Raw genomic sequence first — 72,089 nt, 5'->3', positions numbered from 1 at the left:
CTCACCATAAACAATTCTGAAAGAAATCTATATTATAAAAAACACCTATGTTAATTTAGTGTATTTTACTGTGCTCTATCTATCTATCTATCTATCATCTATCAATCTATCTATCTTTCTCTGTCACTCTCTCTCTCCCCACTCCTGTTCCTTGCCCCTCCACCAAAACAAAACAAAACCCTACAAGGGAAAGAAGAAAAACAGAGGAGAAGAGGCATTGTGGGATTTGGGCTTTTGCTTGAGACCTCTGGCACCTAGAGAGGAGAACTTTTCTCCTCTCCATCCATCCACCTCCTTATCTGGCCCTATCTTCCCTTGGTCACTGTCCTTGAAACATGGGGTAGCCTTCTCTCTCCACAGACTTTGTTCTCCATGTGCTTGGGCAAATTCATATTACATAAAAATAACTTTATGTAGAATTCTTTTGAAAGGTCTACTTTTGGAAAGCAAAGTGAGAACTATCTATATATACATACATATATGCATACACATATACACACATGTATCTTATTACTTTTTAATTTTTATTAATTTGTTGGGTTCCATATATTCTAATACTACAAAGGTTAACTTAGATTCAATAAACAGGACACCATTTCCTAAAGAAAAAGATCAATTTAAAATATCTATAGTATTTCCTTAACCAAGTGAATAGAGGGACATAATCACAATTGAGTATTAACTGAGTGTTTTCAAGGCAGTCAAGGACCCCTTGAGAAAGTCTCTCAGAATTTCACACCCAACAGGTCTAGGGGTAACCCAAAGTCCAGAGTTAATACCTTCTATTCTTATTCATATGGCCATACATGTAAAAAATGTAAAATCTCTAATCTCTTGGATTCATGAAATTCTCCCAAAAACAAACAGATAAATGTTAAAGTTATTTTCCACAAATAAAAAGACTAATGGTAGTCCACAACTAGACAGATATTAACAGCTTTCCTTGCCCCTAGATTTAGCAATGAGTAAACTGTTGGCTGAAATTTTCTCCTGAGTTAGTTGTAGAGCTCATACCAGAACTCATGTTTCCTAATCTCCATCCTAATGCCCTTTTCATAGTCGAATGTTACATTATTTATACATGAGTTCACATATAGATGTACTGTGTATTCAGAAACATGCCAGTATACGCATTAGAGGGTTTTTTAATTGGCACACAAGGTTGTGCATTTCATTTCCGGCTGATGGTGGGTCTTTCACATGTTCCTATTTGTGAATGAGGCTGTGCTAATTACATCAAGACCCCAGGTGGCCACGGAGCCTCCTGGAAGAAATTTGTGATCCCTCCAGAGTTTCGTCATATATTCACATAGCACTGACCAAGTGGATGAAAAATATTTTGTGCATATCTCAACATACATCCAAATGGACATCCTATACAGTTGGTCTGACTATGCATATCTGGGACAGATAGGCCATGTAAACAATGAGCTGAGCTCTGAAATCCAAAAGGAGAAGAAGAGTGAATTGAGCTATTTTCAGTAAATTTCAGAGCTCTTTTCCTGAGCTAACCTTCCATGACAGCAAAAGCCCAATTTTCCAAAACAAATATTTTACTGGTGTTGCTAGATGACAGACAGTGAGACTTGGAACTCCACTGGTTCTGGAGAACTAAAGATGAGCATTCCCCAGAAGGGAATTGTGAGGCATATGCCAGGTGTGAGCAGGACAGAATGAAAGGGCATCATCCAAGAATTATATATGAGGAGAAGAAAATAGATTAGTTATGTAGCAAGAGAGAAGGATGAGGACAGGAAGGGGGCTAGAATGTTCTACGGACACCCAGGGGATGAGAAAAAGGGAGGTAAGTCTGAGATTTGGGGTAGACTTTCTGTAGCAAACATTTGTGAAGACAGAGATGAGAGTCAAACAGAATGCCAAGGCAGAGAAAATAAAGATTTGCATCAGTGGAGGGATTTCCCAGTTCAAAGAATTCATAGATCTATTTGAATATTCAAGCAAACACATGCAAATTTTCACATTTGCACACACTCTATGTATGTGTATGCATATACATGCATACACATATTCCTGCCCTGCACAATGCACTCATATACAATAACATATGTATGTATACATATATATGCATTTGCCTTTGTACACACCCTTCCATGCATATGCACATATCCACATGCCTGAACACATTCACTCACACGCACATAATTATATAGGATGTCTTAAAAATCTTTGGGCAGGTTTAAGCTTCAATAGCTTAATTTAAGCTTGAACAACTTAAAGCTACACTAAGACTTCTGAAAGCACATATACATATGTAGACACATATATATGCACACATTTCAACTAAGGAATTAGATGGAAGAAGTGGTGTGAACAATGACATCAGGAAATGGTATGCTCCAAGGAGAAGGCATGGCAAAAGGAAAGGGCAGTTCATATCCCTCAATACTTCTCTCAATGTTAAGAGAAGGGGAGAAGGGGAGAAGGGGACACCGAGCAGTGCCTCATGCTGTGAAGTTACAGGAAGGGGTCAAGAGGATTTCTATAAGATGGAGAGGAACAGATGGGCCTCATGGAGAAACTCTCCACATCAGTGACTATAGATACATCAAAATAATACTTTTTCCTAAAGAATAATACAACATAATTGTTTTGTTTCTTTGGTTTCCTTTTCTCTTCCTTACCTTCTTCCTTCATTTCTTCATCCTTTCCCTCTTTCTTTCCTTCTGACTTTTTATTGTTTCATGGGAATGCACAAGTAGTAAGTTCCTTTTTATTGAATTGTAATGTTTACATAATTATTTTCCCACAGTTTCAGAGATAGAAAATCTCTATTTGGGATGGTTCTGTTTTGGTACATATGTGAATTTCTCTGTCATATCTGCGCACATATGCATTTACACAATTACTCAAATCAAGGAAAGGAAAAGCCAGAAAGGCACATTTGGCCATTTTCTCCATGAGTCTGTCTTTGTTGTCACCTAAAACAATATAACAAAAGTACCTTCTAGGTTCCTTATTTCCTTTGGCTTGTGCATTTTTCTTTCTTTCCTTTGAAGCAGCTCTTCTGATTTATCCACTTTTTTATGTGAGTCAATTTTTTTGGTTGTTTTTGTTGCTTGTTTATTATCGGGATATATTTTTAGTATTTCTTCTTTGAATTTTTTTTTTAAATTGACAAGATCTCATCTCTGTTAAAGGGAACCAGCTGTTTTCCTCCCAGATCATTTTCTGAAGCTGTTGTGTGCCATAATTACACTGCAATTACCCGGCAATATCCATAAACGCCGATGAGGAGTCGATGTGTCCTTCGCACCCAGTACGACTCACAAACATGATCGATGCCTTAGGTCCCAGTCTGATGATTGCCCTCAGTTGGTGAATTCAAGGGTGCTATCACCAAAAAGATAACTGCAATTAAAAGATAGGGCCTCTTTCCTGATGAGGAACTTGGGTCACAAGGTGAAACCATCAAAGTGGTTAGTTTCGTGAAAAACTCTTTTGAAAACAAGATTTTAAAAGATACCTTAAAAGAATCTCAGATGGGTTGAAATAAAAGATAGTGATGTGCAAATTGGGTAACTGTAAAGGGCATTGTTCTTTCTCCTTTCCTTCGATCCAAAAACACTTGAATCTTATCCCTCTTTCCAGACCAGCTTCACCTAAATCTACCCCCTCTGTTTTCCTTACACCCCCATTCCCTGACCTCTTTCAAATATTTCCTGTCCTTTGAAGTTATTTACATGAATATATTTGCTTTTTCTAATCCCAAAACTTTTCCTAAATCCAGACATTAATTATACCTTTATTATCTTAAAGATAAAAATCGGTTAGATGTTCAGACACAGAAGGTGAAGGCAAGATTCATTTCAGATGGTTTGCTAAAGAAGGATTTTCTTTTTTTCTTTTTTTTTTTTTAATTTGGAGAAGGATAGGGCTTTTCAGCTTCCAAAGCCCTGAATATTGGAGTACTTTTCAGGGAGGAGGAAGAAGTGGGATGGTCTCGATGTTGTAAGAAGCAGCTGAGCCTCTTCAGAGGCGTGCCGAGTGGAAAGGTGCACACGTGCAAACAAACTGTCTCCTTTGCACATCCCATCAAGCCTGATAGGCAGCTGGGGACTGAAGTGTTTTCATAATATTTATTTTGGCAGAAGAGGCAGGAAATACTGTGATTTTGTAGCCAGCTGGGCAACCAGTGGAGGCAAGCCTTCAATGAGCCCCCTTCTGACCTTCACTGATCAGAACTTTGGACAGTTTGGGAGAATTCAGATCAAAAGAAGGCTTTATTATCATTTCCTGCTAAGGCTAGCACCATCTCCACTTGGAAATGCCAAACTGTTGGGTCTTAGCTGCCAATGCTCTGGATTGATGTCAGATTTCAAAGTTGAGACTTAAAATCACTCTCTTTCTTGCCAACACTCACACAAACCCTGGAAAACATTTCCCCAGACGCGTTCCAATGGTGACAGCTAAGAGAACTGCTGGGGAAGTGTTCTCTGGGAGAGCTGAGGCTCATTTAACATCTTGGGCTTAGCATGATCCCACCCTTGTTCTCTCTCTCTCTCTCTCTCTCTCTCTCTCTCTCTCTCTCTCTCTCTCTCTCTCTCTCTCTCATTAATAGCATCTTTACCTTTTGGAGAAGAAAATTTTTCTCTCAAAACAAACAAATTCCTTGCCGAGCCCTGGAGTGTTAAAATGAGGGAAGAGCTATACTCTACTGCCATGTTAAAAACTCTAATAAGGTTCCACCCATGCCTTTTTCTGTAGCGCAAGTCTTGCCAGATGTCGGTGTGTGCTGATGGCAGCCACTTCAGCACAGGACCTGCTTGCATAATTAGCAGAATCCTTTTCTTTCTAGCAATTCCAATAGCCCACTGTCAAAGTACAGTGTTGATTAGTCTTTAGCGGTCAACAAAGGCCACAGTCCCAACAACGGTCAACTAAATTGCACCAAAAATCATCCTGCCAGTTCTCACAGAGAACTGTTGAGGAAGGCTCACAACTGACCTGCCCAGGCCTTGACCTGTGATATAGGGAAACAAACACACTCCACAGCCCACAAAATGTCTTTGACCCTTGTCATATGAATCACAGATTTGTGGGTTTTGGCCTTTAAAAGTGCCAGCTGAGTAGCTTTATTTTGTAAATGGAGAAACTGAGATTCATAGAAACTAAGTATTTTCCATGCCTATGATGATTCAGAAACATGAATATTTCTTGCTATAGTTAGTATTTCTGTTAGGGTGTATGCTATCAAATGATGAAATAACCTTCCCTTCAGGTCACCCAAAGAATTGGAATGATGGTCCACATATTGTAGAGGCAGGTGGTTTTTTTTCCCCCCTGAACCATGAAATACCACCTTCAGAATTCTGTGGGGGTGTAAAAAGGGACATTTTTATATTTGCATTCTTAGCTTTTTTTTCTCCTTTTCTGTAAAACTATGATACTGTGGTTCTAGCTCTCAGTCTCCCAGCAGAATAAATCAGTGTTTATTGCCTTCCAAATATCATGAGTAATTTTTTTTGTATTATTTCCTTTCCCAAATCATAAACTCACTTGAAATTGTTGCTTAGCACTGTGCCCCCCTTTCACCTTTTCCACTCACATATGTGTTTCCAGGAAGTTATATCTGAGGCCTTTTGTGTATCAGCATATACTCAAGATTGGTTTGTGAACCCCTTCTCTAGTGAAAACATCATAATATGGAGAAGGAAGGTGCCTGGACTTTAACTCTCTCCGTTATAGTTCAGCTAAGTGGTACAGTGGACAGAGAGCTACTAACTCTGGAGTCAGAAGGATCTAAATTCAAATCTTATTAACTGGGCAAGTTACCTAATCAATCTTACCTCAGTTTCTTCATCTGTGAAATGAACTGGAGAAGGAAATGGCAAAGTATTCCAGTATCTTTGCCAAGAAAACCTCAAATGGGGTTATGGAATCATGGAGAGTCGGACATGAGTGATTAATGACTGAACACATTTGGGAAGCGTGAATAAATGGTAATTGTTAATCTAGAAGCACTAAGTATTTATTTCCTTTTGAGGTAAGTGTAATTCATCTGAAGGCCTCTGTTGGGTGGGAGAGAGGGCATTTCTATAATGCCTGGGTGTTGCCAGTCTAACATATTCTTTAAAATACTTTCTCCATTGTTTCTCAGTCTAAACCATTGGGACCCTGAACCTGGGATGGCTGGTATAGTACCTTTAGGAAAAAAACAGGAAGAACTATTGAGGGAAGGGAATTATGTTGACCGTCTGGAAGCAATCGTTAGCTTTGGATGCATTTTCTACATTGATTTGTGAGCTCTTGTGAGTATTTTATGTTCTATGGATTTTCTTTGGATAAAATAAGGGTGACATTGAGCTTTGTACTGGCATTTACTGCCTGGAGTACTTGCATAGATGAGAGTTGGCTCACTAGTTGAACATCAAAGTTGGACAAGCAGCCCTCAGAGGAAAAGTGCTAGCTTCCCTTAACATCCCATACACCAAACTTCCACCTGTGAATCCAAGAAGCTGTAGTGTGTACAGCAACCACCTCCCTGTGAAATTGTCTTGGTGGATAGGTCAAATCAGGTTGAGTGTAATCAACAGATTTCAAACCCATTGGTGAGTTAGGCAGACGGCTACCCCAAGCATGTGAAGACTTCCCTGATGCAATGAAGAGATGAGAACATTTTTTCCCCAATAGCCATGAAGGCAGATGAAGCAGGTGCTGGGAAGTGCTTAGAGTTTGGTCAGGAATTGAAGATGTCAGTGTCATCTACTTCAAAAGTCATCCTGACTTTTGTCTTGCCACTGGACTTTGATGACTCTAGAAGAGAGAGTGAGGCTGATGAGTTTGTGCAACTCTGCCTCACCTAAATCCAATTCCTGCAAAAATCAGGACATGACCTTGTGTTGTGATTTGTTCTCCTTGAAAATGAAGGAGAAACAGCTTGTACAGGAACTAGGATGCCATTACTCATATTTCTGAGACCCAGGTATGACATTTATCAAAGTAAATTTGGAGTGGGTGAAACATAAGGAAAGAGAGAGAGAGAAAGACAGAAAGACAGAGAGAGACAGAGACAGAGAGACAGAAAGACAGAAAGAGAGGCAGAGAGACAGAGACAGAGAGTTACAGAGAGAGGGGGAGAGAGAGAGAGAGAGAGAGAGAGAGAGAGAGAGAGAGAGAGAGAGAGAGAGAGAGAGAGAGAGAGAGAGAGAGAGAGAGAGAGATCTTCTGGGGTTGTCCTCAGAATTGAACCTTGAATATGTAAACAGGGCCCATGGCCTCAGGTCATGGATTACATACTGATAAGGACATTAAGAAAAAGACAATTCACATGATATATCCAAGGTCATACAGCCAATATCAGAGTTGAAAACTGCAAATAGGCCTTTGGTCTCAATTCTAAAGTCCCTCCACACAAATACATATATGTATGCATACATATATGTCTATATATGTGTGTATATATATGCATACAAGCACACATGCATACATATTTGTGTGTATATATGTGTGTCCGTTTTTGTGGTCATATTAGCAATCATCAACAAATACAAATATTTTAATAGGTAAAAGAGGAACTCAAAAGAGACTCTGGTAAGAAATTTGTAACTTCTTTTGTGTCTCTGAGTCCTTCAGAGTTATCCCTGTGTTACTGATGCATTGGTGGAACCCAACTGCTATATTTTCAGGCCAAGAAGGAGAAAGTGTAACCAAACTTGGGACTGACAGGTGACCTAGCAGAAGCCACAGAAGTGTCCTCAAAGTCTCTTCCAGAGGAATCTTAGTGTGAAATTACCTTAAGTTCTCAGCTTCTGTGAGGATTCAAGAACAAATGAGATGCTTATATTTTGCAGTCCAGGAGATGCAACACATCTGTTAGTTATGTTTATCAAGGCATCTTCCATTATTCTTAGTCTCCTTGGTCAGATTTTTTCTTCCTTCTTTCCTTCCTTCCTTCTTTCCTCTCTCTCTCCCTTTCTTCATGTCTCCTTTCCTTCCTTCTGCCCTCAGTCCCTCCATCCATCCTTCCCTCCCTCCTTCCCTTCCTTCCTTCCTTCCTTCCTTCCTTCCTTCCTTCCTTCCTTCCTTCCTTCCCTCCTTCCTTCCTTCCTCTCTCTCTCCCTTTCTTCATGTCTCTGTCCCTTTCTTCCTTCCTGTCTCTCTCTCTTACTTCCTCCCTCCCTTCCTTCTTCCTTTCCTTCCTTCTCTCTCTTTTTTATTTCAAAATAAATTTAAGTTTTCTTTTTTTTAGACATATTTACTTGTTTACCAGCTTATTTCTCCATTTGGAATTTTTGTTTAGATATAGTATTCTCTCCACTAGGTTAAGGCTGTGACTAACTCATATCAGAGCATTTGCCACATGCACATGAGGTCACTTGAGATCATCTTCCTGGCATTGCTCTTCTTCAAAAGTACTGTCAAGCTGCTTCTAAGGTTGGCCCATCACTCAGCTTCTGCCACATCATCTGATCATGACCTTTCCTTGACTTTGGCTCCCACTTCAACAGACTCATGAAGAAACACCAGTTCTTCGTACTAATGCATGGTGTACTCTTACATAAGAAATTTTGAGGAACAAGCTGATCTCTGTCCACAGATCCTGACTTTGTTTTTTGCAACCTGAAGAAACAGTCTGTTTTCATTGGATCCCCATTGCTATTGAACACCAGGAAGTTCTTGATTAAAAGTTGTTTCAAAACTTTCAGTGAACATTTGTGGATCTGAAGCAGTTTCTAAGGACATCTGGGTGGCTCTCATGTGAGTCACCTTGGATCTGGTCTAACACTCTATTCATTCAACAGCACAGCTAGAAAAGACATGATGGCCTTGGAAGTATTTCATGGAATTGTCACAATAGGCTATTCATGTCAATAGTGAAGCAGTGGTGTAACTTTCATATGCAGTCCTCAAGGTCTGGTATTTATGTGTTATTGGGGAAGGCTACAGTCTGTCTCAGACTTAAAATCATCAAAGAGATTTGGGAAAGTTCATGATAAGAAATGAATACTTGAAGGACAGAAAGGATTAGCATCAGTCAAACCTGATTTATTTTCCTAGACTTGAACAAACATGGTGGTTTATGCTGGGAGGAGCATTTTGTAATTGTTGGCTGAGAAATCAGGAAAGGTAACCAAATTTGTGTAATTCATTTTTAACATCTAAATAATGTTTAAACTTAAGAAAATGTACTATTTTAGCAAAACTGAGGGAAACCATTTTCTCTAAATTTGAATGACATGGAATTAGGGAGTAGAAGTCTTGGTATGAAGACTGCCTTCACCACAACAGATCACTATCCAACTTTAATGATTAAGCAGATAATTCTTTGAGAGATGCTTCAGGGACAGAGTGTAAGTAACTTCACTTTGATCTGTCCAAAATATATATGGTTAGTAAATGTTCAAAATGGGATTTGATTTCAGGTCTTTTCTAATTCCCTACTCCAGATCTTAACTATCCTTCTCTTAGGTTTTCTCTGTTAACTTATTTATAATTGATGAGAAAATGAAACTTCTTATTTCATATTGTAAAATTAAATTATTTGTTATCTGTATCAAATTTCAAAGACACCAAATTCAGCAATATAAGGGAAGTTTTTTTCAAATAAGAGATACAGAACATTATGAAGTGCAAAATGGATAATTCTGATTACATTAAATTGAAAAGGTTTTGTACAAACAAACCCATTGCAACTAAGATTAGGAGAGAACCAGTAAACTAGGAAAAAATTTTTGCAAGTAGTGTCTGTGATAAAGGCCTCATTTCTAAAATATATAGAGAACTGAGTCAAATGTACAAGAATACAAATCATTTCTCAATAGATAAATGGTCAAAGGATATGAACAGGCACTTTTCAGAGGAAGAAATTAAAACTATATGTAGCCATATGAAAAAATACTCTAGATTACTATTGATTAGAGAGATGCAAATCAAAACAACTCTGAGGTACCACATCACACCTATCAGATTGACTAACATGACAAAACAGGAAGATTATAAATGTTGGAGAAGATGTGGGAGACTTAGAACACTAATTCACTGTTGGTGGAGCTGTGAGCTGATCCACTCATTGTGGAGAGCAATTTGAAACTATTTCCAAAGGGCTACAAAAATGTGCATACACTTTAACTCAGCAATATCGTTTCTAGGACTGTATCCCAAAGAGATCATAAAAATGCGAAAGGGTCCCACATGTACAAAAGTATTTATGGCAGCTCTCTTTGTGGTGGCCAAGAATTGGAAATCAAAGGGATGCCCATCAATTGGGGAATGGCTGAACAAGTTGTGGTATATGAATATAATGGAATACTATTGTACTATAAGATTTCAGGTAGGCCTGGAAGGAGTTATATGAACTGATGCTGAGTGAAAGGAGCAGAACCAGGAAAATTTTGTACACAGTAACAACCACTGTGTGCGAAGAATTTTTCTGGTAGACTTCACTTTTCACAGAAACACAAGGATCTAAAAAATTCCCAGTGGACTCTTGAGCAAAAATACCTTCCACAAGAACTATGGAATTGGATTGCAGAATGAAGCAGACCATTTTCTCTTGTGTTATTTTTTGTTTTGCTTTCTATGGTTTCTCCCATTCATTTTAATTCTATGAAACATGATTAAGGTGAAAATGTATTAAATAGGAATGTAGAATGTCTAGAACCTATATAAGATTGCACACCATCTTGGGGAGGGAGGGGGAAAAGAGGGAGTAAGGTGGGGGAAAATCAAAGATATATGGAAGTGATTGTAGAAAATTGAAAACAAATAAATTAATTAATTGAAAAAATAAAGGAAGGCTTTTTCCATCCTTGTAGATGATACATTAGTAGAAGCTTCTCTAATGCCTTTTGGAATGAGCATGTACCTATCTAATAGACTGGGAATTCAGTAGAGATGAGCTAAACACTATATTTAAACAAAAAGTAAAGGTAGTTAAGGAAAAAACTGGAATTATAACCCTAGTGGATAGAGAACCAGGTCTGGAATCGTGAAGACTCATCTTCCTGAGTTCAAATATGGTCTTAGATACTGACTAGCTATGTAACCCTGGACAAATCACTTAATCCTGTTTTCCTCAGTTTTTTCAACTGTAAAATGAGCTGGGGAAGGAAATGGCAAACTGCTCTAATATCTTTGCCAAGAAAACTCCAAATGGGGGTCACAAAGAGTCAGGCATGACAGAAAATGATCTAACTACAACATGCAGATCAATGAATACTAGAAGATTCTGTGATGCTAATCATCACAAATTGAACAGGACTTGGAAAGTAAAGCCTCATAGAGACTCAGAAGAAGTAAGAGATTTTTCTGGGTTTACACAACCATTAAAGACCCACTGGAGAACTTCTACTGAAGTCTTTCTGATCCTAAGACTGTGCTGCCAATACTCCTCTATGGTAAATCAATTTTAAAAATCCTTATAGGGGAGGGGAAGCATTCATTTAATTACCATTTAGATAGAACTAAAGGATACATAGACACTGTCTTATCTATCACTCCACTGCATTTTTGGAGGGGTAAACAGAGGTCCTCAGTGGGAAGGTGTCTTACCCAAGGTCACAACTAGGGACTGGTAGAACTTGGCCTTGCCCACATCTTTTGCCTCTAATCTCAGACCCCTTTTACCTTCTCTGGGTTCCTGGTCAACAAATTCCTCTGATTGCTTCCCTGCTGGTGTTTGTCTTCTTTTTTTAGATGATATTCCTGAAGAGAACTTTTAATTTGCTTCTTAATATTCTATAAAAGGATCATGGGTAATCAAAGTCACTGATGATTTAGTAGGAATGAAGTCAACAGATTGCTCTTTCTCCTCCCCTTAATATTTACCTGGCCTCTGAAACATTCAGACATGTTGAAATGGCAAGGAGGTGAGGATGAAAAAATATAGTAGAAAAATGTGTTTTCCTCATATAGATTAATGCTTCCCCATACACAGATTTTTGATCCTTTGGTCAAATATCTTCCTTTAAAGAAAGAAAAAGCAGGGACAGATCCAAGATGGCAGAGTAAAAGCAGGGACTTGCAAGAGCTCTCTCCCCAAACTCAGTCAAATGCCTGTAAAAAAAAAAAATGACTCTAAATAAATCCTGGAGCTGCAGAACCCATAGAATGACAGAATGAAGCAAATCTCCAGCCCAAGATACCCTGGAAGGAAAATGGGAAGTATTTATCATGCTGGGCTGGGAGCAGAGCACAGTCTGGCATGGGCCATGCCTGCACAGAAGGGACCTGAACAGGCCTGGAGAGGACTGAATCCGTGGAACCTGTGGAGGTTTCCACACTTCATGACCCCAAAACACCAAGGAAAAATTGGAAGGTCAGTGGAAAAAATTCTGTGGGACCTGTGTTGAGAGAGTAGAGTGGTCTGGTTCCAGCCCCAAGGTTGTGAGGGGGCAGAGAGGGTGGAAGAGCCCATGGCAGCCACAGAAGCAGCAGAAGCTGCTGTTTCTGGTGCTCTACACCCAGAGATTGGGGGGAATTAGTGGCTGACAGTAGACTCCCCAAATTCCACTGAAAGCAGAGAACCACCTTGACAAAGAGCTCAAAAGTCAAATAATTGACTGACCAAATGAGCAAAAACAGGAAAAAAAATACCCCATAGACTATAGAATCTTACTTTGCTGACAAGGAAGATTGAAACATACAACCAGAAGGCGACAATAAAGTTAAAATTCCTATATCCAAAGTCTCTAAGGAAAATGTGAATTGGTCTCAGGCTATGGAAGAGCTCAGGAAGGATTTTGAAAAACAAATAAGAGAAGCAGAGGAAAAAATGAGAAAAGATATGAGAGCGAGGCAAGAAAATCATGAAAAACAAGTCAACTGCTTGTTAAATGGGACCCCAAAAAAGCTGAAGAAAATAAGACCTTAAAAATAGACTAAACAAAACGACAAAAAGAGATCCACAAATCCAATGAGTACAATGCCCTAAAAGGGAGAATTGGCCAGATGGAAAAGGAGGTCCAAAAACTCACTGAAGAAGATAATTCTTTAAAGGTTAGAATGGAGCAGATAGAAGTTAATGACTTTATGAAAAAATAAAGAAATTATAAAACAAAGCCAAAGGAATGAAAAAGTAGCAGTGTGAATTATCTCATTGGGAAAACAACTGACCTAAAAAATAGATCCAAGACAGACAATTTAAAAATTATTGGACTACCTGAAAGCCATGATCAAAAAAATAGCCTAGACATCATCTTTTAAGAAATTATGAAGGAAAACTGTCCTGTTATTCTAGAAGCAGAGGATAAAATAAATATTGAAAGAATTCACTGACCACCTCCTGAAAGAGATTTCAAAAGGAAATCTCCTAGGAATATTGTAGTCAAATTCCAGACTCCTAGGTCAAAGAGAAAATATTTCAAGCAGCCAGAATGAAAAAAAATGAGTATTGTGGAAACACAATCAGCATAACACAAGATCTAGCAGCTTCTACATTAAGAGATCAGAGGGCTTAGAATATGATATTCCAGAAGTCAAAGGAGCTAGGATTAAAACCAAGAATCACCTACCCAGCAAAACTGACTATAATACTTCAAGGGGGCATTGTCATTCAATGAAATAGGGGACTTTCAAGCATTCTTGACGAAAAAACCAGAGCTAAATAAAAAAAATTGACTTTCCAAGATAAGAATCAAGAGAAGCATAGAAAGGTAAACAGGAAAGAGAAATCATAAGGGACTTACTAAAGTTGAACTGTTTACATTCCTACATGGAAAGATAATATTTGTAACTCTTGAGTCTTTTCCCAGTATTAAGATAGTTGGAGGGATTATATACATATAGACAGAGGGCACAGGGTGATCTGAATATGAAGGGATGAGATCTAAAAGAGTAAAATTAAGGGGTGAGAGAGGAATATATTGGGAGAAAAAGAATGAGATAAATTATCTCTCACATAAAAGAGGCAAGAGAAAAGCTTTCTCAATAAGGGGAAGAGGGGGAAGATGAGAGAGGGAAGAGTGAAGTTTACTCTCATTGCATTTGACTTAAGGAGGGGGTAACATGCATACTCAATTTGGTATGAAAATCTATCTTATACTACAGGAAAGTAGTGGAGAAGGGGATAAGCGGTGGGATGATAGAAGGGAGGGCAAATGGGAAGAAGGTAATTAGAAGTAAACACTGTTGAGGAGGGATGGGATCAAAAGGGAATAGAATAAACAGGGGGCAGGATAGGATGGAGGGAAATACATTTTGTCTTTCACAACATGACTGTTATAGAAGGGTTTTGCATTATTACACATGTATAACCCATATTGAATCATTTGTCTTTTCACTGGGGGTGAGTAAGGAGGGAGGGAGAGAAGGTGGAGCTCAAAGTTTTAACAATGAATATTGAAAACTGGTTTTACATGCAACTGGGAAATAAGACATACAGGCAATGCAGTATAGAAATCTATCTTGCCCTGCAAGAAATTAGAGGGGAAGTGAATAAGAGAAGGGAGGGGTGTGATAGAAGGGAGGGAAGATTGGGGTAAGGGGCAATCAAAATGCATGGGGGAAAGGGAAACATGGGGAGAAAATTTGAAACTCAGAATCAGGTGGAAGTGAATACTGAAAATACTGAAAATTAAAAATAAACAAACTAATAAAAAAGGGAAAAAAACAATGAGCCTATGGAAAATCATTATAAGGAGAAAGTTTCAGGGAAGGGAAATGAATTTCAGTGTGGAGGAGCAACAAATTTCCTTTGGATCCTGTTGACCTGACCTCTCCTTTTATTTCCAAGATTAGTTCCCGAATTTTACTCAATTACATGATTCTACTTCTCATAATTAATGAAAACCTCTCAATAAGAGCCTGGCTCAGTTTTCTCTAGTAACCCAGATGAATAGGAAGACCAGACTGCATGGACTCCATGGAGAGGTGAAATCCAGGAGGAAGCAATAGTGAATTAACTAACAAGACATTTATCAGTTTTACACTAAGTTTAAGCTACTGAGCGGGGACTAATGCTCAAGCAACAAACAAAACATACTTTCTCATTAATAAATCTGTATAGTGAAGGATTTCCACACTTAGGATATACTAAGTAGCCATGACATCAACACAAAGGCCCTAATATTAGGCCAATATTTTTGGCCCTAATAAGATCAAAATTAACCAGGATCAAACCAGTGGTCAATGAATACCAGCTCAGAATAATATTTTCAAATGCATAAAACAAAATGGAAGAATTGCAAAAGAAAACAATCATATGGAAATGATGTTACGAAAAGATTAAAAACCAAAGTTCCTCAACCCTAGGTTTAGATCCCCTGATTAAGAGCCAACAGTAAGTTTAATCTGTTGTATTTCCCTTTTCCCTTCTGTTTTGAGGTATCTATCTTCCAAGTGCTGCTGTCCCTATTCCCTAAATGGTCAATATGATCATTTTAACAGCATTGGGCAATTTGCTGAAATAGATCCTTATCCTCAACATTAACTAAGGGGTATCCTGCATTGAACTTCCATTCTAAGGTTTAATACCTTGAATTGGCCAATTATGCTTTAAACTTTTGTGGATTAAAATCCTCTGTAAGACTCAAGAATTATTTCAATTTCTGATTTTGGTTACAAAGCATTATGCAAGTTCTGAATTACTCCTTTCTGAACTGTTTGCTCTGTGTACTCCTAGAGGGACAGGGAGAAAAATGAATATCGTGCTCTCCCATTGTTCCACCAATTTCAAACTTTTATTAGATGTTGATTAGATTTGATTTTTGAGAATTTTTTATTTGGCATTGTGATTTCAGAAACCCCATCATGTGGTTGTACCTGCCCTTGGAGTGAACCTGGAAGAGGTTCCACAACCCTCTGTCCTCAACATAAGTTACTCAGACATAGTTTTCTGGAGACTCACTTTCCACTTGAGCCTTTGTAGATTTCAATCTCCTGTTTACCAATAGTCCCTGATCATTTTGTACTATCAGCTATTGTTTTGCATTTAAAATTCTGAATTTGTGTCATCCACTCCAAAACTCCATCTTGATGATTTTGGTCTTTCTTGGTTCATTTAAGCATTAGTTTGTATTATTCACACACATACCATTTCCTTGAGTTGCATAATTAGTAGTTATATTTGGGGTTCCCTAAATGCTTCTGAAAGAATTATTTTTAGCTTAAACTTCTCTTGCAGCAGCTAGGGACTGCCACAATGCACAAAGCATGGGGCATGGAGTCAGGAATAACTGAGTTCAAATCCAGCATTAGATGCTTACTATCAGTGTGACCTAGGCAACACAATTAATCCATCTCTGAAATTATGATAATCATATCACCTACTTACTAGGGTTCTTGTGAGCGATCAGAGTTCTTAAAATTTGTAAAGAATTTAGCACAATACCTTGTGCTTAATAAATACTTGTTCTCTATCCTCTCCTCCTCCCCACCTAGAGGGTAGGGACTATTTTGATTGTGTGTCTCTAGCACTTCACACAATGCCAAGCACATTGTAGGAGACCAAAACATGGTGTTTGAATGAATAAATATATATTGTAGAAGCCTTCAATTACCTTCTAGTGCTTCACAAAATACCTGGTATATAGCAGGTAGTTAATAAATGTTTATTGATTAATGATCTCCAGATATACATTCAATGATACACATGTTTTATTACTTTCTATGCAACTAAAACTATATTGGGTAGGGGAAAGGGGCAAAGGTGTATTTCATGGCCCTTGCCCTCAACAAGCTTATATCTCCATTAATAATAATAAAATTAGGTTAATTCACAGAAGGTGTGTGGCATTGATGAGTATTGATGTACTTTCTACAAGGATAAAGATATATTGATAGACTCAAGTTCTCATCAGTTTTCCTACTTCCTTTAACCCACCTATATTTTCTCATTCTATATGATTCTTCCCCATGTTCTCTTACTAATGTTCCATGGAGGATCTACCCAGTGTTTAAAAAAGGAGAAATTTTCAGTACCGTGGATAAGTTCACTTACCACGGCAGTATACTTATGAGGTTGACACATGCATTGCCAGAGTAAGCTCACTGTTTGGGAAGCTCCAAAGGTAAATATGGGAGGGAAGAGGTATTAGACTGCTTACCAAACTGAAGGTCTACAGAGCCATGGTGCTGACGTCGTTGTTGTATGCCTGTGAAATATGGACAGTCTACCAATTCCGTACCAGGAAAATGAATTACATCCATCTGAATTGTCTTAGGAAGATTCTGAAGATCACCTTGAAAGATAATGCATCAGACACTGACACATTTTCTTGAGTTAAACTGCCAAATTTTACTGCAGAGAGCACAACTCCAATGAACTGGCCAAACATTTGAATGCCAAACATAAGATTGCCTAAAAGATTATTTAATGGAGAATTCATACAAGGCAAGAGCCCACATGGAGTCAAAAGAATCATTACAAGGACGCTCTCAAGGTCTTTCTGAGGAACTTTGGAATCAATTATGAGACATGGGAGACAGTGACCCAGGAGCATGCAGCCTGGTGCATTCTTATGAAAGAAGTTGTACTCTGTGAACAAAGCAGACTTAACAGTAGCTCGAAAAGAACATGATATGTGCAAATTTAGAGACATCTCCCCTCCAAGTGTTCATATGGACTATTTGTGCTCAATCTGTTGTAGAGCATTCCAAGATCATATTGGTCCAATCAACTGCAGTTGGAAACATTGCACCTTGACACCAGCATAGTGATATCATTTTTGTCCTCTTCAAGAATGGTGGACAATAACCAACCCCATAATCTGAACATATTTACTTTTAAAAGCCACAGTTTTCTTCTGGGGCATTTACTATTCTGTGGATCCACTAATCAGTATATACATTTATTCTCCCTCAGTTTCACTACACAAACTCTTTATTAAGGATGACACCACCTCTTTTTGTTAGGAATCTGCTGCTTTCATGACATGCTTCTTTTTTAAGAAAAAGGAAAATTTTAAGTTTTATTAGATAAACTAAAGACATAATGCTAGAGTTCAGAAATCCTCTTTGGAAGCCCTTAAAAAGTCTTCCATTTACCACTTCATTCACTTATTAAACTGTCATTTTATTTTTAATTTAAATAAAATATTTAAAATTTTGACAACCAAATTCTGTCCTTCCCTGCCTCCCTCCCTATTCCCCTCCCTGAGATGGTAAGCAATCAGACATAGATTATACATGTGCAATTATGTAAAACATTTACATAGTAGTCTTTGGTACAAAAAGGCTCGAATAAAGGAAAATATGAAAGAAAGAAGGTGAAAAGTAGCATGCTTCAATCTGCATTCAATCAATATGAGTTCTTTCTCCAGAGGCAGATAGTAAGTTTATCATTAATCTTTTGGAATTGCCATAGATTGTTGTATTGCTGAGAATAGCTAAGTCATTCACAGTTCTTCATGGAACAATATTGTGTGATGTTCCATGATATACTTCTTAAGCCTAAGTTGTAATTAGCCAAATGAAGTCAATTACTTCTACCCACCATATTGTTTTCCATTGACTTTTGGGTAACCATTGAACTAACTCAGCAAACTGCCCATTTTCCTGTACTCTAAAATCTAGGAAATAGACTGTTTCTGGTGACATTTATATCTTCTGCTTGTAAATATAACTTTTTTAAGTGTTTCTCTCCTTGGATAGTAATATGATTAGCCCAGCACGCACATTCAATAAGAAATTATTTTCAATTAGGTGTTTCATTAAATAATAATTAGGACATTTATGTATTCTTAACTTTTTGGACCAGGAAGTGCTAATAGTTTGGCACAGTGGACATGACACTGGATTGGACTGATATTCTATCCTGGCTGTCCTTCTAATTATGTGATTATTGACAGATCCCTTCACCTCTCTGAGCCTTCATTTCTTCACTTGTACAATCACTAATTATAATAACTGCTTTCAGGTCTAACACTTTGTGATTTGATATCTTCATGAAGCCAATGTTTCTACAATCATAAAATTGATTAGGAAATATAGGGGGAAAATCACTACAGTGTGATTTTTTGTTGACTACAAAGTAAAATCGTTGAATTTGATTGGGAAAAAAATAACTTTCAAGATTCTGCTTCAATACGGTGACTCCCAAGGATATATCTGAGTTATACCAGACTCCTTGAAAGACCAAACACCAGGGAGAATTTTATTCAACCTTCTGATCATTACAGAAGTCAGGAAATGCAGGTCAACCACATCTATGTTCATAAAACATGAACCCCTCCAATCATGGCAAGTATCTAGTGCAGAGTCCAGTTCTAAGTCTCATTCATAGAATCACAGATCTAGAGAGGGAGGGAACTCAGAGGATATTACTGTTACTGCATATAATGGTCTCCTGATTCTAGTCACTTCGCTTTATATCAGTTCATAGAAGTCTTCCCAGGTTCGTCTGAAACCATTGGCTCATCATTTCTTGTAGCACAATAGTATTCCATCATAGTCATATACCACAGTTTGTTCAGCCATTTCCCGTTTTATGGACATTCCCTCATTTTCCTATTCCTTATCATCACAGAAAGAGCTATTATAAATATTTTTGTACAAATATATCCTTTTCTCTTTTCTTTTATCTCTTTGGGATACAGGCCTACTTGTGGTATTGCTGGGTCAAAGGGCATGCACAGGTTTATAGCACTTTGGGGATAGCTCCAAATTGTTCTCCAGAATGATTGAACCCATTTACAATTCGACCAGCAGTGCATTAGTGTACCTATTTCCCATATCCTCTCTAGCATTTGTCATTTTCCATTTTTGTCATGGTAGCCAATCTGATGGGTATGAGGGAGTACTAAAGTGGGATTTGAGTTCATGTCCTCAAGACTACACATCTAATGTTCTTCCTATTTCTCAGTGCATGAGTGTATATGTTTATCTATTTACACATATACATCAATTGAAACACATATGTGTATCTCCATATATGTAATGTGCATACATATACACATGTATTACCTGCAGGCACAAACATACATACATGCATACACTATAATTTGAAAATGGAGTGATTATGTCTGAGATTTGAAGAATAAATTTGAAACCACTTAGAAATAAGAAGAAGAACCTGGAATACAAGAATTTGAAAAAATATTAAATGACAAGCTAGAAATGTTGTCTAGAGAAGAAAAGAGCTAGGACGGTTAGGGTTGGAATCAAAATCCTTAAATATTTGAAGGATTGTCATATGGCAGAGCAAAATCAATTACTCTAAGTGGTTTTAAGGAGAAAAAAAACTTATGAAAAATGGATGGATGTCACTGCACAATAAATACTGTCATATAGGTTTATTTCTGAAGATTTAATCAAATAGTTCGTGAAAACTACTATATGAGGGATAACTTCTCCTCTTCCTCTCCTATTATCATCTTCTTCCCCTTCTCCTTTTTCCTTTTTCTCCTCTTTCTCCTTCTCCCCTTTTTCTTCTTCAGTTTTAAGTATCACATTTTAGAATGAATATTGATGACTTAGGGAATAGTCAGAGAAGGCCAAGCAGAAGAGGGAAGGGTCTTCAGTGCATCTCAAAGGAGGATGGTTTGAAGGAAGTAGGTATGGTTAACCCAGAGAAAGCAAATGGCATCAAAGACATAAATGTTACAAATGATTTCAAAGGTTCTCTTTTATGAAAGGGGGAATGATTATATTTGACTTCAGCCCCACTGAGATCAGCACCAGGAGGAATGGGTGGAAATTATATAGATGAGATTTAAGGCTTGAGAAAAAAGGAAAATGGCCTAACGACAATAATGCCACCTTAATGGGGGAGGTACAGCCTTAGGTGGCAGTGGGCTTCCATTCATGGAAGTCTTAAAGTCGAGGATTAAAAAACACTCATCAGGCAAGTTAGAGAGGGTGCTTTTGTTTAGACATTTCTTTGGGTTAGAGACAAAAACCCTCTAAGTCTTTCTCATGCTGAAATTTAGTGAATTAATGAATTAAATTTTGTGTCCTTGAAGGAGAACAAAAAAAAATTGCAGTCATACAGAGATTCTTCTTTTCTTAGGACTGCATCCTTGAAAACAAAAACATAACTTCAAAGTTGGCAACACCGATTCAAGTGGCCTGGAACAAGTCCTCAAGGATGCCAATCCCATATGAAGAAGTTCTGTCTAGGAGTTGATGAACCATAAAAATCAGTGAGCTCACCAGAGCCCAAGGAGCTAGCAGTAGCCCATTAGGTGCATGTTGGGAGGAATCCATGAAGACATTAACATGGAGCCCCTTTTATTGCTCCAGTCGCGGTGGGAAAACTTTTAGCTTCTCGGAAAGGAGGAGATTCTAGAAGCACAAGAAAGCCCTCAAAAAGCCAAGATATAAGAAGGAATCTTACTTTTTAAAATACCCACATCTAATCAGCTACTCTCAGAAAGTCCATGGGCATATTTCTGGGTTGTGGAAAGGGATCTGATCTTACCTGAAAGTTCAAATGATTCCAGAAAGCCTATATCAGTGGATTGGAGCCATGAAGCCATAGAAAGCCATGTAGGATCTCTAACTTCTCTTGACATAGCTCACAGTCACATCTGGGCCATCAGACCCATGTTTTCCCTGATACATAAATAACTAGGTATTTTGGGCCATTAGGGTTCATTTGATTCTAGCTTTAGTCCTGCTTGTGTTCAAGTTTTAGACGATGGGATTATCCTGCTTGTCAAGTCAAATTACAGGAATTATGCTCTTGATCCTATCTCTTCCTGTCTCCTTTGGAACTTTGCCTCATATTTATCTAGCTAAATCTACTCTCTCTTCCTCCCTTTTCTACCATTTTTCACGATGTATACAAGTACCTCGAACATGTTTTCTTCAGCCTGATGCTCACATGTGCTTTGATCCTACTTTTTTCTCTTTGCTAAATTCCTAGAGTGAAGAATCTGCATCTGATTCCTCTCAATTCCAGTCTTTAGTTTGATAATCCTTTCATTTTCTCTGTCACCTTTTCCCCTCATCCCCCACATCTGTTCAATTTTCAACTCTCAATAAAACTCACCCTTCAAGGGTTCTTGTACATGTCTTAGTCATCGAATTCCTGCAGCTCATATCCTCATCACCTCTTAACTGCTTGTTTTGAGTATTCTCTCTGGATTTTCTCTTTCCAAACAATCTCTCAAAATCACAAGCTGAGCCATCTCTATGCCCTGATCAAACATATTCAATGACTTCTTATTGCCTCTAGGATGGATATAATACAAACTCCATTGTATAATAAGTAATGTCCCTCACCACCTAGTGATTTTCTAGTGATTCACATACAAACTACAATCTAGACCAATGGAACAATTAACTGTTTCTCTATCTTATCCTCCCTTATGGAGATCTATATTGTGAGAACTGACTAGGGAACATTCATGATATAAACATGTATTTCTCATCCTTAAACAATGATATTGGGGCACTTATAATATGAGGTATGTGTTTCTTATCCTTGGTCATTGTATGAGTAGAATGTAATTTAACAGTTATTTCAGAGAAAAGAAGAATAAGAAAAAAGAAAAGAAAGAAAGAAAGAAAAGAGAAAAGAGAGACATAGAGAGAGAGAGCAGTAAGTTCAGAAGCAATTAAAATAACTCGATTTTTTTTAGATGATTAGGGGAAAAAAAAGAGCAAGAAAAGAAGTCATCTACTTTTCCAATTTCCTGGACATTGCTATATGTGTGATGAAGTTGTTTGGGATTTTGACCTTCGGAATTGAAGAACTTGATGCTGCCTTTTGACAGTTTCTAAGTTCTGAAAATTCTTACTTTTTATCTCTGCCTCAGTGTGAAACTCAGTTTGCTAGCAAGTGCCAGAGGACTGACTACATCTCCCTTTAGCTATACTGACTTGTACAGATATATGGCTGGTCAAGCCATCCTCAGCAATACTTGAGCACTAGCCACAAATACAAGGACAGAAATTACAAGAGGAAAGAAAACCAGACTGGCTTGTGCTCTGTAACAGTAGCTTTCCCTATCAGACTGAAGAAAGTAATGCAACTTTTAAAACTTTGTTCTGTGGCTCGCTCATACCATAAGGTTTAATAGTGAATTAATCATCTGTGCACCAGGGGAGGATGGCTTGATCAATATCAGAAATATCATCTCCACTAAAGCAACACTTTTGATAAGTACACTTTGAATAAAACTCTTTTATGAACTGAGTCATATTTCTTGATACATTAAACCAATAAGCATTATATTGAGCTTGGAATGAGGGTGATCTCAGCAACATATCTGACCGGAGTAACCAAAGCATGCCATCTATACATCCTTATCTATGCAGTAAGCACATCTAATGCATTATTAACAAAGACTGAAAATAATAATGGACCAGGAATTAATCTTTCATGAGAAATATGAATCCTTGATTCTATGCTTACAAAAGGAACAATTGAATTTATCTAAACTAGTGGAGAATTCAAAGGCAAAATATGAAAAAAGAAAAGCTATACTATTCCATTCCCAGTCATTTACTGGTGAAGTTAAATGTTTTGAATGCTGCAGGACAAGACAGACGGCTCCAAAATTTTAATAAGTGATAGAACATCTCTGAGAGATTTTTATTTTAACTAATATATAGCAAAAACTAGTCATACTGACACCAGTTTATCATACTGTATTTGTTTTTCCAAATAATATCTTGCCAACAAGCTGTCTATTCCCTAAAGTTCTCTAAACAGGAAAACAAAGTTTCAGGAACTATGTTCAATGTATCTGATTATGACTTGCTCTGTGATTTCTTTGTGAATCTCTGTTGAAATTGATTAGTGTATATTGTAAAGTTTTTAAAACAGAATTCCTGTTCTTTAGCCATAGAACAGTAATTCGATGTATAGTCAACAACCCCCAGACCATGGGAGAATTTAATCTATAGTGAGGAAGACATTTTTTTTAATTCACTGTCTCAAAATGATGGTCAGCATCCTGCCTTGGGTGAGTATATTAAAATAAATAAAGGAGACAAGTAAAACAAGGTCATTTAAAAGTGAGAATGTGATTCTTTCTAAACAGATTGAAGGAAGTTTTCAATAAGAAATAATTATGGATCCTTTCACAAGGAATCAAGGATCAAAAGCAAATAATTATAATGAATAGACATTGTCTATATTTAAGTTATTTGATAGAAAGTTCACTCTTTAAATTTTAGCAACTTATCTTCAAAGTAGAGAAAGTAAAGGGAGGCTTATCAAGGAATCAAGTAGGAACATGACTGTATCTTCCCTGGAACATTCAGATGATCAGAGTGACAGATAAGACTGTGATTCCATTTGTACCTAGAAAGAGAAAGTCAGCCTCCAATACTGTTACAGTATTGGAATATACAGTCTTTTACAAGATCATAGGCTTATATATAACTTCTAAAGAAAGGTTGACTTTGTGTAGCATTGATTGTAAAATGCAATTGAATCCAAGGGCACTTTCTTAAAGCCATGAACAGCATCCTGTCTCTGGTGCATGTGAACAAAGTGTAGATGAAAATATAATAGTCAAATATTCTATAATTCCCTACTAAAGGTCTACTGAACACAACTGAGCCCTACTGAATGACAAATTTTGCTCCACACATTTTGAATGTCTTTCATCAAAGAGAAAAGGCCTGTTGTATGTAGAAGAAGCTAAAACTTCTGGGGGTGAGCTCAAGATGGCAGAGTAGAGGAAGCACTGTAGCTGAACTCTGCCAACATTCCTCTCCAAACAATTTTCAAAACAAGCTTCAAATCAAATTCTGGAGCAGCACAGCTCACAAAAAATAAGGGTGAGACATTTTTCAAGCCCAAGACAATTTTAGAGGTCAGAAGGAGAGGTCTATGGCTACTAGCCAGGAGCACATTTGGCAGCAACACCAGTGATAGTTCTTGAAGGTAGTATTATCAGTAGCAGCAGCTTCTAGAGTGCTCCACCTAAAGACTACAAGGGGATCAGGCAGCTGGTCAGAAAGAGACTACAATGGAATCACATGCCAGCACTAGGTGCAGGACGCACTTTAGGGTCAAAATTCCAGGCAGGAAAGGACTGCATTTAGTCGTAAGGGAGAAGGGGTGATGAGAAACATTATTATCTGCTTCTGATTACAAAAGAATATTGACCACACTTCTCTCCAGATCACTACACCTTGCAAGCACCAAAAACTTCCAAACTTCCAAAACTATATCTGAAAACAGCAGTGTGAAGCTGGGAAAAGTGTTGTCTGAGCAGCACTCTGGGAATAGAGCTTAATTCTAACACAAAGTTCAAAGTCAATAAGTAGTTTGGAGAAAAAAAGAATGAAAAAAAGAAAGAAAGAAGAACCTAAGATAAAAAAAAATACTATGATGATGCGGAAGACAAGAAACAAAATCAGAAGACAAGGATATAAAAGTAGCGACAAGCAAAGCCTGGAAGAAAAATGCAAGTCAGATAGAAGCACAAAAATAATTCCTGTGAGGGTTAAAAATGATTTTAAAAATCAAAGAAGAGTGGAATGGGAAAAAGAGGAAAATGAATGAGATGAAAGTAAATTATGAAAATACAACAGCTTGGTCAAAGAGAAACAAAGAAATATTGAACAAAGCAATCGCTTAAGAAAAACAGATTTGGGCAAATGGTAACAGAGCTACAAAATATCAATGTTGAAAATAACTCCTAAAAAAAGCAAAATTGGGCAAATGCAAAAAATAGGTACAAAAGTTCACTGAAGAAAATAGCTCTTTAAAAACAGAATTGAGCAGGTATTAGATTGAGGCATCACTAAACAATAAAACAGTAAAAACGATGAAAAATAGAAGAAAATATATAATGTCTAATAGGAAAAATCAACTGACTTGGAAAACAGATAAAGAAGAGATTATTTAAGATTATTGGACCACCTGAAAGTCACAACTAAAGAATGAGCATAAACATTATTTTTCATGTAATTATTAAGAAAAACTGCCCATATATCTCAAATCCAGAGGGTAAAATAGAAATTGAAAGAATCCACTGATCACCTCCTGAAGGTGACCCCAAAACAAAAACTTCCAGGAATATTATAGATGTATTCCAAAACTCCCAGATCAAAGAGAAAATTCTTCAAGCAACCAGAAAAAAACCATTTAGATACTATGGGACAGTCAAGATCACACAAAAGTTAGAAGCTACTACATTAAAGAAGTGAAAGGCCTGGAATATGATATTTCAAAAAAGAGCTAGCATTACAATTACCTAGAAAGTAATACTGAGTATAATTCTATAGGGAAAAATGGATATTTAATGACATAGAGGACTATCAAGCATTTCTGATGAAAATCCAGAGACAAAATGAAATTTTGATGTCATATATAATACTCAAGAAAAGTATTTTAAAAAAGGAAAATATGAAAGAAAAATCATAAGTGATTCAATAAGGATAAATTATTTATATTCCTATATGGGAAGAATGATATATGTTTCTTAAGAACTTTATTTATTACTTTGGCACTTAGGGAAATGCTACATAGAGGGTGTGTGTGTGTGTGTGTGTGTGTGTGTGTGTGTGTGTGTGTGTGTGTGTGAATTGAACATTTTGGGATGATTTAAAAAAATGGATAGGCAAGAAAGAGGGATGAACTGGAAGAAGTAGGAAGAGAGAGGAAGAATGAGGAAAATTATCTCATAAGTACACACACATAGATATATAGATAGATATGTAGGGATAGATAGATAGATAGATAGATAGATAGACAGAAAGAGATAGATAGAAATAATTCACCAGGGAAGTGGGAGGTGAAGGAGTATAAGAGAAAGGGACTGATAAAAAGGAAGGTAGATTAATGGAGTCAGTAGTCAGAAGCAAAAAAAAAAAAAACTTTTCAGAAGGGGCAGATTAAAAAAGAGAGAGAGAAGGATAAACAGACTAAAATAGGATAGAGGGAAATGTCCAGTTAGTAACATAACTGTGAATGTGAATGGGCTGAATTTACCCATGAAATTGAAGGAGATAACAGAATAGATTAAACACCAAAATTCAATAATGTGCTATATATAAGAAACATATTTGAAACAGAGAGATACACAAAGAATTGAAATAAGGGACTAGAACACAGTCTTTCATGTTTTAGCTGAAGCTTAAAAAAAAAAAAAGGTAGGGGTAGCAATCATGAACTCTGATAAAAGCAAAAATGGACCTAACTGAAAGAGATAAGCAGGGAAATAACATCTTGCATAAAAGGTAACATAATGAAGTAATATAAATAATAAACATGTATGCATTTAAAAGCATAACATCCAAATTCTTAAAGATGTTAGAAGAACTACAGGAGAAAATACATAGTAAAATGTACTAGTGGAGGAATTTGATTTTTCTCTCTCAGAGCTAGATTTAATCTAACCATAAAATAAATAAGAAAGAAGTTAAGGAGATGAATAGAATCTTAGAAAATTTAGATATAACAGACCTCTGAAGAAAACTGAAGGAGAATAGAAAGGACTATACTTTTCTTTTATCAACTGCACATGGCACCTTTACCAAAATTTCTCCTGTATTACGGAAGGCACAAAAACCTTACAACTACATGTCAAAAAAGCACAAATAATAATTGCAACTTTTTCAGAACAGAATGTAATAAAAATCACAACAAAATTTTGTGGAAACATAGAATAAAGATTAAATTGAAGCCACATAATCTAATCATAAATATTGATTTGATCAAAGAACAAATCATAGAAATAATCAATAATTCCATTAAAGGGAATGACAATAGCGAGGCAGCATGCCAAAATTTATGGAATGAAGTCAAAGTAATACTCAGAGGGAGAAAAAAATCTATAATATGTAGATCAATACAAAATAGAACGAGTAGATCAATGAATTGGGTATAAAACTTAAAAAAAAAAGAGAAAAATAACAAATAAAAATGCCCAATTAAACACCAAAATGGAAACTGTAATACTAAAAGGAGAAATTAATAAAATTGAATGTTTAAAAAACAACAACACATTATTAGTAAATAAATCTAGGAGCCTGTTTTATGAAGAAAATTATAAAATAGATAAAATATTCGTTGATTAAATTAAAAATAAAGAAGAAAAAATCAAATTACCATTATTAAAAATGTAAATGTTAAATGTATCACCAAATGAATAAGGTATTAGGAATTATTTTGCTCAGTTATATGGCAGCAAAACTGATAATCTAAGTCAAATGTATGAATATATATGTATATGTAAGCATGTACACACAAAACGTATATGTATGTATGTGTGTATATACACATACACACCTGAATGTGTATACATATGTGCATATGCGTGCATATATACATGCATGCTTACATATATACATGGATACATATGTGCATGTGTGCATATATGTGTGTGGGTATGTGCATATATATGCACATACGCATACATATATATATATACACACACATATATATATATATATAAATATATCCCAGATATAGATTACTTAAATAGCCCTATTTTTGAAAAAGAAATTAAACATACCATAAATGAACTCCCTAACGAAAAGCTCTTAGGAGAGAATGAATTACAAGTGAATTCTACCAATTATTTAAGGAACAACTAATACCAGTTCTTTATAAACTATTTGAAAAAATAGGTAAAGAAAGAGTCCTACCAAATTCTTTTTATTATACAAATATGGTTTTGATACCTAAACCAAAGAGAGCAAAAACATAGAAAGGAAGTTTCCCTAATTCTTTCTCTAATTATTGACAGAAAAACTTTAAAAAAAATACTAGCAAGGAGATTCTGATTGTATATCATAAAGAAGGATTTATACTAGCAATGCAGAACTTGTTCAATATTAAGGAAACCCTAAGCATAATTGACTATATCGATAATAAAAACCAATAAATATTATATGATAATATCAAAAGATGTAGGGAAAAGTTTTTGACAAAATACAATACCCATTTCTCTTTAAAAAAACAAACACTAGAAACCATAGGAATAAATAGAGCCTTTCTTAAAGTGTCAAGTAGTATCTATTTAAAACCAAGAATGAGCATTATCTGTCATGGGAATAAACTAGAAACCTTCCCAATAAAATCAGAATGAATCAAGGATCTCCATTATCACCACTATTGTTCAATATTATATCAGAAGTGCTGGTCATAGCAATAAGACAAGAAAAAAGAAATAAACAAATAAAAAGACAATGTAGAAACAAAACAATCACTCCAAAGATGATATGATGGTACATTTAAAAAAACCTAGAAAATTAACTAAAATAATCGAAATGATTAATAACTTTAGTAAAGTTTGTCGGACATAAAGTAAACCTATTTAAATTATCATCAACATTTTCCACACATTACCAACAAAACCCAACAGAAAGGTAGAGGAAAAAATTTAAAAAACTGCAGAAAATATGAAATACTTGGGATGCACTAGCCAAGATAAACCTAGGCAGTACATGGGCACAATTACAAAACATTTCTTGCAAAAATAAAGATAAATCTTAACAACTGTAGAAATATTAATTTCTTATGGGTAAGCTTAATTAATATGATAAAATGGCAGTTCTACCTATATTAATTTGTTTATTCTGCACCGCCCCAATCAAATAATCAAAGAATCATTCTTGTTGTTGCTGTCAAGTCGTTTCAGTCATTTCCAACTCTTCATAACCCCATTTGGGTTTTTTTTGGCAAAGATACTGAAATTATTTGTCATTTCCTTCTCTAGCTCCTTTTACAGATGAGGACACTGAAGGTAAACCAGGTAAAGCGACTTGTCCAAGGTGACACAGCTAGTAAGTGTCTGAGGTCAGATTTGAGCTCAGGTCTTCCTGATTCCAGTGTCTGTAGTCTATTCATTATGCTACCAAACTAGAAAAAATATAATAAGAAAATTTATCTGGAAGAATAAAAGGTGAAGAATATCAAGAGAATCAATGAGAAAAAGAATGGGAAGGAAAGTGGTCTCCTTGTATCAGACCTCATATTTTATTACAAAGCAGTAATCATCAAAACTTTCTGGTGCTGGCTAATAAATGTAATTGTAGACCAGTGGAATAGGTTAGGTATACAAGATACAAAAGTAGGAGACTATCATAGTCTAGTGCTTCCTAAACCTGGCAGCTAGGTGGTGTAGTAAATAAAGTGCCAGGCCTAGAGTCAGGAAGATTCAAATCCAGCCTCTGATAACAGCAATATGACTACAAGATCTGAGCTTTGGGGACAAGAACTCAACATTTGACAAAAATTGCTGGGAATATTTGAAAACAGCTTGGCAGAAAATAGGCATAGACCAACATCTTATAACATGTATAAAAATAAGATCAAAATTGCTATATGATTTAGACATAAAGGTGATATCATAAGTAAATTAGGGGAGCATGGAAAATTTTATCTGTCAGATCTATGAATAAGAGAAGAGTTTATACCACAGAAGAGAGAGAAGATCATGGGAAGTAAAGTAGATAATTACGATTACATGAAATATAAAAAAAACAAAGTTTTGCCCAAAGTCAAAGCTGACACAATTAGAATGAAAGCAGGAAGCAGTGGCGGCAGGGTAGGGGTGGAGGATGGCAGCACATTTGTCTGATAAAAGCTTCATTTCTCTAATATGCAAGGGACTGAATCCGATTTATTTTTTTTTTAAATGCTTTCCCCCCAAATGGTCAAATGACATGAACATGCAGTCTTCAAAAGAAATGAATTACAACTATCAACAATCACATGAAAATAAATATTCACTATTGATTAGAGACATGAAAATTAGAATTACTCTGAGATACTATCCCATACCTGTCAAATTGGTTAACATGACAGAAAAGGAAAATGATAAATGCTGAAGAGGATGTAGAAAAATTAGGACACTCATGTTAAGGCAAAAGCTACCTAGCAGTCTTCTAGTAGCTGAAGAGTTGTTGGGTGCAAAAAAAAATAAGACGTTTTGTTTTGTTCTAGACGGCAGAACTAGGAGGGATGAGAGGGAATGAGGAGAAATGTTGTTGTTGTTTAGTCATTTCAGTTGTATCTGGCTTTTCGTGAACCCATTTGGGGTTTTCTTGGCAAAGATATTGTAGTAATTTGCCATTTCCTTCTCTATCTTATTTTACAGGTGAGGAAACTAAGGCAAAAAGGTTTAAGTGATTTGCCTAGGATACTTACACAGCTAGTAAGTATCCAAGTCTGGATTTAAACTCAGGTCTTACTGACTTTAGGCCCAGCACTCTATCCATTATACCACCTAGCTGTCTGTGATACATCCAATTTTTAATGTTAAGCAGGCAGTTTGTGATGTGAGCCCTGATTATAAGAGAGATTAGGGCTGAATACAGGGCTTTGGAAGTTATCTAGCAAGAAATATTAATTATACATATGAAAAGTGATGAAGTCACCAATAGTAAGAAGATGGCCCAAGGCTGATGCTTGGGGAATCCTGATAGGAGTCATTATATAGATAATTATGATTCAGGAAAGGAGATAGAAGAATATGAGAAAGATGGAAAGAGGATCAGGAGAGAAGAGTATTCTTTAAAAAAATGTGGAAGAGAATATACTTAGAAGAAGGGTATGGGGCAAAAATATCAAATGTAGCAGAGAAGTTATGAAGGATGAGGACTGACAGGAGACAATTAGATGTAGCCTTTAAAGGATCATTGGTAACCTTGGAAAAAACTGTTTTAATTAAGTGTTGGGATGAGATGCCAGATTGCAAAAGGTCGGGAAATGAGTGCAAGGGAATACACCAGAGGCATTGGGGGCATTGAAAAGACAATTTTTTTAGTAGTTTGGTTATGGAAGTAAGTAGAATTGGAAGGTAGCCTGAGAGAATGATTAAGTGAAATTTTCTGATTTTTCTTAAAGCATGGGAAAGTTATATAAACGATAAGGAAAGAAACATCAAAAGCAAAAGGGGAAAATGAAGCTTATAGACAGAAGGGATGATGATTGTTGGGGCAACTTGCCAGGAGAGACTTCAGGAGATTAGAATTGATGCTAAGTGTAGTGGTGTAGCAGAGTTGTCCTCAGGGAGGTGAAAATGTCATTGTGTTCAATTAAAACGCTGTAGGACTGCTCTCCGAGGGGCCCTCTGATGTAGTGACTAGAAGGAACTGGTTTCACGTTCTTCTTCTGACACTTCCTAGCTGTATGACCCTGGTCAAGTCAACCCATTGGGAATGTTACCCCCACAAAATGTCCTCTATTCAGTGACAAAAATATATGCAGATGTGGTCCAAGGAAATACAGAAATTGCTTTGAACCATTACAAATAAATATCCCCCTTTAATAGTTGTAGAAATGAAGCAGTGGGACCTTAAGTGACTTTAATATGGATACAGTAAGAAAAAAAATAGTATCTAGCAAAAAAAGTCCAACATTTATTTTAGTGAATCAAAAATCAAATTTTAAAGAAAAAATTGATTTTTTATGTATGTATATGTGTGTGTAATATATATGTATATATTATTGTATGTGGGTGTGTGTGTGTGGGGGGTATTTCAGAAATTGAGTTCCTCTCCAAACCTACTGCTCCTAACTCAAGATCAACATGACTTTCTGTGCTAACAGAACAATTTTTGATGAGTTACAAGAAAATGCTACAATAATGTTGCCTCTTTGAGGGGCTCCAAGTTACTTTGGCCACTTAAACTTTGAGTCCTGGTTGGATCTTGTTTCTTTCAAAATTACAGGTTAATGGCATTGTAGATCACTTCTGTGTCAATAATTCTCAAATGGAGGGTCAGGTGACATTTCCTGAACTAAAGATTGCCTAGGACACCAAGAAATTAAATGGCTTGCCCTTGGTCATACAGTTTATATGCATCAAAGAAAGGACGTGAACCCAAGTCTTCCTGATTCCAATTACTTTTTAAATGAACATGGTCCTGGCAACAGAGTGTATCTGTTTTCCAAAGACCAGATAAGCTAAGCACATAGTGCCTCATAACCAGTAAACTGTTGGCCACTTGGGGCTGAATTCTTTCAGTGGCCATGGCAGCCTCTGAAACCAAGACAATTACAAAGTGCTACTTAATAAAAAATGAGGAATTTATGGATTGACTTTCCCTTAAACTAGATCTTACAAGAACCAACAAAAAATAAAAGATGCACGCCAAAGACCTTTCAGTTTTATGATATGTGAAATGCTTCCCATGAGGCCATGTACTGGAACTGTAAAACTTTTCAAAGATCATCACTCCTCATCCACATGCACTAATGGAGGAGGTAAAGAGGTGGGATTAACTACTTGAAGCTATTCAGCAGACATTAAGAATAGTTAAAGAGTTAACTATCATGTGAACAGACCATAACATCCCTATTATTACAAAACGACTAAAAGTTACAACTCCGGTTTTATCACTTACTTTATGAAAGGTTATTTGTTTTTTGCATTAGAATCACTTAAAGTGGAAGTTCTTTGAGTTATAAAAGTCTGATGGAGGAAAAATAAACCCAAAACTATTGTCAAATATAAAATGCTTGGAGAAATTGATGGTTCCACCTCCCTTTGTTTAAAACAGTTTGATATAATACACAATTTCCTGTCAGACTAGTAAATTACTTTCTGGATCTGCCTCAGACATTTGTATTCTGTGTTGTCTCTTTGGCAAAGGGAGGTGATGTAGAAAGTGCCCTGAAGCCGACCTTGCAAGACTTGCCCAGATCAAAGAGATCACCCAGTGAGGTGTATATGTACCAAAACCAGGCCAAGGAGACAGAAGAGGATGCCTACATGGTTTCAACCCATCCTGAGACCAATAATTAAGACAAGCCTTCCTATTGAACACAAATCTTGATGTTTATAACATCTGAACAGATCCTGAGCTAACAAAGGAGAAGACCTGCACATCAATGGAAGGACCTACCATACTCTGTTGTGGGCTTTATTCAACAAGTTCATGCATTTACTTTGTTCCTTTTATTTTTTTTTTAATATTGTAGGAATGGTTTTGTTTTTTCCCACTTGAATTGGTTTTCCATTATTTGAAGTTCAAATCATCACCCTGTCCTATATTGGTTGAGTTTTAGCATATATTCCCCAGTCCCTCTACCTATTTTGCTACGACATGGTTTTAAGTCTCTTCACCATCACAATTTCCCTCTGGGTGTCATCCAATTCTTTTGCTCACTGCCTAAAAAGTGATCCACAGAAATGACAGCCATCCTACCAATGTGAAGTATCATTATAAGGGCAGAGTAAATTGGCATCACTCACTCCTACTCCTAGGAACCAAGCTTCTATTCATGAAACTTAAGCTAATGTTTGCTTGTTGGATTATTGTGGAATATCATTGACATATTCAAATTGTAGCCCACTACAATCTTTAAGCCTTTTTCCAGTTCATTACTGTATCGCCATATCTCCCATATCCTTTATTTGTGCCATTGAATTTTAGAACACGAGTGGAGGACTTTCTATTTTTTTTTTATTATGAAATTCTATCCTATTGGATTTGAACAACCAATTGAAATCTGGAGTATTGTGGTTGGGTATCAGAGATACATGTGGGGAAAGAACTGATGAAATGAAGAGCATCCAGTGGATGATGACTAGGAGCTTGAAGAAACTCATATTCATGTTTTTAAAAGGGTTCTTAATCTGCTAAACAGAAGACTGGGGGGAAAATGGCTTTGACAGCTACCTCCTGATTCTTCCTTTTTTCATAGGATATTTGTTCTCCTACTCTGTAGTACTTCATTTTTCCTTTCAAAGATCACTGACAATGGTTAATCTGCATGGGAACTTGAACTAATCAAGCACACTATACACACACTATGCAGGACTCATGGCTAAACTGAATGTAATATGAAGATTAAACAATGAAACAAGAAGCTTTTCTGAAGCATCTACTAGGGGCCAGATACAGTCCCAGGCAGTGAGGAAGCACAATAAACAACAAAATGCAGTTTTTCCCACTCTCATTTTCTTGTCAAATCAAGAAGCTTTTAAGTGTTTACTGTGTGCTGGGAACCATGCTAACCACTGGGAATCCAAATGTAAGCTGAAGGAAAGAAAACTTGTTCTCTAGCAGCATTCAAGCTCAAGGATCTTACATTCAAATGGAAAAGACAACATCCCAAAAGGAGTTGAGAAGTGGAGAGGAGGGATGGAAAAGATGGAGGTATCCAGCACAGAGACAGAGGTGAAGAGAAATGAAGGCATGGCAGTATAAGTGGGCTCCTTAAAAGGCAAATTCTGGAAAACCCAGCCAATCAGAAAGAGATAGCAGGGGCAGAGTGCACCTCCGTTTGGTGAAGACAATTTGGATTGAGCTTCCAGGGTGAAGAGGTTTGGGGAGCATTGAATAGACAATCCCAAGAGTCAGGAGAACAGCCTGCAGAGTAAGAAATGAGAAAATATAAATATGTTTCTTCCTTTTCCTAAGTCTTTGCAAAATAATGGGGAACAATCAATACCATCCAGCTACTTGAATGAAGGATAGGACTACTTCCTTCTGCAAATTCTATCCGGATGGATGTTTACTAAATGTGTCATAGAATTCAAGGAATCACATGATTCTGTAAATAGTACAAAGACCCAGAGAAGCACGTTCTACATTGCATGGGAGCTTTCTGGGTATGGATGGTGTCCATAACTGTTTTTTTTTTTTTTCTGATACAGCTCATATGGGAGACATTGCTCGGACCTTGTGCCTTGGCAAGGAAGCACATGGCTGCTAAAAGTGTGAGACTTGATTTACACTAAGTGTAAGGCAGATATGCAAACAAGTCTGATAGAGTCTTTATTCCTAATCTTGCTTCCTGTTTCTTCCTTTCCCCTTCTGGATGATCATTTAAGTTCAGACTTCTCCTGGCCTTGGTCTCCCCAAGTTCATTCTGTTCAGACACAAGGAATTAGCCCTTTCACCCTCCTTTCTCTCACCTTGCTTCAGGTTGTCACCAACTTCCTTGGGCTTTTGTCTTTTTCTTCTCTCTCTTCCTGTTAGGATTTGGGAAATGCCTGTGATCTCATGCCCAGGCAGGTCCCACTTGGCTTAGGACAAGCATCGATTGTTAATTAAGTGTTATCTTGTGATTATTGTTAAAGATGCTATTTTCATTATATAGGAATCATTTTTGATAGATTTGTGTATTTGCACTGAGCTGGGGACTTTTCCCTGCTGGTCTAAGTGCTTAGTAGCTCAACTTCTACTAGATATGTTATTGATCTTATAATTTCCCTATCATCTGTGTGACTGATAGCATCCATTAAATCTCTGTCTCCAGCAAAATTGTATATTTATTTTTTGTGGTTCAGCTTTTAAGTTACTTTATACTTAATTCCTTGACATTCTCAAGAGTCCTGTCCCCCAGTGGATTCTGGGTTCAAGCAGACAAGCTAAAAACAGCAGAAGGTGTGATGAGTGCCTCTCTCAATATTTCCCCATCTTCCAGCAAGCCTAATAAAGATGGTCCCTCTCAGGAAATTGATTCTATTTTAACAAACAGGAAATGACTCATTCCTAAAGTGGGAGTCATTTGAGAATGATCTGTCTTTCTACAGTCATCCCACTGATTTCTCAGGGCAAAGATCAAAATTAACATGGAACTAGCAGGAACAATAAATCAGGATAAAAATATATGGCATATCATTGAAGCAACTCTAAGCTGATCTTTTGAAACAAGTTAGTATTATTTCAGAACTGCAGTGGGTCAGAGGAAGGGGCATCAATACCAGCTATTTGTACAGAAATGTAACCAAAGCAAGTCAGTTGCCATAAAAAGGACACCAAGAAAACCTAAAAACTGCCTTATTATATAAACATTATCCAAGTAGAGAAATAAGATATCTTAAGATAACAGTGATTAAAAATGGAAACTCAGTTTTTAAAATCTTGAAAATGATGGTGGAAGATTGAATGTTATCGACTAATACACATTGAGGAATAAGGATGGGGATTATAGTTTAAAGAGACCTCCAAATAAGCAAAATAATCTTGAGGGCATACAAGAATGAAGCTGAAATGAGGACAACAAACAAAATATGGGAAAAGATCTACAAAACATTGGACACTTCACTTTTCACAACCAAGGACAGCCAAGTTACTACACATAGATGCAAAACTTTGAAATCATGGTTGTGCTTATAGAATATTGTAAATGGCACTGAAGAAGAAAAAATGGGAAGATGAGCTAGAGTAGATTGTTGACCTGATCTACAGAAGGGGTGTAGGCAACTAGGTAGTACAGTGGATAGGGGGCAGGCTGGGAGTTAGGAAGATTGGTTTTTCTAAGTTCAGATACTCACGAACTGTTTCACCCTGAGCAAATCCTGTTTACCTATTCCCTCATCTATAAAATGAACTGAAGAAGGAAATGGCAAACCACTCTAGTATCTTTGCCAAAAGAAACAAACCCAAATGGAGTCACAAAGAGTTGGACATGGCTGAAACAACTCAACAATAATAACAACAATAAAATAGAGGTCAATGCTGGAAGAGACAACTTGAGGGTATTGAGAAATCACTTCTCAAGGAATTTGGGAGAGGGTAAGCTATCAAAGTGTACATAAAAATCCTGACCTTATGGCTAGAGGAAAAATAGTGAATTAATAAAAATTAATATTGGTTCACGTGACTACTTTTGCTTTCATAGGAAAAAATACCCCTTTATTAACATAAGCACGTGTGCAGGTATTAGAAGGGAGTAGGAATAAGTTTGCATGTGCTATTCTATAGTATGTATCACATTTTCACTATCACATCAGTGACTGAAATATATAAAAAAAGCAAGGGTTCATTGGGTTTAAAGATCGTTTACCATGAGGAAGCATTTAATTTGGGAGCATAAAACATTCACTTAAAGTTTCTTAACCAAAGAGATGATTCCCATTCTTATATGAAGACTTCAAGATTCCTTGAAAGATGGAACAATAGGGATAATCTCTATTGCTTGATTACCCTTTGTTCAATATCAAGGGAGAAACTTGATATCAAGAGAATGATCTTGGTCCAGAATTGAAAGAGACAGGAGAAGGACTACAAGCAAGAAAAGATAAAGAAGTAGAAGGGATTCACCAAAGAAAGAGAGATTTAAAAGAGATGGATCAGTCATGTGATGAGAAGAAAGACTGATGTTTGCCAGCCCATGTGTTTCCATGAAATATGAGAAACTGATGAAGATTCTCAAGTTCTTTAGTGGACTGTCTGTGAGGAACTAACAGGAAGACATGAACAAGAATTCTGCAGATTGGGCAGAGACTGGATAGATTACAAACTGGACCATTGGAGGATATAGTCAGATTGATTAGGTAATGAATTCATAGGAGTGTGGAAAGGGGGAGGAAATTAAGAAGCCAAAGCAGAAAAGGTTAGCACGCTACATTTCAGTAAAATTCAATGGTGACAGAAACAGACAAGCTAATGTAATTGAGAAAAAAGGAAGGAAGGGAGAAAAGGAGAGAGGAAGGAATATTAATTAAGTTCCTACTGTGTGCATGGCACTGTGCTAAGTACTTTTACAAATATCTCATTTAATCTTCAAACAATCCTGTGAAGTACATGTTATTGTTAAATTCATTTTATAGCTGAAGTAATGGAAGCAGGCAGAGACTAAGTGACTTACCCAAGGTAACATATCTGGTAAGTGCCTGAGACCAGATTTGAACTCAGGTCAACCAGAATCCTGACCTGTAGGACAGGTCCACTGTAGCACAACCTAGTTGTGATTTTATTTAAAAAGAGAAGACTAATGTGAGGGAAAAAATGATGTCAGGTTGAGAAGCAGGATAGAGTAATGATGGAGAAGCACAAATATCGAGATATCTTGTGAGCTTCACATTATAGTCAAAAGCACAATAGTTGTGCATTGATTTTCCTTGATGAAAATTATCATTTTGTTCTGCAAATATAAAGAAACCAATAAACTGAACTACTATCTATGTTTCATTCTCTCCATACAGACAGAGTTGTTTACTGAGTTAGAAATGTCAAGAACCTCAGTAAGAGGTTGCGGGAATAAATGACTCCATGTGTGATAAAAGAGAAGAAAGTCATATGGAATATGGTATGGACTTCCTCTTTTGGTCAAGCCAATTTCACAAGGTTACAAAGAAAGGATAGCAGGCGTCCTGAAATCAAATTATTTAAGAAAAGTGTGTCACACACACACGCACATGCACAAATACACACACACCTGCTTTTCATATATATGAATGTATATATGTATGTGTACACACACACATGCACAGAAGTTTGAGGAGAAGAGAGGGCACTAACAATTGAGGATATCACAAAAGGTTTTGTGTACAATGTGGTATTTGAGCTAAATTATGAAAGAAACCATGGATTCCAAGAGGCAGAGCAGAGGAAGGACCAAATTCCAGACACACGAGGTATCTAAGTGAAAGGCCAGGAAATGGGAGATAGAACATAGCCTATGAGGAAAACTCAATAGAACAGAATGACCGCACAGTCACATGCATGGAAGGGAGGAATGAAAAGAAAGAATATGATTTATTTCCAGTACCTGCCTATTTCTTTGGGCATCTTTTATATAAAGAAATCAGTCGTTAACCAGAGTGATGTTAACAGATGACCTCTATCATTTAACTTATATTAACATTCTTGATATGAGCATATTAACTCCCACACTGGAACATTCAAGTAACTGAACAGACATTAAAGGGGAGGGATTTTTGCCTCCCTCAGCTGAAAACCGCCTCTTGAATCATGCCCAGCATGGCACAGCATGTCCTATGTTTGTGGCCAGCTGAGATTTTTCCAGTTCTCCAACTTTCTTCTTTGGGAGCCTTATCAAAACCTTTGGACGACAATTCAGGGGCCATTGACCTTGGAGCTGCAGACTCCCAAGTTCCATTACACCCAAAAGTACATCACTACTTCCTCTGACACATCGGGCTTCATCATTTGAGTAAAGATATGAAAAAGCTGTTTATCAGGCAGTAATAAGACAGATAATTTAACGGTTCAAGCTCTAATTGGTCTAATTCACTAACTGACCTCTCCCCACTTGATTCACTAGTACAATCGAGCTCTGATAAAGCCTTTAATTGTAAATTGCACACAGCTGTGAGCTGCTTCTCACGCTGGCACAAAGCACTATCATTGATGGCTTCATCTCGGCGACCTGCTAATTTGGAGCATATGTAACTGTTTTTAATGCTGAAGGCTTGACACACCACAAACAGCAGATGTTGCAGCTGCCCCTGAGACGCGTTATTTAATTCAATTACGTCTTTTGGAGATATGTAAAAAAGCCAGGCGAGATGAGAGAGGGCAGGAGAATGTTCGAAATGGAGCCCCTGGTTGAGGCCCAGGTGGCTCGATAGGCAAATGATTGGGTGAATGTCTAAATGATCTTTTTAATTGAGTCGACTGGCGGCTAATCAGGGTCATGAAGTGTTATCACACTGATGAGCTGAGTGGAGCCCTGGGCTGCTCTGCAATTAATGTGGCTTTTGTGAAAGGAGAAAAAGGAAAGATAATGTACACCATCTGGTAATTGTTTATGAGAAAAGCAGCAGTTTGCTACAAATTCAAGGGAAATGCTATTCATCATATGAGATCTTCTGCTTCTGCTGTCGCTTGCCACTGTCGTGGCTGCCGCTGTGGTAGAGGACAAGGCTGCAGCTTCAGCCTGGGCCTTTGTCTGCCTTCTCATTCTCTTGCCCAACCAAAACAGTCATTTGGGGGCGCGTGTGTGATTAAGAATTACTTGGATGCTCCCAAATATATGGCCTGAATGATGCCCGTCTTGGTATGACAATAAAAGGCCCAGCATATTCTTCTTGGCAACAGCTACAACTTTCATGCCAAGGCATCTGATGACAGTACAACAAAGCCAGGCCTACCCTCACAGCCCAAAGTCAGGGGGGAAACATACCAACAACAAGCCTGCTTGACAGTTTGTCTTAAAAAGCTTGTCTCTGGCATCATGGAGATGTGGAGGAGTGGGAGGAGGAGGAAAGCTGGGGGAGAACTTCAGAAGAGTGGTCAAAAAGGTCAGTGGAGAGTGACTCATTGTTACCTCCAGCAGATCAGCACTTGCCAAGTTAGTACCGAGTCAGATATTTGTTCAAACAGTGACTTAGGAAGTGGTTTGACCTTTGCTCTTGAGAAATGTGGGTAGAGGATCTAATGGAAACACGGTGATAAGAGGAAAGTGAAGGGAATCATGTGTCACTAGAATCATGTGCCATTTGTGTTCAAGAGGGTGTATGGTCATTGGGGGATGGTGGTGGTAAGAATCCTCTTGTGTTTTGAATATTTTACCGACCAGTTAATGATAGTCCCAGTAGAAGCTGTGATGAAAGCCCAACCATGGTTTAGGCGACAGAAAAAAGAAAATATGTACAGAAATAGTTCTCAAAAGTGACACACTTGTATTGCTAAAAACATGAACATTAGAGAAAGCAAAATCTGCCCATTAGTTTGCTGCAAACCTTTCTCCTTCCCCATCAAGGTATATCAGACTCAACTAATAATTAAGAAATCACTAGTAGTCTCTCTCTCTCTCTCTCTCTCTCTCTCTCTCTCTCTCTCTCTCTCTATTTCCCGCTCTCTTTTTATCTATCTATCTATCTATCTATCTATCTATCTATCTATCTATCTATCTATCTAGCCTTCTTGAACCTCTTAAAATGTATTTGTTTCCTCTTTGATGAAGATGGATATTGCTTTGAGTATTGAATAAAGGGGAAGCATGCTGGATAGGGAGTCAGGAAGACCTGAATTTAATTTCTGCCTCAGACATTCATTAGTTGTATGGCCCTGGAAAGCTTCTTTCAGTCTTGGTTGTTCTTGTCTGTCAAATGGGTATAAAATAGCACCTACCTCATGGGGTGATTGTATGGGACAAATGAGTTTCCTTATAGCCAAGCACTGCATGAATGTCAGATATTGTCAGGGAAGGAAGAGTCTAAAGAACAAAGATAACTGGGAGGGATCTTCTGAGAGATGGTCTTGTCTTGAGAGGAGGAAGGTCACTATTCCAGCTCAAGGATGTGAGATTTCAATGTGGAGACAGCAACGAGTACAATAGAATCTATGGGTGATTCTGACAAGACCAGCTTGGTTGGAATTGAGGTTGGAAACTTAGGAAGGGAAATAATCTTGGATTTATATGTTGGGGACAGATTATAGAGAGTCTTGGTGTCTAGGGAGATGTGTCTAATATTTATTCAGAATATATTAGCGACTTAATATTAACTATTGATGTGGGAAAAACATGATCTGACCATTATTTTCAGAGAATTAATGCATCAGTTATATCTGGGAAAGGAAGAGACAACAGGAGAGGAAGCAAGCTACAAGGTTTTTGCAGTAACCCAGGCATGAAATGCTAAAGGGATTCATTAAAATCCTAATGGTGAGAAGAGAGAATATCCGAGAATTCTTTTGAAGGACAAGATAAGAAGACTTGTTGAGAAAATGAGAGAACGGACAAGAGGTGGAGGAGAAAGAATGTGCATTAATTCTTCCAATTTTCCTAGCCTGAGATGGAATAGGAGAGGTAAACCACTGATGGAAACAGAATAGTAGGACTGGCGGTGAGGAGACGGGAGGAATAGGGGTGCTGTGTCAGTCCTGATTAGCATTTAGGAGACATACAATCGTTACCACAAAAGAATTGGAGGAGTCAGGGAGGTGGAAAAACCTTTTAATACCTTTTATCATCACTCCTTTTAGTATGTACAAAAAGGGGTGAGCTGAGAGAGGGGGGTACAGGGCAATAGTATAACTCCATCCCTACCCCACATACACATACAACTATTCTAAAAACAATTTATGAAGAATGCAAGACTGAGAAGTGATCAGGAAGGAAAAATATGGACTACAATAGATTATCTTTCCAGCCTAAGATGACAAATTTAAACCAGGGCATAAACTGTGGAACAGAGGCACATCATGATCATGAATCACTACCTAGTGCTCCAGGGTAGTTAAGCAGGGATCTCCTGAGCTGAGCATAGACTCAATCCCTGGCCCAGGCTAAATTCAGAGTTTCTCAGAGGGGTAGAGGAAAAGGACCTATCATCTAGAGCCCCTGAGTGTGGGTGTCTCCCAGAGCAGATAGTGGATTCAATCTATTTACTTTCACAACACAAAGCAGTGCAATGAGAGGAAGAGGAGTGTCCTCCATAGGAGCCAAGATCCCAGATTCAATCCTTAGAGTTCCCAGGTGGAGAGAAATACTGTATTTCCCTGAGAAAATTGCTAGATAAATGTGTTAACAACAAAATAATAATGTATCATGAGGCCAGAGTCATTCAAGACCCAAATCTAGATAAGGAGAAAGTCTCAAAGGAAAATATTTTCCACCACATAAGGAAGAATTCCTAAGAGAAATAATAGAAGAATAAAAAATGAATTTTCCAAATGATGTTGACTATTGGAAGCAGTAGAGGAAAGGACTGGAAAAGAACTGAGAGCTATGAAGAAGAGACTTGGAAAGAACAATCACACTGAAGTAACTCAAAGCCACGACCAAAACAAAATCTATGCATCGGATCCAGGAGATCAGAAAGAAAATTTTCCCTGTCTCCTAGTCAGAAGGCAACGAGGAAATCGAAGGAATCCACCAGTCACTTTCAAAAAGAAACTCACAAAAGAAAATTTCCATTACCATTAGATTCAAAAATCTAGACTCCTATGTCTAAGCAACAAAAAAGTAATGTCATCAGCCAGAAAGCAAGGGTTTAAGGAAACAGTCGGGATCACACAGAATTTACAGTCCCGTTGGTATTATTATTGTCGTTTTGTGTGCTTGAAGATCAAAGCGACATCACTATAGTGAGGTCAAGGTACAGTGTGTCCAGCTGTGCCTGATTAGAGCAATGAGATATTGGAAGGCTCTGCCATTGGTCAGGCAGAAATAGTCCATATGAACATCTGGAGTGAGAATATCTCAAAATTTGCACATCTCACATCTCTTTTGAGCTATTGCAATTCTGCTTCTCTCAGAATCATCTTTGATGCAGGTGCTCTACACTGGGCAGCCCTGTACCAGTGCCCCCCCCCCCCCCATGCTTCACGACTGATTCCAAAATTCTTCAGAGAAACCTTGAGAGTTACTTTGTGTCTCCTCTTCTGACCACCATGTGAGCACTTGCCTTGTGTGAGTTTTTTCACAAAATAGTCTTTAAGCCAAATGTACATTTGGTATTTTAACCATGTGGTCAGCCCATCAGAGTTGTTCTTTCTACAGTAGAATTTGAATTGCTTGGTAGTCCAGCTCTAGAAAGGACCTCAGTATCCAATACTTTCTCTTTCCAAGTGATCTTCAGAATCTTCCTGAGACAATTCAAATGGAAGTAATTCAGTTTCCTGGTGAGGAACTGGTATATTGTCCAGGTTTCATAGGCATACCACAATGAGGTCAGCACAATGGCTTTGCAGACCGTCATTTTGGTAGTCAGCCTAATAACTCTTCTCTCCCACACTTTCCTTCAGAGACTCTCAAACGATGAGCTAGCTATGACAGTGTGTGTGCATCCCCTCACTGTGGTCACTCCAAAAGCAAACAAACAAACAAACAAACAAACAAACAAACAAACAAACAAACAAACAAACAAAAACATGTATCCAGTCCCAGCTTCAGTAAGCCAGCCTTCATTTACCACCTTTATTTACTCAGGGCTAATATTTGGTTGTTGAGTTTTCTCACAAGAACTGTTTGTGTCTCAAGGCTACTGGGTTTCACATTGTCCAGTAGCGTGTGCACATTCTATCTACCAATGGTAAGTGGAAACGTCAGGGCAGAAGTTTTTGTACATTTTTTTGTATTTTGACCACAGGATGAGATCTTTGCCTGGCACAGTAAGTACAGCAGGGTTGGGTAAAGCAGACACTTTTTAGGATATCATTTCTAGACCCTTACTCACACTAAGAGATGAGGAGTGCAATCCTTTAAAAAGTCTATTTAGACATCGAGGGGGTTGTCAATTCTCACTGCTGCTTCATTCCAGTGAGAAGAAGACCCTATAGTCTGGACTACCTGTGTACAAGGATGTAACTGCTGGTCCACATGGATCTTCACCTGCTGCTTCATTATTTGTCCACTGACACAGTACTTTGAGGTAGGTAAAAACGCTAAAATGGGTGATGTCTTCTAACTCATATATGAATTAGATTTAAGTGAAATAGATTTGTGAGAAGTCATTAGCCTCACTCTCTTTTCCAGAATCATCAAAGTTAAGGGGCAAGACAAAAGTGAAAACAAATTGGTGATGGTTTGGGATGTAGTGGATGATCTTGGCATCTTTGATGTCTAATCAAGCTCTAAGCACTCCGAAGTGCCTGCTTCTGTTGCTTCCATGGCCTATAACAAATTGTTCACATCCAGCTCTTCTACCAGAGAAGTCTTTTCATGCATGGGATAGGAACCCGACCCCCAACTCACTGAAGGATTTGAGGTCAGTTGGTTACCCTTAACCTGGTTTAGCCCATCTGCCAAAATTATTTACCATGTTATGGCTGCTGAGCATGCTACAGTTTCTCAGAGCCATAGGTGAGATTGGGGTGTTGGATGAATAATACTTGGCTTCCAAACATTCCTGATGAAAGACTGGAGATGAGTAGAAACTTGGAATTGAAATTAGGAGAGTATATGGAAAATCAAAACGATTTTAAGAAAGCAAGCAATCAGAAAAATCTTGATCATGATGAAGTGTCTTTATGGTAATGGGGAGTGATACAAGTGTCATCTGAGAGCCATAATGTCAGTAAGGGTCATAGAGAATGTCAATTAAGATGGAGGGTTTGGGAGTGATTTTTGTTATGTTTTGATTATCTTAAAAGAAGAAAGGAAATGAAGAAAAGGTAAATTAGAGCAGGGAAGATGGGGGGGACATATCACTTGTCAAAAGTGTGGGATGCAAGTAGAAGTCCATACCAAAGAAGAAGGGGTAGCAGAAATGGGTGTTACTTGAACCTCAGTTTGAACTGATGCAGAATGAAGTGACTGGCATCAGAAGAAGAATTTTTATTATAAAAATAACATTGTAAAAATACCCAGATTTGAAAGATCTAAGAACTATGCTCCATGTAATGATTGATAATGATAATAAAACAATGATGTTTTAGAATGTCACCCTCCTCTTAAACAGATGATGGATTAGATATGCCGACTGAAGCACTCTTTTTGGAGACGACCAATATCAAAATTTGTTATTTTTTTTTACAATCTCTGCATGACTGATAGAGGGGTGTTATTTTTCTTTTTCTCCTCCTCTCCCCCAATGGGGATCAATGAAAAGGAAAGAGAATAGATGCTGTTAATTGAAGAAAAATGAAAAAGAAGCTTTAGGGTCTAAACTAAGCATTTCAGGTACATAAATCATAAAAGAAAACCAGGGAAGAATTCAAGCTGGATGTTTGTTGATACCTTGTTTTTGGAAGCATTCAAGTCAACAAAGGAGGAAGGTGTGGGGAAGGGGATATTTTTCAGATAGGCTACCATCACATTGCTGTTATCTGGCATAGCCAACCCTACCAAGGTCTTCGCCACCCTTCTTAATCAGAGCAGACCAAGTCAGCCAACTGGCTTAACCAAAGTCATAGTCTTTACACAGAGGAGCTTATTCTTTGTTTAGGTGAATCAAGTTCATTTATTTTCATCCATGGAAATCAGAAAGGAAAATGTTTGTTACTGACTTATGTGAGCACAAGTGTTTCCAGGAAATGACAAGGCCTAGATATTACGTAGAAAAATAGGCAAGTTCAGTATCCAGAGAAGAAGTAGATAGTCATAAGAATGCATTATGGCCATAAAAACCCCAAAGACTGCAAGTTGTTTGGATTATCACAGAAGGAAAACTGGTTTGTTAGGGAAGATAAGTCCAGTTTCATTAAAGGTAGCTTTGAGAAGGGACCATAGTACTTGAGGAATACACCATGGAAGTTAGTAGAACTGCGGGCTTGGAGGCTTGATCTGGAGTTGTACACTTGGTATCCATCGACATAGAAATGATACTTTAAGCCATGAGAATGGATGGACTTACTAAATTAGAGGGTTAAGAATATAAATACTGAACCTTGGAAAACAACTATCATTGGGTATCTGGTGGTTAGGAGAAACCTGCAAAAGACACAAAAGGAGCAAACAGAGAGGTAATTTAAGAGAAGTGGGGAATTCCTGTGTCCTGGGAGGAAAGAGAAAAGAAGATTTTTTTTCTTTTTTATGTTGATTTATTTTTAGTTTTCAACATTCATTTCCACAAAATTATGAGTTCCAAATTTTCTCCTCATCTATCCCCTCCCCTCGTCCCAAAACACCATACATTCTGATTATCCCTTCCCTCAAACTGCCCTCCCTTCTATCACACCATTCCCTTCCTTTATCCCCATCTTCTCTCTCATAGATTTCTATAACCCAGTGCCTGTATTTCTTATTTCCAGGTTGCATGCAAAAACAATTCTCAACAATCATTCTTTAAACTTTGAGTTCCAACTTCTCTCCCTTCCTCCCTCCCCACCCATCCCCACTGAGAAGGCAAGCAACTCAATACAGGCTCTATATGTGTAGTTTTGCAATAGTCATGTTGTGTAAGACTAACAATGTTTCCCTCCATCCTATCCTGTCCCCCATTTATTCTATTCTGTGTTTTGATTTTATCCCTCCTCAAAAGAGTTTACTTCTAATTACTCCCTGCTCCCATTTGCCTTCCCTTCTATCATCCCCCCACAACACTTATCCCCTTCCAACCTATATTCCTGTAGTGAAAGAAAGACTTTCATACCAAATTGAGTGTGCATGTTATTCCCTCCTTAAGCCAAATGTGATGAAAGTAAGCTTCACTTCTTCCATCTCACCTCGCCCCCTTTCCCCTCCATTGAAAAAGCTTTTTCTTACCTCTTTCATAAGAGATAACCTGCCACGTTCCATTTCTAAGTTTCTCCTACAAATATATTTCTCTCTCACAGCTGGATTTTATTATTTAGATATCATCCCTTCCCATTCAACTCACTCTGTGCGCGGTCTCTCTCTCTCTCTCTCTCTCTCTCTCTCTCTCTCTCTCTCTCTCTCTCTCTCTCTCTCTCTCTCTCTCTCTCTTTCTCTCTCTCCATACATATATGTGTATTTGTGTGTGTGTATGCTCCCTCCAACTGAGAAACACTGAGAAAAGTTTCAAGAGTTACAAATACTATCTTTCCATGTAAGAATGTAAACCGTTCAACTTTAGTCAGTCCCTTATGATTTCTCTTTTCTGTTTACCGTTTCGTGCTTCTCTTGATTCTTGGGTTTGAAAACCAAATTTTCTATTTGACTGTGGTCTTTTCATCAGGAATGCATCAAATTCCTCTATTTCCTTGAATGATCACTTTTCCCCTGAAGTATTATACTCAGGTTTGCTGGGTAGGTGATTCTTGGTTTTAATCCTAGTTCCTTTGACTTCTGGAATATCATAGTCCAAGCCCTTCTATTCCTTAATGTAGGAGCTGATAGATCTTGTGTTATCCTGATTGTATTTCCACAATACTTGAATTGATGCTTTCTAGTTGCTTGCAATGTTTACTTCTTGACCTGGGAACTCTGGAATTTAGCTACAATATTCCTAGGAGTTTCTTTTTTTGTATCTCTTTCAGGAGATGATTGTTGATTTTTTTTAATTTTAATAGTTTTTTATTTATTTTCATATTTCAACATTCATTTCCACAAAATTTTGAGTTCCAATTTTTCTCCCCATCTCTCCCCTCCTCCCACCCCATAACACCTTGTATTCTGATTACTCCTTCCCTCAATGTGCCCTCCCTTCTGTCACATCCCACCCTTCCCTTATCCTCATCTCTTTTTTCTTGTAGGGCAAGATAAATTTCTACACCCCATTACCTGTATTTCTTATTTCCCAGTTGTTTCCAGTAACAATTCTCAACATTCGTTTCTAATACTTCGAATTCCAACTTTTCTCGCTCCCTCCCTTTCCACCCATCCCCACTGAGAAGGGAAGCAATTCAATACAGGCTATAAATGTGTAGTTATGCAAAAGACTTCATGTTGTGTAGGACTATATTGCCCTCCATCTTACCTTGTCCCCCCTTTTTTCCTGTTCTCTCATTTGACCTTATCCCTTCCCAAAAGTGTTTACTTCTAGTTACTCCCTTCTCCGATTTGGCCTCCCTTGTATCATCCTCCTCACCTCACTTCTCCCCTTCTCACCTACTTTCTTGTAATGCAAGATAGATTTTCATACCAAATTGAGAGAGCATGTTATTCCCTCTTTAGGCCATATGTGAAGAGAGTAAGCTTCACTCTTTCCCTCTCACCTCCTCCCTTTTCTCCTCCATTGAAAAAAAATTTTCTTATCTCTTTTATGAGTGATAATTTGCCCCATTCCTTTTCTCCCTTTCTCATCCCAATATTTTCCTCTCTCACCCCTTAATGTTATTTTATTTTTTATGTATATCATCTCTTCTGATTCAACTCAATCTGTACTCTCTGTATATATATATATATATATATATATATTATATATATATATGTATGTATGTGTGTGTGCGCATGTGTGTGTATATGTGTGTGTATTCCCTCCACCTACCCAAATCCTGAGAAAAGTTTCAAGTCATAAATATCACCTTTCCATGTAGGAATTTAAACAGTTCTGCTTTAGAAAGTCCTTTATGATTTCTCTTTCCTGTTTACCTTTCCATGATTCTCTTGATTCTTGTTCTTGAAAGTCAAATTTTCTATTCAGCTCTGATCGTTTCATCATGAATGCTTGAAAGCCCTCTATATCATTGCATGACTATTTTTTCCCTGGAAGTATTATATTCAGTTTTACTGGGTAGGTGATTCTTGGTTTTAATCTCAGTTCTTTTGACTTCTAGAATATTCTAATACAAGCCTTCAATCCCTTACTGTAGAAGCTGCCAGATCCTGTGTTATCCTTATTGTATTTCTAAAATGCTCGAATTGTTTCTTTCTATCTGCTTGCAATATTTTCTGCTTGACCTGGGAACTTTGAAATTTGACCACAATATTCCTAGGAGTTTCTCTTTTCGGGGCTCTTTCAGGAGGTGATTGGTGGATCATTTCTTTATTTTTTTTTAATTTTTCATTTTTAACACAGTTTGTAATAGATAAAACAGTTCAAACTTTTGATCAGGTGATATTTCTTTTTAAAGCATTTACAATATGGACCACAAAATAATTTTTTTGAACATTAACCAACTGAGGCACAAATAATATTTAAGTTGCTAACTTCACAAGCTCTTGACCTAATTGTCTCCACAGTATTAATAAGAATTAAATGACCCTAACTTGATGTTGTCTTATGCCTAATAGCTTAATTTTAGACTTAACTTTGGATGTTCCCCTATCAATAATCTATAACTGAAGAGATCTGGTATTAAGCTTGCAAACCTTTTGACTCTAGGAAATTGCCACCAAGAGTAGGGACATTGCAGGGATACAATATCTCCCCGACTTCATGTCAGCTCCAGGCAGGATTAGATCATCCACTTGCTTTCAGTCAGGCTTAAAATCTTCCAGGTGTCAGTGGGGAAATGGAATCAGGAGAATCCTATCTCAGCGCAGGCTGAACAGCCACTCTCCCACCCTTCCCATGAGATCACCTTTTGTGGTTCATACCAGCATCTCCCCAGCTTACTGACATCATGGGTTGGAGGTCGGTGGATTATTTCAATATTTATTTTGCTCTCAGGGCAGTTTTCCCTTATAATTTCATGAAAGAGAATGTCTAGGCTCTTTTTCTCATCATGGCTTTCAGGTAGTCCCACAATTTTTAAATTGTCTCTCCTGGATCTATTTTCCAGGTCAGTTGTTTTTCCAATAAGATATGTTACATTATCTTCTATTTTTTCAATCTTTTGGTTTTGCTTTGTGACTTCTTGGTTTATCGAATAGTCAGATTCCTTGAACTTCACTCTCACTTTTAAAGAATTATTTTGTTCAATGAGCTTTTGAACCTCCTTTTTTATTTGGCTAATTTTTCTTATTAAACCTTTCTTCTCCTCATTGACTGTTTGGACCTATTTTTCCAATTGAGTTAGCCTACTTTTAAAGGTGTTATTTTCCTCAGAATTTTTTGGTTCTCCTTTAGCAAGCTGCTGAGTCGCTTTTCAAGCTCTTCTATGGCCTGAGTCCATTTCATATTCGTTTTGAAGGTATTGGTGTTAGAAGCCTTGACTTCCTATGACAGTCTGCATTGTTCTTCCTCATCTGAAAGGATGGAAGGAGATACCTGTTCACCAGAAAAGTAACTTTCTATGGTTTTATTTTTTGTCCCTTTTTTGGGCATTTTTCCTGTCACTTACTTGACTTCTGAATCCTTTGTCAAGAGGAGGATCCTAGTGTTCCTTCTACCCCTAGAACCGTGCTCAGGGCTGAGATTCAGATCAGTTGCTCAATTCCCCATGGGCTTTGGGTGGGGGCAGGGCCGCCACTGAGGGCTGAGGTTCATAGTCACTGCTCAATTCCCACAGAGGCTTTAAGTTGAACCACTTCAGACAATGGACTCAGGCTGCTTCTGTGGCCACCATTCAACTCTGGAATTTGGCTACAATATTCCTAGGAGTTTCTTTTTTCAGATCTCTTTCAGGAGGTGATTATTGATTTTTTTTTTATTATTTTAATAGTTTTATTTTTTTATTTTTATATTTCAACATTCATTTCCATAAAATTTTGTTTTAATTTTTCTTCCCATCTCTCCCTTTCCCCAACCACATAACACCTTGTATCCTTATTACCTCTTCCCTCAGTGTGCTCTCCCTTGTATCACACCCCACCCTTTCCTTGTCCCCCTTGTCTCTTTTCTTGTAGGGCAAGATAAATTTCTACACCCCATTACCTGTATTTCTTATTTCCCAGGTATATGCAATAACAATTCTCAATATTCATTCCCTAAACTTTGAGTTCCAACTTCTCTCCCTTCCTCTCTACCCAACCATCATGAAATACAACATCTAGGCTCTTTTTTTGATCATGGCTTTCAGGTACTCCCATGATTTTAAAATTGTCTTTCCTGGATCTATTTCCCAGGTCAATTGTTTTCCAATGAGTTATTTCACATTATCTTCTATTTTTTCATACTTTTGATATTGTGTTATAATTTCTTGTTTTTTCATAAAGTCATTGTCTTCCATCTGCTCTATTCTAATTTTTCCAGAACCATTTTCTTCAGTGAACTTTTGAACCTCTCTTTCCATTTGGATAATTCTACTTTTTAAAGCATTCTTCTCCTCATTGGGTTTTGGACCTCTTTTGCCAACTTAGATAGCCTATTTATAAAGGTGTTATTTTCTTCAGCATTTTGCGGTCTCCTTTAGCAAACTGTTGACTAGCTTTTAATGATTTTCTTTCATTGCTCTCTTTTCTCTTACCAATTTTTCCTCCACCTCTCTTACTTGATTTTCAAAATCCTTTTTGAGTTTTTCCATGGCCTGAGACAATTGCATATTTATTGTGGAGGCTTTGGATACAGAAGCCTTGATTTTTAGGTCTTCCTCTGATAGTATTCAATGTTAGTCATCTGAAAGGATGGAAGAAAATACTTGTTCACCCAGAAAGTAGCCTGCTATAGTCTTATTTTTTCCCTTTTTGGGGCATTTTCCCAGCTAATTAGTTGACTTTTGAGTCCTTTGTCAAGAAGAGGGTATACTCTGGGGGCCTGTAAGTTCTCAGTTCCTCCAAAGTGGCACAATAAAGAGAGAGGAGTTTAGTCCTCTCCTGGCCTTCTCTCTTGTCTGTAAGCAACCACAAGCAGTCTGTTCTCCCGAGGATCTGAGAGTACAATTCCCTCTCCACAACCGCCTCCAGTTCACCCACGCTAGCACTCTTTCTCAACCCAGGAGAGCCACTCAGGCCTGCTATCAGATCAACCACTCAATTCCCCCAGAGGCTTTAGGCCAAGAACTCCAAAAATGAATGCTGCTACTATGGTAGCTGCTCTCGGCAGAGCCAGACTCCTTTCCCTTCTCATGCAGGTGAAAGAACTTTCTCACTGACCTTTGAAGCTGTCTTTCGTGTTTGTGGGTTGAGGGATCTGGGAACCACAGCTGATGCCGGGAATTCCACCCTCTGAATCCTGCTCAGGTGCTGTCCTCGCTGTTGAACTGTGTTCCACTCTGAGCCAGGTGTGATAGACTTTTCCTGCAAGCCTTTTAGGCTGCCTTGGACTGGAAATCTCTTTCACTATGTCGTCTTGGGGCTTCTGCTACTCTAGAATTTGTTTAAAATCATCTTTTACAGCTATTTTATGGGCTATGGAGGGAAGCTTCTACAGGTCCATCCTTCTACTCTGTCATCTTGGCTCTGCCCCAAAAATAAGATTTAAAGGAGTAAGAGGTTCCATGGAGAGTGACAAAGAGAAAAATGGAGAGAGAGAGAGAGAGAGAGAGAGAGAGAGAGAGAGAGAGAGAGAGAGAGAGAGAGAGATAATGGATAGCTGGATTAACAGATAGAAGATAGAAAGAAAAATATTTAAGTGGCTTTGTGCTATGCACTTTTTTATTCATCAGAGATATAAATAAAATCAGACTAAATAGACCCTGCTCCTAAAGGAACTTTCCGTATAATGGGGAAAGAAAATAGATATACGAAAGTGCTAAAGGTGAACAGAAGATCCATTCTCTAGTCAAATGGCATAGACTTTTCTCTCAAAGATGAAGGCTGAGAAAAGGTAATACACATGACTAGAAAAAGGTCACCACACTTCCCTGTGAATAGCATGCCTAGAGAGATGTGCAACCATAAATATGGAACCAAGTCAGGGATACATTACTTGTGGATGTGGTGATTCCCCAGTTGTAATCCTTGGAAGGACACTTGAGGAGGGGAAAGCTAAGGGGGTCATTGTCCCAAGTGACATAAGATAAAGGGAGAACCAAGGAATATTCTAAGGATAGGAGGTCCCTTCAATGAAAACTTCCAGGACAGATTTGAGATCTGTAGTTCACATGTTCTTTAATATTTCTCAAAAGTTTCTGCCCTTAGAATATAGCCAATTTAGAGACTTGTCCATGGGACTGTAGGGCCTCAGAAAGGATGGGATGGAGTGAAGTACATGGAGGTAGTGAATATAGACCAGATGTTCCAGGAATTTCTCATTGGAAGGAAAGAGAGATAATAGTACCATAAATAAAGAGCAAAGCCAGATGCTGACAGGTGGATGAGCGCCAAAGTTGAGAAGTTTCCAACCTTAAAGAGCTCCTCCCATTTCCCAGAGGAGGAGGCAACCCTGAAGAGGAAGATCTAGACTTTCCATCACCTCTTAAATTACCCTTTCCTAGATAAAGTTAGCCACAGTTTGGAAAACCTTGTAACATTGGCTAATGTACAGGACATCTCCATGGTTACCTGCTTCAGGAGAAAACATCGATTATCTGACACTCCTGAACTAACCCAAAGATGGAGTTCTAGGACCACAGTCTCAGAACTGGAGGGAACCTCAAAGGTCACTGAGTTCAGCCCCTCTTTTTTCAGATGAGGAAAGTGAAGCCCAGAGAGGTTTAGTGACTTGACTATTGTACCGCTCAAAATTCCTGAGACAGGATTTGAAGCCAGGACTTTTTGAATCCAATTACTACCCCTTTACTGTCTCCTGCCACCATACTTGCCTCTATCAGTTCCCTAGTACTCTGGACTCATTGGAGAGATTGAAGAAAATGGCCAAAGTGTCCATCACACTTGGATTTTCGAAGTTTGCAGAGCAAAGGTGAGAAAACAGGCTGTGCCAATGATTATGGTACTCACTCTGCCCCAATGCTGGCAAAGATCAGACTGTGAATCCTTTTGGAAAAGTTCCTAAATGACATAATTAGCCATGTGTCTGGCATAATGCAGTGTGGATGCATCTTGCAAGGTGGGATCCCAGGCATATTGCATGTCAGCTATAGAATGGTGCAAGAAACAACAGAAAGGCTTCAAGATTGCCATTAGTAAGAACATGGTGCCATTCCTCAGCAAAGATATGCTGCAGAATTATTTATTTTTATTAATTTGTCTCTTTTCAGATTTCAACAATCACTCCCATATGTTTTAAATTTTCTCCTCTCCCCAAGATGACATGCAATCTTATATGGGTTCTACACTTACATTCTTATTAAATACATTTTCACATTAGTCATGTTGCACAGAAGAAATAAAACAAATGGGAGAAACCATGAGAAAAAACAAACAAAACAAAGCATAACAAAAGGAAAATAATCTGCTTCATTCTGCATTCTGATTCTCTAGTTCTTTCTCCGGATGTGATCAAGAATCCTTTGGGAATGTTTTAGGTCCTTGCATTGCTGTGAAGGGCTAAGTCTATCAGAAACAGTCCTCTCACATTGTGGTTGTAACTTTGTATAATATTCTCCTGGTTCTGCTCCTTTCACTCAGCATCAATTCATATAAGCCTTTCCAGGTTTTTCTGAAGTTCACCCATTCATCATTTCTGATAGCACAATAGTATTCCATTACATTCATATGCCACAACTTGTTCAGCTACTCCCCAATAGATGACAGTCCCCTGATTTCCAGTTCTTGGCTACCACAAAAACAACTGCTATAAATATTTTTGTTCGTGTGGGTCCTTTCCCATTTTTATGATCTCTTTGGGATACAGCCCTAGAAAAGATGTTGTTGAATCAAATGGTATGCACATTTTTATAGCTCTTTGGGGAGAGTTACAAATTACTCTCCAGAATGGTTGAATCATCTCACAGCTCCACCAACAATGAATGTTTTCTGATTCTCTCACATCTTCTCCAGCATTTATCATCTTCCTGTTTTGTCATGTTAGCCAATATGATAGGTGTGATGTGGTACCTTAAATTTGTTTTGATTTGCATCTCTCTAAACAATAGTGATTTAAAGCATTTTTCATATGATTATAGATAGTTTTAATTTCTTCCTCTGAAAACTGCCCTTTCATATCCTTTGACCATTTATCACTTGGGAAATGACTCGTACTTTTGTACATTTGGCTCAGTTCTCTATATACTTTAGAAGCTGTCTTTATCACAGACACTAGTTGCAAAAATTCTTTCCCAGTTTCCTGCTTCCCTCCTAATCTTGGTTGCAAAACCTTTCCAATTTAATGTAGTCAAAATTATCTATTTTGCATTTCACAATGTTCTCTATCTCTTATCTGATGACAAATTTCTCCATTTTCCATAAATCTGACTATTCCTTGCTCCCCTAATTTGTTTATAGTATCAGTGTTTATACCTACATTTTGTACCAATTCAGACTTTATTCTGGTAAAAAACAGTGTCTTTACAGAGTCCAGCATTGGTCTATGCCCAGTTTCCACCACACTGTTATCCAGTTTTCCCATGCTGTGGGATTATTAAACCCAGAAGTAGAAGGGAACCTTGATGCCAGGTTTGCTTCAGCCACACCAAAGGTGACCATGCCCTCCTTCCTGCCACTGGAATGAAAGGAGTTTGGTGTGAAATCCCCAAGCTAAGCTAATCTAGGGGCAGTTTTTAGGGCAGGATTCTGGCCACACCCAACTCTGTAACAAAATTATTTCAAGGGGTATTTGATCCTCTCAATATACTCTCTCAAACCTACTTATCAACCTCATTTCACTTTGCTCACCCTCATGCTTTCTAAATTACAACTAAAGAGGCTTATTTCATGTTTCCTAAATTTACAAAGCTACACAGAGCTGGAATTAAGTGGGGCAATAGGGGCTTAAAAATGAAGATTCCTCCACCAGTGTAAAAACATCTAAACTTAAAAGATAGTTAGCAAGATGAATTAGTTCATCTGAGAAGCTACCAGATTGTATACTTTGTCTGATCAATGCCTCCAGTCCAAATGAGCTCCTCTGCTGGCCAGTTCCACCTCTGTAGCTATAGTTTCACCAGTAACAGCTTAGGAGGGGCCATGTGTCCAGAGGTTTTGTCTTCCTTATTGCTGTGGAGTTGTGCCCAAGGATCATCCCATAGCAACTGAATTTGACTTTTGAAAATTTGAGTTCAGGCTTCCTTTCATGATGTTTGTTCTTGTTCCAGGCACCAATCTTGCCAGATAAGGTTTTGGCAACATTCTATTTCTTCAAATTTATACAAGTTATCTATCATACCAGAGTGTAGATCAATGTCCACCTCCCCACCCCCACAACTCCGTGACTGCTATGAATGAAATTTCCAATTCATTTCATGGGATTATAGAATATGGGGCAAATTTCTGTTCCTATTTGGACTTTCTCAGACTTGGAGTATTTATAGGTTTTAACTGAGTAAGAATTTGATTAGCATATTTGAAGATCATAAGAACATCAGGATCTCTTTTCTCAGTTCTCTTCATCTAGAAGTTCAGGACTCAATATTAATGTGCTTGAATTCCCTCCTGAGACTGCTTACAGGAACATGTCTAGCCACGTGCTTCTACTACAAGGAACCATTGCTGATAGGGTGGATGGAAGGAAAACCCCCACTCCTCTTGGCAGTACTCTGCTAGAAGGAAAAGGCAAAAGGTGAAGACAGAGCTTTCAGAGGTGTCTTAAAACTTGGATCTTTCAGTACTTAGGATAGTACCATTCATACAGTAAGCACTTATTCTTTAAATAAGTAAGCAATTATTTGTTACCCTCCTAGACCTAATTCTCAAACTCGTTGCTCAAGCTGTCATTTTGACTCCCCAACCAAGGTGGATTTCCTATTTTATAAGACGTCGATCTCTTTCATTTGCCCATGTAGATGAATGGGTGGATAAAAAGAAGTTTAAGTGAAGGCATTTCTATAGTACTACTATGTTCCAGAAGCTTTACACATATTGTTTCATTTGATCCTCACAATAACCTTGTGAGTTAGGTACTTTTATTATCCATACTTTAAAATTGAGGAAACTGAAGCAAAAAGGTGTCTTGCCTAGGATCATCCTGCTAATAAGTATCTAAGGTTGGATTTGAACTCAGATCTTCCTAATTTCAGACCCAGTGCTCTACCCACTTAACCAACTAACTGCCTCAAAAGCCCATTCCTCATACCATCAAATTTGGCCACTCTAGGATCAAATACAAAATCTTCTTTGGCTCTTAAAGCCCTTCATCACTTGGCTCCCTCCTACTTTTCCAGTCTTCTTGCACCTTATGCTCCCCTCCACCTACTCTGTGTACAGTGACACCTGCCTCCTGGCTGTTCCTCCTGAACAGCCCTCCAGCAGCTGTCTCTAATCCTTTTTACTGGACTATGCCTGGAATGGTGTCCTCCTCACCTACTTCTAGCTTCCCAGCTTCCTTCAAGTTTCAGCTAAAATCTACTTTTTGAAAGAAACCTTTCCCTATTCATTTAATGCTAGTGTCTTCTCTCTGAGAGTGCCCTCAATTCATGCTGGATATATCTTGGTTGTGGGAGATTTCTCTCCTATTAGACAGTGAACTCCTCAGGGTAAGGACTATCATGTATGTATTCCTAGCACACTTAGCATAGCCAGTTTTTTGGGAAAAAATGACAAAATAAATAAACAGGGAAGAAAATCTCTAACGTCTAGGCTCCTGTGATAGGTACATCAGAAGACACTGAAAAGGGCCCATGGGAGCTACCCAGTTCCCATGGTGGATATTCAGGGAGGCATACATAGGACTCTGAATGCTTTGGCAAAGGGCAGGATCACATACTGACAGTTTCCTAAGCCTCCCAGTGAAAAACAGGGAATTATTTTCTTCATCAGTAAAAGGGCAATGTTGTCCCAAAGTTAAATGACTTTGGCAACACCCAGCCCACCCAGGTTGGTAGAAGAATAAATGTAAGAGCCAAGAAGTCCAGAGGTTCCTTTGAACTCCCCCAGGGAGTTTCCCCCAGGGGTCATCAAGCACCAGGCTGAAGTCAGTGTATGCTCTTCAGTGATAGTCCAAGTCTGCTCAGCCTCGAAGCATGACTTGAGACTGGCTTTTGTAGACAGTTCTGTCAGGGTCCCCCACATTGCTTCAAAGGAAATATTTCAATTACTTCTGAACAGAATGGGGTCAGCGCAATGGGATTTTTCAGGTAGGAAACATGTAGGGGACAGAGGGCAGAGAAGAATCAATTACCTGATGTGTCAGGTTATTCTGAGCATGTGTTTGGTGGGTTAGGCAGGAGAACACATTGTAAAGTTAATGGAAGCCAAGGCAGGTCAGAGATGAAAGTGGATAGAAAAGAGTAAGGAGAGCAGGCACAGAAGTGGTAGGAGAGAAGACCAGCCTTTCTGGCATTTGCCAATCAGTAATTCATGGCTCTTTCTGAGCAAGAGCTATTCAGCAAACAGGAGGCAATGAGACAGAGTTAGAACCACAGCCAGGATCTGCAAATAACAGCTTCAGTTGGAACCTAGAGGACAACGGGTTTTCTGTGTTTGCCATATGGGAAGGACTGGGAGGTCGCATGATCAGTTTCATGAACATGTGTGCACCTATTTATCTGCTACCTCAGGAGGAAAACATTTGGAAGACAAAGAGGACATATGTATATATTGATAAATGCATGCATATCTATTGTATATTCATGCATACTGTTGTTAAGCTTATTATCCATTTCATTTTCCAGACCAGTGATTTCATCCATCTTAAAACTCTATCAATGCAGATTCACAATAATTTTGTAACTTGGAGTCTTAAAGAGTAGTTGTCTGGGACCCTGAGATTTACCCATTTGCTCATAAGTAATTTTCCCATTAGGACACACACAGGTTTTGTCAAAGGCAAGATTTGAACACTTATTTTCCTTACTCTAAGGCTGCCCTTTCATCCAGTAGACTTCATTTTTTCACTCATGTATTTCATCTGTTTCTTGAATCTCTCTCTCTCCATTCCAGTTCTGTTTATCTGTTTCTCTCCTTATCTTCAAGTCATTTCAAATTCTGGTACCTTCATCTTTACAGTGAGAACATTGGATTAGAGAATGTTTGAATTCATGTATGACTTCAAATTTTTGATCATTATATCTCAGGAAAACAACGACCAAAGTCTGTGTGCAAAATAATTATTATTAACCAACACTAGGACCAACTCCAGACACTCTAAATGAAGATTTCTAGCCTACCATTTTCAGAACAAATGCAAACATAATTGTTGTTTTTGTTGTACCACATGGTTGTTGTTCTTGTACCACAATGGCTGACTTTTCGGGAATAATTATTTTTATTGGTTTCTAGTGAAATAATATATATTTGTGCAATTTTTTCATGAGGTATGATTGCTTTCATTTATCTCACTCTGCTATCCTTCCAAAATAGATGTCACTTCAATCAGTTTCAAATGAATCTGTTACAGATTAATAACATAACCAGAGAATGAAAAGTGATCAGCATTCAATTTGTCAAAGCCATTCAGTACTGGAGAAGGTCAAAAGCACAACAGACAAGAATGAGGAATGGAGATCTTGTTTCTGGTAAGTCAAGTTAGCTGAAACATTTGACCCAGAATTTTGTTTCAGCCCTCTTGGCACTGATTGGTGGTGGGGGTGGGGAATCTAGCTCTCACAGATACAGAGATGGTTAAATAAGTCCAGCCCTAAGGGTAGAGGAGGAAAGGGGTTAAGGAAAAAGGGGGTCAGATTATTAACAGGGGAAACAACAAGAGTTGAGGCAATGGTTACAACTATTTAACATTTTATAAACTCATAGACCTGTCACAACAGGAGAGAGACCCAAGGGGAAAGAGACCAAGTGACAAAGGCTTCTTGACATTTCTCTGCATGGTTTCAGGCAACCCTCTCCTAACCCTGTCACTAACCCCAACAAGTTCCTCAAAGTAGTGGAAGAAAGTCTCAGAAAGGAATGTGGAGGCTAGGAGAAGAGTGTGAAGTAAAGAATATGTTCATCTCCCAAGATTTCAGCTTTGTGCCTTTGTACCTTTGTGCCAGCATTCCATCTTTCACTCTCCCCAACCTGAGCATATCATTTGCCCTGATTATGTGAGAGTACAGCCAGTGTACATCATGGCTCATGGAAGGGAGGAAGAACTGGGGGAAAATGGATTGCAAGACTGTTTTTAAAATCAACAGAAGGACCAGTAAAGGAGTACAACTGCAAGGTGAGGAAGAAATAGGAAGAAAAATTTTAAAAAATCAATGAACAAGTACTTTTCTTTTTTTCCTGACCCAATAACACTTTATTTAAGGGTCCATAGTTACCTTTGATGAAATAGATCTCAGATCTTCCTTATGATCTAGATTCCTCTGCTTTCCAGGGCCTTATTTTTCCAGATATCTAGACATTCAAGAATGGTTATAACAAATACAGAATAATTCCTTTGGTTGACATATTGACTTAAATATGCAAAACAATCTATGAGCAGGGTCATGTGCTGAGCAAAGTGTGGGACTTCTCCACTGACTAAGTAGTCATAATATGGTCTTAACATGACCACCTGTCCATGTTTGATAACAGGCAATAGTTTGGAGGCAAAAAATACGTTGGAAGACTTTCTAGGTAATTGAGTCACCTCCATCACACTTAGCTTGGTAACCATGAAAAGGAAAAATGAGGGTAGAGGCTCTAAATAATTTCCTATGATTAAACAAATGAACTTAAAATCTGCAACTCACAGCTCTGGGGCCTAATATAGAGAACTTATAATCACTGCCTTTATGGAATCATATCACATTGATTGATACTGATTGCAATAGAGTAGGAGTCCAAATGATTATTTCTCACATTCTCCCCAGTTCAATCCAGAGAAAGATTCCTGGTCTTTTTGGAATCCTTACAACAAAATGCATGGATGGCAGTCCTCCATGGATGAAGCAAAACCAGAAGGGGGCAGTCCCCTCACTAAGGTTCAAAGGTGACATAATTAAAGAGAGAAATGGGCACAATTTATAGCATTCTGATTATTTCCACTTGATTAAGCATTAACTCAATAAATGTTTGAGGTTATTCACTAACAAAGACCTATGAGAGACAAATAACTCTTAGAAAACATGCCTACGTCATATGAAAATTGGGGGACCATAGGACATTTGTTCAATAGCAGCAATGCAAGCATTGTTTGCCCTACATGCAGGTTCTGGAAGTCTTTTGAAATTATGAAAATTATTCAAGCAATTTGAACAAACAGTTTCCCCATTATGGTGATGAGAGGCAACATCCCTGCAGACAATTCCAACTGTCTTAGATGTTTGTAGATAAGGAATGGAGAAAAATAAGGAACAACTTGAGTTCCATGAACAAAAGAATTACCAGTCATCCCTGTCAGTGGTGGATACTGAAAAGGAGCACTTGAGGTTCTATTCACTGAAGCCTGAGGAACAGGTAGATTAGGAATCATTTGTGGAAGGATGAATGATGATGATGAAGGTGCCATGTATACTCATCTCATCTCATATACTTGTCTAATCTCTGAAACATTTTCTGATTCAGTCCTGAGGTCCTCTGGAGACATCTCCTCTTTGAAATACTGGAATAAGTGTGACTGCAGAGCAGCTTCTGGTAGATTTACTTCTCCAGTTCAGATCACTTGGAGAAATCCTCTTCTCTGTTAAAAAACTTTTCAGTTGCTTCTGATTTCAAAACAAGTTTTCTTTTCCTCAGATAATTTTGGAATTCACTTTCCATCAGGAATAAAAATAAGGACTTGCTTTGTGCCCCCAAGTTGGCCTGTCCAGGAGATGAGAGGGCGACAGGGCTTACATTTTGCACACCTTTTCCCAAATACATCCATCAATTGCGCCCACTTTCCATTATGGTGTCTTCTGAGACATAAACCCCTTTCATGGCCCCCACTTACTTGTGTTCCCATTCGAATGTAAGCTCCTTGGTGGCAGGTGTTCTCTCATTTTTAATTTGAATTCCCAGTATTTATCCCAGTGTTTGCACATAGAAAGTGTTAATTAATTCTTTTCATTAATTCATTAACTCATTTTGTTTCTTCATTGATAAATCAATATTATACTTGGTACAATAAGATAGAGAGAAGACCATTACCTGGATAGAGAGAGGGGAAAGAAGAATCCAGAAGCAGAGACATAAGTCAAAGCTCAAGGAAGAACATGAAGTTTTGAATTTCTGTGACTGTCCCTGGGGTAGCAGGAAGTGAGGAGAGAAGATTTGGGAGGAAGAGAGAAGAGTGGTGCATATCAGAGATGTAGGAATCAGAGATGATTTGCATTAATCAATAAAGGATATTCTCTACCCACATTATAAGGAAAAAAGCAAGGATTAGGCTTAGCTAGCACTTGCCATGATACCCCATAAGATTCTGTTGAAAACCAATTACCTTAGGAATAAATCCTAAAACAGAACTTCTTAATCTCTTTGTTTCACGGATCCCTGGGACAGTCAATCTGGTGAAGCCTTTGGATCCTTCTCAGGATTATATTTTAAAATTAATTGCAGGAAATGCAAATTTTCAGTAAGAAGTTAATGGCAATAATGATGTAATTTTTTCCCCAAGCTCATTTTGGTCCTCTGGAACGTATTCACAGACTTGTTGGAAAGGCTTCGATTGTTCCAGAGGATACTCGAGTGGGGAAAGAGTAATAAAATGTTGGAGTAAAGTTCTTAGAATCGTTCTTTAAAAATTGTTACTAAAATGGGAGAATATGGGAGATAAGGTGGTTTTAGACTATGAGCATCAGCTCTTTTTACTGGGCTGGGAAAGAGAAGAGTAAATCAAATGAGAAAATAAGTTAAAGTAAGCTCAAAGACTTTTCTGTTGAGAATGGTAGTTGAAGGGACAAATGGTTGACTTGGAGCCCAGCATCAGATTACTGTAAATAAATAAAACTGCAGAGACTAATTGCAGACTTACAGGGGAAAGATATATGCCTCAATAAAAAGAAAGAGAGTGGACAATTGCATTAAAAACACAATAATTCGCTGCATATAAGAAACATATTTAAAACATGGGTACATATAGAGAAAAAAATGAAAGGATGGAATCACATCTATCCTACTTAAGTTGACATTAAACAAGCAGGAGCTGAAATTATGATTTCAAAAACAGGAATTACAGTGTTCAATGAGATAAACAGGTAAAGCACGTTATAGTGAAAGCATTGTAGATCATTAAAAATAATATGTGGCAATAAATGGCATATGATCTAAGGTCTTAAAAAAGTTATTCAAACCACATATATATATATATATATATATATATATATATATATATATATATATATATATATATATATATATATATATATATATATATATATATATATATATATATATATATATATATATATATATGTATATAACAGTGCCAAATAGAAAACATTTAGGTATATCTATGAGAAAAAAAATTAAAGTAAAATAAAGGGCTGCAAAATGTTGGAAAACAGATTTGTTTGAAATACAATATATTATAAAGCAGCAATCATCAAAACCACTTGAAACCAGCTAAGTAACACAGGGGCAGCCCAGTGGAATATGCTTGGTACTGAAGACACAGTAGTCAAAGAATACAGCCATCTGGGGGAGAGGAGCCAAGATGGCGGAGTAGAAAGACACACATATGCTAGCTCCGAACCAACAGCCCATAAAATATCTGTAAAGAAGAACTCCCAACAAATTCTGGAGCAGCAGAAGCCACAGAACAACAGAGTGGAGGAGATTTCTGTTCAAGACAGACCTGAAAACCTGATGTGAAAGGTCTGTCAAGCACTGGACCCCGAGCAGAGCCTAGCCCTGCTTTGGCTGTGTGGTGCCGCGAGGAGCATATCTGAGCAGGCTTCAGGGACAGAATCTCCAGTGGCCGCACAGGACTCTCCACCCACAGGTGACAAAGGTTGATGAGAGGGTCTCTTTGGCTGGCCGAGAGGGGAGTGGGGTGTCCCCATAACTCAGGTCCCCTCGGGAGGCACCAGCGGGAGCAACAATGGACAGGGGCTCCCCAAGCAGACAGGAGGCAGGATCCATTGTTGAAGGTCTCCTCATAAAACCCCTGAGGGAATTGAGCCCTGTGTGGTGGCCCTGCCCCCACCTGAGCACCTGAACTTAATCTCACACTGAATAGCAGCCCCACCTCCACCCAAAGCCCTGAGGCTGGGAAGCAGCATTTGAATCTCAGACCCCAAGCACTGGCTGGGCAGATCTGGAGGCGTTTTGGATGTGGAAAGAAAACTCAGAAGTCAAGTCACTGGCTGGGAAAATGTCCAGAAAAGGGAAAAAAAAATAAGACTATAGAAGGTTACTTTCTTGGTGAACAGATAATTCATCCCTTCCTTTCGGGTAAGGAAGAACAATGCTTACCATCAGGGAAAGACACAGAAGTCAACGCTTCTGTATCCCACACATCCAAAAGAAATATACCATGGGCTCAGGCCATGGAAGAGCTTAAAAAGGATTTTGAAAATCAAGTAAGAGAGGTGGAGGAAAAACTGGGAAGATAAATGAGAGAGATGAAAGAAAAGTATGAAAAGCAGGTCAACACCTTGCTAAAGGAGACCCAAAAAAATGCTGAAGAAAATAACACCTTGAAAAATAGGCTAACTCAATTGGCAAAAGAGGTTCAAAAAGCCAATGAGGAGAAGAATGCTTTCAAAAGCAGAATTAACCAAATGGAAAAGGAGGTTCAAAAGCTCACTGAAGAAAATAGTTCTTTCAAAATTAGAATGGAACAGATGGAGGCTAATGACTTTATGAGAAACCAAGAAATCACAAAACAAAACCAAAAGAATGAAAAAATGGAAGATAATGTGAAATATCTCATGGGAAAAACAGCTGACCTGGAAAATAGATCCAGGAGAGACAATTTACAAATTATGGGCCTACCTGAAAGCCATGATCAAAAAAAGAGCCTAGACATCATCTTCCATGAAATTATCAAGAAAAACTGCCCTGAGATTCTAGAACCAGAGGGCAAAATAAGTATTCAAGGAATCCACCAATCACCGCCTGAAAGAGATCCAAAAAGAGAAACTCCTAGGAACATTGTGGCCAAATTTCAGAGTTCCCTGGTCAAGGAGAAAATATTGCAAGCAGCTAGAAAGAAACACTTCAAGTATTGTGGAAATACAATCAGGATAACACAAGATCTAGCAGCTTCTACATCAAGGGATTGAAGGGCATGGAATAGCATATTCCAGAAGTCAAAGGAACTAGGACTAAAACCAAGGATCACCTACCCAGCAAAACTGAGTATAATACTTCAGGGGGAAAAAATGGTCTTGCAATGAAATTGGGGACTTTCAAGCATTCTTGATGAAAAGACCAGAGCTGAGAAGAAAATATGACTTTCAAACACAAGAATGAAGAGAAGCATGAAAAGGTAAACAGCAAAGAGAAGTCATAAGGGGCTTACTAAAGTTGAACTGTTTACATTCCTACATGGAAAGACAATATTTGTAACTCTTGAAACTTTTCAGTATCTGAGTACTGGGTGGGATTACACACATACACACACACACACACACACACACGCACACACACGCACACACAGAGAGAGACAGAGAGCACACAGTGAATTGAATAGGATGGGATCATATCTTAAGAAAATGAAATTAAGTGGTGAGAGAGAAATATATCAGGAGGAGAAAGGGAGAAATGGAATGGGGCAAATTATCTCTCATAAAAGAGGCAATCAAAAGATTTTTAGTGGAGGGAAAAAGAGGGGAAGTGAGAGAAAAACATGAAGTTTACTCTCATCACATTCCACTAAAGGAAGGAATAAAATGCACACTTATTTTGGTATGAAAACCTATCTTACAATACAGGAAAGTGGGGGAGAAGGGGATAAGCAGGGTGGGGGGGAGGAAGGATGGAAGGGAGGGCAATGGGAGGAGGGAGCAATTTGAAGTCAACACTCTTGGGTAGGGACAGGATGAAAAGAGAGAATAGAAGCAATGGGGAGCAGGATAGGATAGAGGGAAATATAGTCAGTCTTACACAATACGACCATTATGGAAGTCACTTGCAAAACTACACAGATATAGCCCATATTGATTTGCTTGCCTTCCAAAGGGAATGGGTGGGGAGGGAGGGATGAAGAGAAGTTGGAACTCAAAGTTTTAGGAACAACTGTCGAGTACTGTTCTTGCTACTAGGAAATAAGAAATACAGGCAAAGGGGTACAGAAAGTTATCTGGCCCTACAGGACAAAAGAGAAGATGGGGACAAGGGAAGGGAGGGATGATAGAAGAGAGGGCAGATTGGTGATAGGGGCAATTAGAATGCTTGGTGTTTTGGGATGGGGGAGGGGACAAATGGGGAGAAAATTTGGAACCCAAAATTTTGTGAAAATGAATGTTAAAAGTTAAATAAATTAATGTAAAAAAAGAATATAGCAATCTACTGTTTGATAAGCCCAAGGACCCCAGCTTCTGGGATAGGAACTTACTGTCTGATAAAAATTTCTGGGAAAACTGGATAACAATGTGATAGAAACTGGGCACAGAGCAATTCCTGACACCATACACAAGAATAAAGTTCAAATGAACACATGATTTAAGTATAAAGTTTGATACTATAAACAAATTAGGGAAGCAAGGAATAGTGTACTTGTCAGATTTATGGAGGATGGAGAAATTTATGACCCAATAAGAGGTAGAGAACATTATGAAGTACAAAATGGATAATTTGGATTACATTAAATTGAAAAGGTTTTGCACAAACAAACCCAATGCAACCAAGATTAAGAGGGAAAGAGAAAACTGAGAAAGAATTTTTACAACTAGTGTCTGTGATAAAGGTCTCATTTCTAAAATATATAGAGAACTGAGTCAATTGTATAAGAATACAAGTCATTTCCCAAGTGATAAATGGTCAAAGGATATGAACAGGGAATTTTCAGAGGAAGAAATTAAAGTTATCTATAATCAAAGGAAAAAATGCTCTAAACCACTATTGATTAGAGAGATGCAAATCAAAATAACTCTAAGGTACCACATCACACCTATCAGATTGGCTAACATGACAAAACAGGACGATGATAACTGTTGGAGAAGGTGTGGGAGAGTTGGAACACTACTTCATTTTGGTGGAGTTGTGAACTGATCTAATCATTCTGGAGAGCAATTTGGAACTATGCCCAAAGGGTTACAAAAGTATGCTTACCCTTTGACGCAGTGATATCGCTTCTGGGACTCTATCCTAAAGAGATAATAGAAATGGGAAAGGGTCCCACATGTACAAAAATATTTATAGTGGCTCTCTTTGTGGTGGCCAAAAACTAGAAATTAAGGGAATACTCATCAATTGGGGAATGACCGAACAAGTTGTGGTATACGAATGTAATGGAATACTACTGTGCTATGAGAAATGATGAAGAGGAAGACTTCAGAGAAGTATGGAAAGACATATGTGAGCTGATGCTAAGTGAAAGAAGTAGAACCAGGAGAAGTTTGTACACAGCAACAACCACAGTGTGCGAAGAATTTTTCTGGTAGATTTAGTACTTCATTGAAATGCATAGACTTAAAAAATTTCCAATGAACTCTTGAAGCAAAACGCCTTCCACATCCAGAGAAAGAACTATGGAATTGGATTGCAGGGAGAAACAGATAATTTTTTTTGTATTATGTTTTGTTTTATGGTTTCTCCCATTCATTTTAATTATTCTATGCAACATGTATTTAATAGGAATGTACGTATAGAATCTATATAAGTTTGTACGCTGTCTCAGGGAGGGAGTGGGGAGGGAGGGGGGAATAAGGGGGAGGGAGTGGAAAAAATCTAAGATATACTAAAGTGATTGTCAAACACTGAAAACAAATAAAATAATTCAATTAAAAATAAATATAATGTTGAAAAATACACAATTTTTAGCATCCTGCAGTACCTCTCTAAAGATTGAGAAGGTATTAGGGCACAAAGGAATCTTCAACAAATACAAGTCTTAAAAAATGAACAAATCCTATAAATGCCATAAACAATAAATGAATAAATTATAATGAAAATTGATCAACAATGAAATAAGGCAAAAATGGAAGTAAGGAATATATATATATATATATGTATGTGTGTGTGTGTATATATATATATAATTTCTCCTAAAATCATTAAGATTTCTTCTTTTCTTAAGGTAGACACTTTCATTTTTTCTCCATTATGTAATTGCATGCCTCATTAAATGATGCTTTCATCCATGTTGTTCATGTAAGTATGTAGAAGGCTACCTTTTCCCCTGATTGATTCTGTACTGCTTCAGTTGTGTAGAATAAGTTTTGACATGTTATCTCATATCTCATTGTTATCATTATCTTTGACATGATTATTTATGTTTCTATTATTTTTGCTTTAACTTACAATCTACACAGCATATCTTACATTTTTTAATTGATTAAGAAAAAGAGAGAAAATTAAAATATGTCTATGCATTGAGTGAGTATATGTATGTGAATATATGCCTATTAGACTAGACATTTGATGTGAAGGAAATAACATCTATGTAATGATGTCAATCAAACCTGTTCTTCACTTTTTACTCTTAAGGATATATAGGGCACTGGATGGGTAAGCAATGCTCCTAAGTTCACACAACAATTATAAAGCAGAACCAGTACTTGAATCAAAATTTCTATGTTGTTTGTCCTCTTTACTTTGATCGTCTTATTTTTGTAATCAACCATGAAATGAAGAAAAAAATGAAAAAGAAGATATTCTTGTTAGAGAAAAAGAAAATAAATACCAGAATTATAAAAAAAATAAGTTGCCAAACTAGCCAAGAAATGAAAGGAAATGGATGAGAAATGAAATATTTGTTTTTATGTAGCTAGGGCTAAAAAGCTCATTAATGTCTTGTGGGGAGGGTCCATTTGGTTTGTTATTTTCTTTGTCTTAAAGAATGCAAAGTCTTCTTATTTTGTCTGAAAGACAGAGAAAAGGCAAAGACCATCAAAGGCTAAAAAATACGTAAACAACAAAAGATTTAATGGTATGTCTAATATATAAATTACCATAACCAGAAATTGAGAACTTAATCCAATTTCAGAAAGAAAAAAAGCCCTTAACAACATGCTAAAGGTGTGGAGTGTGGGGGTGAGGGTGGTGAATGCTCCATTAGACAAAATTTCAAGTTAATTCCATCAAATATTAAAGATCAAAATGCTACAGAAATTCTTCTTGAAAAAAAGATATCACATTCTTCCAAACTACTTTGAGGTGATAACTGTTAAACAATTTCACCAGTGTATATGTACATTTTTTTTAAATCTTTATAAGAGCGTAGTAATTTACCTAGAAAATCATTCATTATAACTGAGTTGAATTCATACCAATATTATGAGTGGGTCAACATTGCAAAAACAAAATAAACAAGAAAAATAAAACCACCACTATAATCTCCAACAACAAAACCCTGCATGAATATTTCATTGAACTTAGAAAAATTCTCTCAGAAAATAGAGCACCCATTTAGGTTAGAAACACTAAAAAGCATGGCCATGGAGCGACCTCACTTTCACAGAATCAAAAACAAGTATCTACAACTAACTGGTAGTATTATTTGCAATAGAGAAATTGTAGAAGCTTTTCCAGTACACACATGGGTAAAGTGAGAATTTTCCTTCTCTTAACTATTAATAGACAAAGTTCAGAAGTGTTTACTACAGCAATAAGATAAGGAAGCAAAATTATAAACACAGACAAATAAGATATGTTCTTTTTAATGAAGAAATGCTATGAAAACACCATCTGTACCCCTCTGGCTTTTCTTTTCTTGTCTAAGTCATAATTGTGTGCTATCTCCACCAGTATGGATCAATGTAATACATTATACTATCAAGATAACTTTTGGAGTGCTCAAAGGATGTTCAAGTCCAGCATGGATTTCTTGTACTGCCCACTTCATGAATGAGATATTAAAATCTTTATTGTTTTTCTTTCCTCGTTTCTTTTAAATTCCTTGATATGCTATCAAATATCAGGCAGCTAAGTGGTGCAGTGGATAGAGTACCAGTGCAAGAGTCAAGAGGACCTGAGTTCAAATCTCACCTCAGACACTTGGCACTCCCTAGCTGTGTGACCTTGAGCAAGTCACTTAACCCCAATTGCCTCATCCTGAGTCATCTTCAGTCATCCTGATGAATATCTGGTCTCTGGATTCAGATGGCTCTGGAGAAGTGAGGCTGGTGACCTGAAGAGCGCTGCCTCACTCAAAGTCAATTGCAAATCATGTCATCATTTTTCTGATGGCATGGTCTTCTTCGGCAACAAAGGACAAACACACACACACATATACTATCAAATGTCATAATTCTGTTCAAGGAGGACCAGTACCTTTTGTGTGATAGCTTCTGAGCCCTTTCCACCCTTGGGGTCTACCTGTTCCCCCCAACTCTCACCTGTGGCTCCAAGAAGCTGCAGCATGCGCAGTGGCCACACCCTGGCAAAATGTTTTGGCAGACGGGCCAAACCAGGTTGAGGGTAACCAAGGGTTCTCCATCCCATTGGGGAGTTAGGGGGAAGACATCTTCTGGTGGAAAGGGTAGATGAGAACTATTTGTTCCAACGGCCATGAAGGCAGATGAAGCAGGAGACGTGGAGCACTTAGAGCTTGGACACGGAAGATGTCAAGGTTATCCACTGCATCCTGACTTGCCAGCCATCTTGACTCTGTCTTCCCACTGGATTATGATGCCTCTGGAGGAGAGAGTAAGGCTGATGACTGTGCAACTCTGCCTCACTTAAATCCAATTTACGCATAAATCAAAAGACATCACCCATATCATGGTGATGTTATTTTGGTCCTCTTCGAGAATGAAGGACAACAACCAACCAATCAAATATCACAAGGCAAACTAAAGACTTAAATTCTCGAAATTGGTGACAAAATATATTTGCTATAATAAATGAAATGTCCCAATATGGGATGACTTTTGGAAAAGGAAATCAGATGAAGTGAGCCATGATTCTAAAAGAATAGCACAAAGTGAATGCTATGGAAAAGTGTTGGATATTGATGTTCAATTTCATACCATTCAAAATCAAGATGTACCATAGATTTGATAAAACTAAGCTCTTCTACAACCCTTTTTCTCAAAAAAGCTATGGATGTTTACTAGGTGACTCGTGGAGTTTTCTCATGCCGAAAGAGTCTGAATGTCAAGGAACATCAGAGAGGGATACTTCTTAACATTTTCATGCCTTGAGATATCCCTTGAATCCCAGCTCTGAAACACTGAAATTCTGTGACTAGAATCACTGTTGATAGTCATTCAGTTCACACTCATCTGGTTCCCTGCTAATATCTAAAATGATCTCCAGTTCTTTTGATTATTATAGCCAGTGTGACTGATTTGAAATTCACCACTTTGACCACCTTTGGTAGAAGTGTTAATAAAAAAATAAAAAGGAAAAAAATCAAAGTATCAGGTTCATCTACAAAGTGGACAATGCTTGGAGCCAGTGTAATGGATGGATTTGGTTCCAAAGTTTCTTTAAGGGAGAGCCACGTGAACAGAATACATTGTAGACAGGAGAGACATGTATGAATAGAGATACTGTAGCAATGAAGCGGAAA

The sequence above is a fragment of the Notamacropus eugenii genome, chromosome 3 (assembly GCF_028372415.1).
Source record: "Notamacropus eugenii isolate mMacEug1 chromosome 3, mMacEug1.pri_v2, whole genome shotgun sequence".
NCBI classification, from domain to species: Eukaryota; Metazoa; Chordata; class Mammalia; order Diprotodontia; family Macropodidae; genus Notamacropus; species Notamacropus eugenii.
The sequence above is the reverse complement of the archived record's forward strand: the minus strand, read 5'-3'. Positions refer to the sequence as shown.